Below are 72,089 nucleotides of genomic sequence, written 5' to 3' on the forward strand. Positions count from 1 at the left end.
GGACAGTCTTATGATAATGGGGCCAACAGGAAAGGCAAAAACAAAGATGTCCAAGCCAGACTCCTGGAAATGAATCCAAGAGCTCTATTGGTGCCATGTGGGGATCACACATTGAACCTGGTTGTGGCTGATGCTGCTAAAAGTTCTGTCGACGCCACAGGTTACTTTGGCATCTTACAACAAACTGTACACCTTGTTTTCAGCCTCCACACAGCGATGGCTCATCCTGAAAAAACATGTGGATCACTTTGAAGATGTGGACTGAGACAAGGTGAGAGAGTAAAGTTAAGAGTGTTGAGCCACTGAGGTATCAGGCAGCAGCGGTGAGAGAGGCACTGAGGTATCAGGCAGCAGCGGTGAGAGAGGCACTGAGGTATCAGGCAGCAGCGGTGAGAGAGGCACTGAGGTATCAGGCAGCAGCGGTGACAGAGGCACTGAGGTATCAGGCAGCAGCGGTGAGAGAGCCACTGAGGTATCAGGCAGCAGCGGTGAGAGAGGCACTGAGGTATCAGGCAGCAGCAGTGAGAGAGGCACTGAGGTACCAGGCAGCAACGGTGAGAGAGGCACTGAGGTATCAGGCAGCAGCGGTGAGAGAGCCACTGAGGTATCAGGCAGCAGCGGTGAGAGAGGCACTGAGGTATCAGGCAGCAGCGGTGAGAGAGGCACTGAGGTATCAGGCAGCAGCGGTGAGAGAGGTACTGAGGTATCAGGCAGCAGCAGTGAGAGAGGCACTGAGGTATCAGGCAGCAGCAGTGAGAGAGGCACTGAGGTATCAGGCAGCAGCGGTGAGAGGCACTGAGGTATCAGGCAGCAGCGGTGAGAGAGCCACTGAGGTATCAGGCAGCAGCGGTGAGAGAGCCACTGAGGTATCAGGCAGCAGCGGTGAGAGAGGCACTGAGGTATCAGGCAGCAGCGGTGAGAGAGGCACTGAGGTATCAGGCAGCAGCGGTGAGAGAGGCACTGAGGTATCAGGCAGCAGCGGTGAGAGAGTCACTGAGGTACCAGGCAGCAGCGGTGAGAGAGGCACTGATTGAGGTGAGGGATCAAACCAAAGACCCTGTGATATAGATTGAGGCCCAGTCCTTGTCAGAGGAGGTGGGATCATACTGTTTCAGCATCTGTACAGTGGTGTGGTATGACATCTGGAACCAGATCCAACATGTGAGCAAGCTGATGCCGTCTCCCAGTATGCATGTGGATGTTGCGGTCAGTCTTCTCAGAAAGACAGAGAGCGGTCTCAGCAACTACAGGGCAACGGGAGGGAGTTTTTCCTAGCCACCGTGCTTCTACACCGGCATTGCTTGCTGTTTGGGGTTTTAGGCTGGGTTTCTGTACAGCACTTTGAGATATCAGCTGATGTAAGAAGTGCTATACCAATAAATTTGATTTGATGACTGCACAAACGTCAGCCAAGGATATTTGCGAGGGTATGAATGTAGAGGCCGTTCTACAACAAAAAAAGACTGCGGTCCACAAAGCTGCACTTTTCATATGAATCGTTTGATGAGCCTTTTAGTGATGCCCTGAAGAAGAAGCTGGAGGTGGACATTTTTCAATGTCGTTGTTGATGCTGCAACCTCAGCCCTTCAGGAACGATTTTCCTAATTGGAAAATGTGGGAGAGAAGTTTGGAGTGCTGTCAACCTTCCAAAGTCTCTCAAGCGAGGAGCTGACAGAACAATGTGAGGCCCTTAGTATGACACTGCACTACTATAAAGAACACTCAGACTTGGATGGCAGAGAGCTTGCACAGGAACTGAAGAACTTGCCATCGAAGGCCATGACCCTGCTTGAGCTGCTGATATTAATACACGAAAGGGAGCTCTCAAAAAGGTATCCACATTTATGGACTGCTCTCAGAATTTGTCTTACTCTTCCAGTGATCGTAGCAGAAGTAGAAAGGAGCTTTTCAAAGCTGAAGCTCATCAAATCCTACCTGAGGTTCACCATGTCACAGGAACGCCTTAGTGGCCTTGCTGTCATCAGTATTAACCATGCAATTGCTGGGCAGATTTCTTATTATGTAATTGATGACTTTGCATCAAGGAAGGTAAGAAAGGTCAGGGTTTAGATGACAGCTGTGGAATTTAGTTTGTGTGTTTCTTGTTTGAAGTGAAATAGTCAGGTTCTCGTCTGTATAAGTGTGTTATTCTATTTGTGTGATATAGGATTTGTGCAATTTAGTTTTATGTGCTTTTTGTTAGCAATAGCGTAATAATTAGATTATCTTTTTTATTTGTATTTATAAACTATTTGTCTTTATTACGTTTTTATTTATGGGGGGATAGGCTATTCTATTCCAGATATACAGTATTACTGAGTAGGCCAATCTATTCCAGACATAGGCCTGGAGTGAAGCCAAAGTAATTCCACTACCCAAGAGTGGTAAAGCGGTCTATATTGGTTCTAACAGCAGACCTATCAGCTTGCTGCCAGCTCTTAGCAAACTGTTGGTAAAAAATTGTATTTCACCAAATACATTGCTATTTCTCTGTAAACAAATTAACAACAGACTTTCAGCATGCTTGTAGAGAAGGGCACTCAACATGTACTGCACTGACACAAATGACTGATGATTGGTTGAAATAAATTGATAATAAGAAGATTGTGGGAGCTGTACTGTTAGATTTCAGTGCAGCCTTTGATATTATTGACCAATCTCATCTCGTTACCTGTATAAAAGACACCTGGGAGCCAGAAATCTTTCTGATTGAGAGGGGGTCAAATACTTATTTCCCTCATTAAAATGCAAATCATTTTATAACATTTTTGACATGTGTTTTTCTGGATTTTTTGTTGTTGTTATTCTGTCTCTCACTGTTCAAATAAACCTACCATTAAAATGATAGACTGATCATTTCTTTGTCAGTGGGCAAACGTACAAAATCAGGGCATATCTGTGTTTCTATTTCTTTGTTGGCCTAGTATGGTTCCCAATCAGAGGCAGCTGCTTCTCATTGTCTCTGATTGGGGATCATACTTAGGCAGCCCTTTTTCCTCACCTGTGATTGTGGGATCTTGTCTATGTGTAGTTGCCTGCGAGCACTACGTAGCTTCACGTTTGTTTTGGCGCTTTATTGTTTTCTGTTTGTTTCACTTCTCAAATGAAAGGTGATGGAACCTGCGCTTTGGTCCGACAACTCTTATATCGAGCATGACACAGGAAGAGTCGCTGAGGCTTTCGCAACAGCTAATGGGGATCCTAATAAAACTACGAAATCTATTCCAGATACAGAGTATTACACAAAAACGCACTGTTCAATTCATTAAGCAATCTTTTTGATTTTGTATTTATGTAATTAAACGATGATTGGTTTTAACATTTTGTAGAGAGACACCTGGATCATCTGCCAAGTTAGTTTAAAGTATCAGACTGAAATTGATACAATGTGCAATTTAGGTGTGACAACTTCAGTTTCCGCCATAAGTGCAAAGAAAATAGAAAGTGACTAATTTCAGTAGCAAATATCAATGCAACTTTATATTTTTTTCTGTATTTCAGTGTTCTCTGGAATCTGCGGAACCCCGGGGGAAACTGCGCCACTGACTGCACGACCACCGCTGTTATTGTTGTTGTCGAGCTGAGGAGCGTCGCACAGCATAATAAAAATCGTAATACTACTACTAATAATAATACTATAATAATAATACGTAATACTGTTTGCTGCTGTTCTATCGCGCATGCGATAATAATAATAGTAATAATAGGGGGGGAAAAACACATTTTGCAGTAACTTCTTTGTTGTTGTAATATCACAAACAGACGTGGCAGTTTCACCATTAAATATTACAGTTTTAATTTCATTAAAGTAGACAGCAGTACAGATGGTCCATAAGAAAATAAAGTTTTCATATTTTCTAAATAGTTTCATAACTACAGTAAAAGTGCATAAAGATTGTGCGCACAGGACATTATCAATGCTTCCTTGAAAAGGACACGCTATACATGAAAATGGATCAAATGTAAAACGCATGCATTCAATATGGACATTTGCAGTAAGTCAAAATTTGGGCAACAGTTTCAATATAGTTCAACCACCATTTATTGACACGTCCCAACCTTCAAATACAAATCAAATTATAGTTCTCACAAAATGAACAGAAGTTTGCCATTAACAGCAAAGACGCTCATCTCAGTTGTGGAGCCACTAGAGTTTTCCTGAACTGACCATTTTCAGTCATCAAGTTAATCTACGGTGGGCGAATATAATGCCGCTTCCTCCTGACGTTACAGAGCGCAATTATTCTAGTCGCCAGCAGAGGGCGATGCATTGCAATAATAACCAAACACACTGTTCATTTTCCTGAAGAGGAAATCATCAAACCAGCCTAGAGCAGTAGAGTCATCAAGCCCAGAGCAGTAGAGAAATCAAGCCCAGAGCAGTAGAGTCATCAAGCCCAGAGCAGTAGAGTTATCAAGCCCAGAACAGTAGAGTCATCAAGCCCAGAGCAATACAGTTATCAAGCCCAGAACAGTAGAGTCATCAAACCCAGAGCAGTAGAGTTATCAAGCCCAGAACAATACAGTCATCAAGCCCAGAGCAATACAGTTATCAAGCCCAGAACAATACAGTTATCAAGCCCAGAACAATACAGTTATCAAGCCAGAACTATACAGTCATCAAACCCAGAGCAATACAGCCATCAAGCAAAGAGCAATACAGTCATCAAGCCCAGAGGAATAGTCATCAAGCCCAGAGCAATAGTCATCAAGCTCAGAGCAATAGTCATCAAGCTCAGAGCAATAGTCATCAAGCCCAGAGCAATACAGTCATCAAGCCCAGAGCAGTAGAGTCATCAAGCCCAGAGCAGTAGAGTCATCAAGCAAAGAGCAATACAGTCATCAAGCCCAGAGCAGTAGAGTCATCAAGCCCAGAGCAGTAGAGTCATCAAGCCCAGAGCAATACAGTCATCAAGCCCAGAGCAATATAGTCATCAAACCCAGAGCAATACAGTAATCAAGCCCAGAGCAATATAGTCATCAAGCCCAGAGCAATATAGTCATCAAGCCTAGAGCAATACAGTCATCAAGCCTAGAGCAATACAGTGATCAAGCCAGCCCCGAGAAATAGTCATCAAGCCCAGAGCAACAGTCACCAAGCCCAGAGCAATAGTCACCAAGCCCAGAGCAATAGTCACCAAGCCCAGAGCAACAGTCACCAAGCCCAGAGCAATAGTCATCAAGCCCAGAGCAATAGTCATCAAGCCCAGAGCAATAGTCATCAAGCCCAGAGCAATAGTCACCAAAGCCCAGAGCAATACAGTCCAGTAAATACTAATACCTTCCCTGTAGCTCAGTTGGTAGAGCATGGTGTTTGCAACACCAGGGTTGTGGGTTCGATTCCCACGGGGGGCCAGCACAGAAAAAAAATGTATGATATGTATGAAATTGTATGAAATGTATGCATTCACTACTGTAAGTCGCTCTGGATAAGAGCGTCTGCTAAATGACTAAAATGTAAATGTAATACACTATCATTTTAAGAGCCTACTCGTTAATGTATTTACACAGTAACATATTATTAAACAAATCAATAATAAACCCAAATAACAACAAATTGCGTATGCATGCAATAGAGGGGTCTGAAATGATTGCCACCCTTGATAAAGATGAGCAATAATGACTATAAAATACATAATTCAAATACTGAGCTATATTGATTGCAAAATAAATTATTTTAAAATAATACAATTGCTCAGAGAAAGATTTTTATTTAAGGGGTGTCAATAATTATGTAAATGTAAAAATGTAAATGTAGTCATGGCTCTATATACAGTCGTGGCCAAAAGTTCTGAGAATGACACATATTCATTTTCAAAGTCTGCTACCTCAGTTTGTATGATGGCAATTTGCATAAACTCCAGAATGTTATGAAGAGTGATCAGATGAATTGCAATTAATTGCAAAGTCCCTCTTTGCCATGCAAATGAACTGAATCCCCCAAAAAACATTTCCACTGCATTTCAGCCCTGCCACAAAAGGACCAGCTGACATCACGTCAGTGATTCTCTCGTTAACACAGGTGTGAGTGTTGACGAGGACAAGGCTGGAGATCACTCTGTCATGCTGATCGAGTTCGAATAACAGACCGGAAGCTTCAAAAGGAGGGTGGTGCTTGGAATCATTGTTCTTCCTCTGTCAACCATGGTTACCTGCAAGGAAACATGTGCCGTCATCATTGCTTTGCACAAAAAGGGCTTCACAGGAAAGGATATTGCTGCCAGTAAGATTGCACCAAAGTCAACCATTTATCGGATCATCAAGAACTTCAAGGAGAGCGGTTCAATTGTTGTGAAGGCTTCAGGGAGCCCAAGAAAGTCCAGCAAGCGCCAGGACCATCTCCTAAAGTTGATTCAGCTGCGGGATCGGGGCACCACCAGTACAGAGCTTGCTCAAGAATGGCAGCAGGCAGGTGTGAGTGCATCTGCACGCACAGTGAGGCAAAGACTTGGAGGATGGCCTGGTGTCAAGAAGGGCAGCAAAGAAGCCACTTCTCTCCAGGAAAAACATCAGGGACAGACTGATATTCTGCAAAAGGTACAGGGATTGGACTGCTGAGGACTGAGGTAAAGTCATTCTCTGATGAATCCCCTTTCCGATTGTTTGGGGCATCCGGAAAAAAGCTTGTCTGGAGAAGACAAGGTGAGCGCTACCATCAGTCCTGTGTCATGCCAACAGTAAAGCATCCTGAGACCATTTATGTGTGGGGTTGCTTCTCAGCCAAGGGAGTGGGCTCACTCACAATTTTGCCTAAGAACACAACCATGAATAAAGAATGGTACCAACACATCCTCCAAGAGCAACTTCTCCCAACCATCCAGGAACAGTTTGGTGATGAACAATGCCTTTTCCAGCATGATGGAGCACCTTTCCATAAGGCAAAAGGGATAACTAAGTGGCTCGGGGAACAAAACATCAATATTTTGGGTCCATGGCCAGGAAACTCCCCAGACCTTAATCCCATTGAGAACTTGTGGTCAATCCTCAAGAGGCGGGTGGACAAACAAAATCCCACTAATTCTGACAAACTCCAAGCATTGATTATGCAAGAATGGGCTGCTATCAGTCAGGATGTGCCCAGAAGTTAATTGACAGCATGCCAGGGCGGATTGCAGAGGTCTTGAAAAAGAAGAATCAACACTGCAAATATTGACTCTTTGCATCAACTTCATGTAACTCTCAATAAAAGCCTTTGACACTTATGAAATGCTTGTAATTATACTTCAGTATTCCATAGTAACATCTGACAAAAAATATCTAGACACTGAGGCAGCAGACTTTGTGGAAATTAATATTTGTGTCATTCTCATAACTTTTGGCCACGACTGTAGTACTGTGCGCCTCCCATTGTCAGTTCTGGACTTGGGGACTGTGAAGAGACCTCTGGTGGCATGTCTTGTGGGGTATGGATGGGTGACCGAGCTGTGTGCCAGTCGTTCAGACAGACAGCTCGCTGCATTGAACATGTCAATTCCTCTCACAAATACAAGTAGTGATGAAGTCAATCTCTCATCCACTTTAAACCAGGAGAGATTGACATGCATATTATTAATGTTTGCTCTGTGTTAATCCAAGAGCCTGCCGTGCTGCCCTGTTCTGAGACAATTGCAATTTTCCTTAAGTCCCTTTTTGTGGCACCTGACCACACGACTGAACAGTAGTCCAGGTGGGACAAAACTAAGGCCTGTTGGATCTGACCAACCAGTCAAAAGGAAGCCCCACTTGAACAGTTTACTAGAGACTTACCCTAAATTGTTTCTCCTCGATTAACTTCATTAGGTTGTCGTCTATGACCTTTACTCTCAAGTCAGTGTACTAAATGAGACCTGCTGTGATGCGGACTGTTGAATAGAGAGCCAAAAAACACAAACTCCACTATGAGTCCTTCATTCAGGAAATGTCTTTATTTTGTCCATGATAAAGCAGGTACTGAGACAGAGAGGCTGACAGTCAGGCATCAAAGAGAGTGGCTCTACATTTAAACCTCAAATTACAACATCAACTTCACACTTTCTTTTACTCGACTGTTTTCAATTTTTACTATAGATTATTCAAATTAACTATATGTATACAACATTAAACCAAGATTAGGGGCAAGCCATTACATTTCCCATTATAATTAAATCTGTAAAACCAAAACATGTTAAAAGCCATAAGATAACAAAAATCTGAAACCACAGCCATGCACACTCAACAAACCAAACACTTTTTGATCCATTGCAAGATTATTAAAAAGGTATATTTTCATATATTAGAGAATAAACTGCACTACTAACAACGAATAAGAAAATCAGTCTTTTCAGAAAATGTAGTATAACAAAGCCACAGTTAATCAGGGGCCTGTGTTAAACATTAGAACACATTGCAGCCTGGCCTTATTGGGGACAAGACGATAGATTTTACACCACTTTATGCATTATGCCACTTAAAAAAAAAAAAGAATAAACCATATTCGAAATTACAGCTTATAGGAAAATAAAACATTACTGTCGACTGATCGAATTATGGGCTTCACAATGAGGTATTAAACTTTCTCACTAAACAACCAACACTGAATGTAAGCAACTAGAAATAACATGCATGTTAGGCATTAACATGTATTATGATCCTCTGGATTTATTAACAATTAGAGCTGTCTTTTTCACGTTTTCATAACTTCAACCTGGAAAGTCGGTCCCGAAAATAAGAGAGGGGGGGGTAAAGTATAAAAGGAGTACATGCTGCTGAAGCCCCGTTGTCATGGAGAAGCAGAGGAGGGTGTACAAGTAGTATCAGCTAGGAAGGAGAAGTTTAGGTCCCAACCACAGGTCATATCAAATCGCTAGCCATAACAGAAACATCGTGGACAAACTTGGTGCTGCAGTAAAGCCTATACAGTGAGCTGCAGTCAAAAATAGGGTCTTATTTATTAGGCAACAAATGGAAGAAAAAAAAAAAAAAACGGACTGACGTTATTTGGAATTGTCCGAATAATAAGTCATTGTTCTTTTTTTCCCCCGTTGCAAAACATTTAAAAACGTGTGCCCTAATGAACGCAACGCTAGTCTATATGGCTTGCAGGACCAGGCCCTATCCGATGTGGTCTTTAGATTCTAAACAAACCCCTTTGTTAATATCAGAGACAACAGAAAGAATAAAGGTACATATAGGCAGCGTTTCAGGCCGACTACATTGCAGTCTTGCTACGGGAATTAACCAATGGCTGTGTGCCACGTATATGACTGCGCAAACTGGCATCAGAACATTGTTATATCATATGATGCAGTTAGCTCACATCTTAAAACACCTATCCAGGTGTTATGAGATCTGGCAGCAGGTGACTGCAATGTAATCTGTCTGGAACGTGACCACAGACTACTTTAAATGAATAAAAAGGGGTGACTGGTGGGACAGGTCCTAGTAACTACTGTCGAAATCTTTCTTGTCCTTCTTCCCTTCGCCCTCGAAGCCGTCCGCTCCGTCGATGTCGCGGCGACGCTTGCGGTTGTTGTGGACGTTGAAGCGAGGGTTCATCTGGGGCAGTGGGTCCATTCCCAGTACCTTGTGGATCTGACGGAACGCTAGCAGCCGCAGAGCAAACTGGACAAGAGACACAGCGAGTCAGCCTAAATAACTACACACAGTACATTATATTTATGGTGTACCTCAAGGATGTGTTGTTGTGCCATTATTATGTACATAGAGACATCTCAATAGAAGCCTCTGGAGGACCAGTACCACAGGATTACAAAATCAGACACTATTTTATTTTAAATCCCAGGCCCTCGTCCCCATAGGCCTTTTGGTAGGCCGTCATTGTAAATAAGAATTTGTTCTTAACCGACTTGCCTAGTTAAATAAAGACTATATTCATGGTCATCAGTTACTGGGTCATTATGGTTTATATAAAATGATTTGGCAGCGGTATCAAGTACTACCATCCCCCCATTTTATTTACAGACGATTCCAATCAGTTTATACTTCTGTCCAACAAGTCTCAAAACCTTTCAGGCAAAACCATTACGATGATCTGTTCTGGAGGATATTATAATGTGTACTATATATATATATATATATATATATATATGATTTATTCTATACCCAGTCAGTACCTGGGCACTTGAGGTGATGTCTTCTCTGTGTTGCTCCTCCATGGCTGTCAGGGTATCGGTGGGGTTCTTCTCACACGGGTCGACCAATCCCGGACCACCTAGGAGGACAGACCAACACCTATCAGCATTCTGCTAAATCCCACAACACCGGGGGGGGGGGGGGGGGGGAGAAATCGTCGATCGTTGCAATGTCTATATCACCAGCCACGTTGGCGAGCGGTCCATTTGAAGGGCTCTACAGTGCGAGCATTACATTAGAGAATAATAGTTAGGCAAAAGTCAAGTATGAGCACATTATCATTATTTGCTCCAGTAGCTGTTTTCAAAGTGTTTGTGCGGTTCTGTTTCATAGCTGCTAATTGCACAAAGAAATACGAATCCTGTATCCAGCCTCGCGCAGCAACACTGCCTGCGCAGTGTCAAATCGTGGAGGCGCTGCACACAGGCATAACAGTCGGTCTAATTTACACTAAAGTCTGCAAAAATGAGACGACTGTCCTCGTATTTCCTGGCTATTTACATTGGAAAAACAAGCTCGCAAACAAAACAATGTTAGTTTGAGTCTGCTGCTTCAACTGATAACGAAGAGACGCCCTTAGTCAGATCCCACAGGTGACAGGACTCAAGTGGCTCCGTTACCGTGGCAACCTCCCGCCCTTAAAGGGACAGCTGAACATTTTTTTTGTCTCTGATATTTTTGTTGAAAAGACTGAGGTCACAAAAATTATGAAATGTAGCAATATAACACTAATTCATTTCTTGATTTAGAAATATTGCAAAACACATTTTATGCAATTATGGCAGAAACAAATTTGGCTAGTAGATGTTTTAAAAATCTACCTTCCACAGTGACTAGTGGACCAGAAAGTACATATTAGACCCTGGTCAAAATAGTCTATCACAAATCAGTCAAAAATACGACGTCGTCATGGTTAGTCTTACCGGGTAGAAGGACTCCAGAGGAAATACATTCAAAGACTCGTCTCAGCGCATCGCCTGGGCTCAGGGGACCAGAGGCACTACTAATGACCTTCTCAACCAGCAGCTCCATGGCCTGGAGAAAGACACCAATCACAGGAAGGGAGCATGTACAGCTTAGTAAAGTAAGGGGGCACATTTCAAGGTCCTTCTGGCTTTTAAATTTCTAGTCTGGAAAGACTAAATGACGCAAGAGAAGTAATTTCTATTACGCTCCCTCTTCCAAAAAAAAAAACATTAGAGGGAACAAAACCACTTTATTAACGTTGAGATTAAGAGTAATGTCAACTGGGTGTGTCAGCGTGACCATGAACTCACCCAGCTGGGGAAGGCAGACCACGTGGGGACCCTCTGACAGAGGTCACGCAGGATACGGATCACAATCACACAGGATTGGAGTCCATTGGCCCTAGCCTTGTGGTGCAATAACACGCTTAGTTTAGTGTCAGTAAGAGACTGGAGCAGACAACAGGGATCATAGTACACAATATACACACACACACACACACATTACAAACAGGTCTGTCAGAGGTCCAAATACTACTGTACACAATGGAAGCTTGTGATTGGTTGATTGATTGGAGTATTGTTAAAAAACGGCCGTAATTGGTTTGGAATCAGCTGCCATTTCCAGGAGTATTTCACCTCGTCGTAACGTTAGTGAAGAGAGAGAGAGAGTTCACAGTTTGCAAGATGAAACAAGAAAAGTTTAGGTTTAGTTTCCTTGTCATCTTATAAACCCTGACTTCTCAGGTTGTTCCAGGTGTTTCACAGACAGTCCGGTACTAAAGAAGATAAAGCATAGGGAACTGGTAGAGTGGAGGGAATCTGCTTTACTTTGCCTGTGTGTTTGCTTTTCGGACATAGCAGCGACACAGTAAACTAATCAGATGTCCCTTCTCTCAATCCCTATCATTCAACTAACAGAAAATAAAGCTACAAATGCTCAACATGGAAAGATATCTCTGCAGCCTTATGGAATCATGTTTTAACACTAAGAAAACAGACTGGTATGGAGCCAAGGAAAAACAAAGGAATGCCATTTTTTTATTTATTTTTTTTGACCAGAAAAATTAACAATTCTAAAGTTCAACTGAATAAATATCATAAAGATTAAATATTCAATCTGGTCAAAACATTATCATTACAAGGGTGGCATCCTTGAATATTTGTATTTATATTCCCCCCCCCCCCCTCCCGCCCACCCCCATTTATATAAAAATCTGTTTTGTTGTTCCTTAAAATTCATGATTAATTCCTTCATTAAAAAAATTCTAAACAAAGGAGAAAAATAAAAATGCATCTCATAAGGCTACAATAAGAAAGTAAAAGGATGTGTCCGAACCTGGAACCACTTAGCGTGGCGGAGGGCCGCCAGAGCGGCAAGGCATTTTAGCCTGTCCAAGACGTCCTCTGGGTCTCGCACCAAGCCCCAGGTTACATCTAAAAACGGATGAGTCGAATTGTCAAAATGGTGGTCGGTTGGTTGGTTGGTGGTTGAGTTGGTGAGGAGGAGGAGGAGGAGGAGGAACGGGTGTTTGACCAGGTAAAGCAAGACTCATTGGCTTGAAGACACAAACACATTGCCACACATACCAAAAAGATAGGGGGTTTCAGGAAGGAACTAGTCTGATTTATTTTCTGCCAAATGAACCAATGAATGACCAGCAACCTGACCTCACCTCGATATTACTAGTGTTTTGGAGATGTAGTGTCGTGAATGTAACATTAGGTTCACATTGGTGTGAGGTGTTTGGTTATATGTTAGGTTAGGGGGGGGGGGGATATGTGAATTATGGGACTGGCGTAAAATGCTGACCAAATAGAAGCAGGATGAGTGATTATCAGAGAATTATCAAACAACGCTTGCTCAGGCCTTGCGAAGGCTGACCTCATTGTCCCAACAGTGATCTACTTCATATAGTCCAAAAAAAAACAAAAAAAAACAACTGTATATATTGGTAACGTGTTGAAATGCAACACCTGACAGAGAAGTTTAAATCTCTGAAAAGCTGAGAAGTTTACTTGTTAATGTAAGCAATGTTACGCCAATCATTAGTCAATTTCAGTCTTACTATCCTCTGAGTTGATAGTGTAGGTGGATGCCAATGGGTCATGGGTGTATAACAAACAAAAGGAGAGAGAATCTGAAGTCCAAGCGGTGAACCGTAATGACTTGGCGTGTGAACGGAGTTGCTACTGACAGCGAGTGGCATGGCAATGGTAGGTGTGGCAGAGTGTTTCGCTGGTGGTGGGGGGGGAGGGGACCTTGGTCAAAAATCCTTCCGCAGGAACTGGTTGGTTGGGGTTGGAAACCTCTCCTGGATACTGGAGATGAATTTCAGAGGGCTTTGGGGCTGGACCAGTTAGAAAGTTATAAATTATGTGACAGCAGCGTTGAGTGTTGGAAAGCAACAAACAAAAAAAACATGCTCCCTCAGCAGCAAAAAAATAAAATGGTTAGATTGGACATCACTGCATGCATATCTGGCGTGAGTCATACCTGGCAGATAGGTTGGCAGATACTATCCTACTGATACTACTCCTACTAACTCAGGTCCAACCACAGAGTCCTCTGCCAAAGCCTTCATCCCTGGCCTAGCGGAGGGGTGCGACACGTCCGCATTTTGCAACTTTTCTGGCGAAGTGTGTACTTGTTCTGGACACTGGATTGACCACTGGTGGAAAGTCAGGCCAATACTCTCCGGCCTACACCAATCCCATGCTTTCAAATCCATTGACAAGAGTGCACAAGTGCACACTTCTAGAAAGGGTGGAACATTTGGTACAAAACAAAAAAGGCGCGTGCTAGAAACACGAGTGTTCCATTGTTGAGACGGACATAGACCCCCCCACCTCCAAAGAAAAAGGTCAATTTCAGCCTGGCAACTCACTACTTCAACCCTCCATTGTCAACCAATGCAAAAGAGAATGGATAATAATAATAATAATAATAATAATAATAATGTGATTGAAAAAGGCTTCAAGTCATATCTGACAGAATGGATTAGTTACAATAAGGAAATGGAACCCGATCGTCCTGTGGTACGAAGGGGGGGGGACCAGTTCACTCAGGGAGTACTTTACAACTGAATACCTCACTGCCAGACAAAAAGTATGATTTGTTTCCTGTGGGGGACGTGTGATCCTACTTGCCATTTCCTGTTTGTCGGTGTTCGAAAACTCTGTTCTGTAACCCTTTTCTTTCTATACTAGTCATTTCGCCAAATCCCAAATTTTTTTGGTTGATGAAAATCTCCCCAGTGACATCAATCTATGAACGATTTGAGTTCTGAGTTGTGTGCACGTTTCTTAGAGTGAGCAGCCCACCACTTCCCTGTCCAACTGCATCTCTGTAGGAGAAAAAAAAATGTTTCTCTGATGTGTGTAGTTCTGAGCTAAATAACGATTGACCCGGTAGGAAAATTGGTTTAACGTAGCGGTGTAACTGAAAAACAACCCCCAAAACAAAAATATATCTTACCTGGGAACAATTTTTAAAAAAATCTATAAAAAAAAATAGACTAAGTTGTCAAACACTGATCATGCTTTGTAAGGAGACAGCTTTTCAAGAGAGCACTGAAGCCGAGTCGGAGACCTAAGATCTACTCTGCTGGCACTATACAACAGGGTCCTAACCTCACCAGGAGTGCTGAGCTAACCATGACTAGAAAGAAGTTTTTTTTTTGTTTTATTTCAATGAGGAGCCTTTGATGCAGATTTTCCTTACGGCACAGATTTAAAAATGAAATAAAAAAAGATGGTTTCTCGGACTTAAAAATAAATAAAAGTTTGTTGGACAATCTGAATGCTGGACCAAAACATAGTTCTTCGCATCATGAATTTCAAAACATTGAGCTAAATTCGAATGCCTACCCCCCCAAGGCTTTAGACGGCACGCTAAGCACGAGAACTGTTTTGAGAATGAACCAACCAGCTTCTCCTGTCATGACATGCTCCAGCACCTCCTAGGTTGAAGTTTAAAACAACTAGCGTTTCTAAAAGACAAAAAAATAAATAAAAAAATAATAATGTTTAAAAAAAATATTGAGCGAGAGACTTGGATGCCCAATAGATTAAATGAACTTAGTGACCAGGGATATCTAGAAAGTCACATTTAAAAAGTGCCACCAGGGTAGGTCTCTTCATGATCAAATCAAAATATAGGAATTTACATCTTACAGGGTAACATTCATTTGTACTTGCCCAGTGGCCTCAGGTGAGCAGAGATTTCACATTAGGACCATTGAAATAGCCCAAAACATGTCAACTCCACCCATCCAGTGCTCCTGGACAAACTAAACTAATGCACCCATAGCTAGGTGGCAGAGAGAGAGGAGGAGGAAGGGCTGAGAGGAGGAGGAAGGGCTGAGAGGAGGAGGAAGGGCTGAGAGGAGGAGGAAGGGCTGAGAGGAGGAGGAAGGGCTGAGAGAAGGAGGAGAGAAGAAGGGCGATGTCTTTCCAACCTCCGTCCCGTGGCGGGGGTGTGGCTGGGGTCTCCTCCTCTCGGATGCTGGGGGAGGTCAGGGTGACCGTGACTGTCATTTTGGGGTCGGCGCCAGACGTTAGGATGATGGAACACTCCTCGACGGAACCCGTCACCTCGTACTTCTCCGGGGTCACCAGCTGTCAATCAACCAAATCAATCAACAGCTGGCACACAGGAAGGAAGAGTGTGTGTGTGTGTGTGTGTGTGTGTGTGTGTGTGTGTGTGTGTGTGTGAGAGAGACGCTGTGCAGAGTGGACTGTGTGTGTGTGAGACGCTGTGCAGAGTGGACTGTGTGTGTGAGACGCTGTGCAGGGTGGAGTGTGTGTGTGTGTGTGTGTGTGTGTGTGTGTGTGTGTGTGTGTGACGCTGTGCAGGGTGGACTGTGTGTGTGAGACGCTGTGCAGAGTGGACTGTGTGTGTGAGACGCTGTGCAGAGTGGACTGTGTGTGTGTGTGTGTGTGTGTGTGTGTGTGAGACGCTGTGCAGAGTGGACTGTGTGTGTGTGAGACGCTGTGCAGAGTGGACTGTGTGTGTGTGTGTGTGAGACGCTGTGCAGGGTGGAGTGTGTGTGTGTGTGTCGCTGTGCGCGTGTGTGTGTGTGTGTGTGTGTGCGTACCACCAGCTGTTTGGGCAGGTGTTCCACTATGCAGCTCAGCAGGGTCTTGGTTGGCTTCTCTGAACAGAGCAGAACCAGGTTGACGTTCTTGTCTCCGCGGAGCAGCAGTCCTTTAGCCAGCACCCCCACCCGCATCACGCCCTTCAGAGCTCTACAGGAGGGAGGCCTTCATTAGGTATCTAACGTTAGAAAACACACTGAAAACAGAGCAGCAGTCCTTTAGCCAGCACCCCCCCACCAGCCCCTTCAGAGTCCTATGCTTCAGTCCCATGCAGCGCCGCAGGGTCTCGAAAGGTAACAGCTCAGATATCACACGGGGAAAAAATAAAAATGACACCGGGAATCGATAGAACACGACTCAGAGATGGACCAAAAAAAAAAATATAAAAACATTCAAACTGGATGAAGCTCCTCCTCACCTGTCTTGGGCAGTCTTTGGGACCTCCTTCTCTTTCTCCTCCCCAGTGGTCTCTTTAGTCTTCTCCTGATCTGTGATGTCTGAGACCAGTTTGAGGGCTCTCTCTGTGATGGAGACGATCTTCTGGATGGCTTGCAGCTCCTCCTCGGAGGGGTAGATGGCCGTGTGCTTCGTCATCACATAGCGATCGTCTGATGAGTCCGGGCGACGGGGAGGCTGTCAAGAGAATATATAAAAAATTTTAAAAAACTGGTCAAATAGTCTGTATAGTGAGAAAAAAACAACATCACGGGGTGTGGGCCAAACAAAACAAGTAGAAATGAACAACAACAACTACTACCACCACCACCAAGGGTCTCAATGTCACAGCACTGCGTTTCTGACTGGATTGATGGCTCTTTTATAGTCCCCAGTGCATTTTCATTAGATCACATCTAGTGTGGTGTGTATACATGGGTGTGTCTACATGGGTGTGTCTCCTACCACAGGTCGCTGTGGCTGAGAGATGGGCATGGTGGATCTGTGTGTGTGGATCTGTGTGTGTGTGGATCTGTGTGTGTGGATCTGGATCTGTGTGTGTGTGGATCTGGATCTGTGTGTGTGTGGATCTGGATCTGTGTGTGTGTGGATCTGTGTGTGTGTGTGTGTGTGGATCTGGATCTGGGTGTGTGGATCTGGATCTGGATCTGTGGATCTGGATCTGTGGATCTGGATCTGTGGGTGTGGATCTGTGTGTGTGGACCTGTGTGTGTGGACCTGGATCTGTGTGTGTGGACCTGGATCTGTGTGTGTGGACCTGGATCTGTGTGTGTGGATCTGGATCTGTGTGTGTGGATCTGGATCTGTGTGTGTGGATCTGGATCTGTGTGTGTGTGTGTGTGTGTGTGGATGTGTGTGTGTGGATCTGGATCTGTGTGTGTGTGTGTGTGTGTGTGGATGTGTGTGTGGATCTGGATCTGTGTGTGTGTGTGTGTGGATCTGTGTGTGTGTGTGTGTGGATCTGTGTGTGTGTGTGTGTGTGTGGATGTGTGTGTGGATCTGTGTGTGTGTGTGTGTGTGTGTGTGGATCTGTGTGTGTGTGTGTGTGTGTGGATCTGTGTGTGTGGATCTGGATCTGTGTGTGTGTGTGTGTGTGGATCTGTGTGTGTGGATCTGGATCTGTGTGTGTGTGTGTGTGTGGATCTGTGTGTGTGGATCTGGATCTGTGTGTGTGTGTGTGTGTGGATCTGGATCTGTGTGTGTGGATCTGGATCTGTGTGTGTGTGTGGATCTGGATCTGTGTGTGTGGATCTGTGTGTGTGGATCTGTGTGTGTGGATCTGGATCTGTGTGTGTGGATCTGGATCTGTGTGTGTGGATCTGTGTGTGTGTGTGTGTGGATCTGTGTGTGTGTGTGTGTGGATCTGTGTGTGTGTGTGTGGATCTGTGTGTGTGTGTGTGTGGATCTGTGTGTGTGTGTGGATCTGGATCTGTGTGTGTGTGGATCTGGATCTGTGTGCGTGGATCTGGATCTGTGTGCGTGGATCTGGATCTGTGTGCGTGGATCTGGATCTGTGTGCGTGGATCTGGATCTGTGTGCGTGGATCTGTGTGCGTGGATCTGTGTGCGTGGATCTGTATGTGTGGATCTGTATGTGTGGATCTGTATGTGTGGATCTGTATGTGTGTGGGGACTGGTAGATATGCTACCACAGGTCCTTGTGGCTGAGAGATGGGCATGCCAGGCCGAACCCCCAGTAGTCCAGGTGGGCCAGGGGGCCCCTGGGGGTAAGGTCCGTCCCCTGGCATCCTGGGCCCCCCACGTCTCTCGTCCCAGTGGTGCTGCTCCTCCATACAACGCCAGTACATCTCCTCCTCATAACGTCTAGAGCGACACACACACACACACGAGAGAGAGAGCGACACACACACGAGAGAGAGAGAGAGAGAGAGCGACACACACACGAGAGAGAGAGAGAGAGAGAGAGCGACACACACACGAGAGAGAGAGAGAGAGAGAGAGAGAGAGAGAGAGAGAGAGAGCGACACACACACGAGAGAGAGAGAGAGAGAGAGAGAGAGAGAGAGAGAGCGACACACACACGAGAGAGAGAGAGAGAGAGAGAGAGAGAGAGCGAGCGACACACACACGAGAGAGAGAGCGACACACACACGAGAGAGAGAGAGAGAGAGAGAGAGAGAGAGAGAGAGAGAGAGAGAGAGAGAGAGAGAGAGAGAGAGAGAGAGAGAGAGAGAGAGAGAGAGAGAGAGAGAGAGAGAGAGAGAGAGAGAGAGAGAGAGAGAGAAAGAGAGAGAGAAAGAGTCAATACAGTTTCTCCGCCTCTTCAGAGTTCACTCAGTTAACATAAGCGAGGACTAGCTAGGGAGGTTTCTTAGTGAGGTTCATCTGTGCGCCCGTATACTAGGGTGGGGCCCTCATATACTAGGGTGGGGGCCCCGTATACTAGGGTGGGCTAGGAGACACAAACGTTCACGCCCGGCGCTGGAAAAACGAGAAGGCTGCAATAGTACTGTTGGTCCCTCTTGAGACACCGTAGCAACATACCCAGTAGCACTTCCTCCTAAATACTCAGAATAAATAAATATTTTGCGCAATTTTACATTAAAGATGTTGATTGCAGTATTTCTCAAGTGAAAAGTACAGAGAGAAAAAAAGAAAAAAAAAGAAAATGTATGAAATGTATGTATTCACTACTGTAAGTCGCTCTGGATAAGAGCATCTGCTAAATGACTAAAAATATAAAAAAAATGTAAATGAAAACTAGTCGCGTCTCGTCGAATGACAAAATCTTCCTGTTCCCACTCCTACTAGTAGTACTGTTGACTGATCACCGAAGGGGGTATATACACTTCTGCTATCGAACTTTACACTTTAAAAATTGTGTTCACAAACAGACAGGAAAAAACAAAAAAAATAAAATAAAAAAAACAAAAAAAAACTGTTGAACGACGAACAAAAAAAGGGCACAATTTTGTCATAATACAAGTGCGAAAGGTTTCAACTGGGAAGCGACAGGCTTTAGTGACGTCGTCCCCTACCCACCCCGTCTCTCCGTACCTCATGACGTCGTCCCCTACCCACCCCGTCTCTCCGTACCTCATGACGTCGTCCCCTACCCACCCCGTCTCTCCGTACCTCATGACGTCGTCCCCTACCCACCCCGTCTCTCCGTACCTCATGACGTCGTCCCCTACCCACCCCGTCTCTCCGTACCTCATGACGTCGTCCCCTACCCACCCCGTCTCTCCGTACCTCATGACGTCGTCCCCTACCCACCCCGTCTCTCCGTACCTCATGACGTCGTCCCCTACCCACCCCGTCTCTCCGTACCTCATGACGTCGTCCCCTACCCACCCAGTCTCTCCGTACCTCATGACGTCGTCCCCTACCCACCCCATCTCTCCGTACCTCATGACGTCGTCCCCTACCCACCCCTTCTCTCCGTACCTCATGACGTCGTCCCCTACCCACCCCGTCTCTCCGTACCTCATGACGTCGTCCCCTACCCACCCCATCTCTCCGTACCTCATGACGTCGTCCCCTACCCACCCCGTCTCTCCGTACCTCATCTCCATCCTCCATCTCTCCTCCTCCTCTCTCCTCCTCCAGTACTCTTCCTTCTGCATCTGTTTCCTCATCTTGTCTTCCTGGATCTTCCTGGCTCTGATAGAGGGCTTCACCTCCACCTGTAGCTCCGGGTTCACCTTTTTCTACAGGGAGAAGGGGGGGGGGGGGAGAAACGTGATGTTGAGAACGGCGCTGCGGTGCATAGCAACCGTGTAAGGGGCTCCTGACCAATTAATGAGCTCCGTTTCGAGACTATCTTAGCAACGGGACCTGAAGAACTGTAATATTCTGTTTTACAGAGTCGTGGCTAAACAAGGACAATACATCTAGATGTCTTTTTTGCTATGCATCGGCAGGACAGAACAGCAGCGGCGGCTAAGTTCAAAGGAGGAGGTGTTTTTTGCTGGTTTTTTTAAAATGTATTTATAGTTTTCGAATGCACTGTAAGCATGTGACGAATAAAATTGGATTTGATCTCAGCTCTGATACAGGTGAAGCCCTCAAATGAGACGTTAAAAAGAACTCTAGCCAAAAAGGGGGTACTCCGAAAATGGTCAGAACTGTCCAGAAATGACCTGGACAAACAGGCACACCTTCAAATACCCATGTGACTGAGTGTATATCCAAACACTTGTGGTTTCATGACCGTGGCCTGTTAAAGTGACTCCACTAACCTTATACTGCAGGCGGTGTCTCCTGCCCTTCAGTGACTCCACTAACCTTATACTGCAGGCGGTGTCTCCTGCCCTTCAGATGCATCTCTTTGGCGTTGGGATCGTTGAAGCTGCATTCACACAGCTTACAGTGGAAACGGATCACCTTGCCTTCATCGTTACGCACCTACAGATAGGAAATACATTTGTTTTTAAAAGATGGCTGTAGAAGGTCAGTCATGTTTCAGATACTGCTTTCATTATTCAACAGTGAAGACCTTGGTCTCTTATTCAAAATGTGCCCTGTATACAAACCCACCCCCACAAAAGAAAAATTATATCCACACACGACAAAAAGTATATGGACACTCGCTCTTCAAACATCGGATTCCAAAAACAAGAGCATTAATATGGTGTTGGTCCCCCCCTGCTATAACAGACTCCACTCTTCATGGAAGGCTTTCCACTAGATGTTGGAACATTGCTGCGGGGACTTGTTTCCGTTTAGCCACAAGAACATTAGTGATGTTGGGCGATTAGGCCTGGCTCGTAGTCTGTTAGAATTCCTCCCAAAAAGGTGTTCGATGGGGGTTGAGGTCAGGGCTCTGTGCAGCAGTGGAGACTCCTCAGAGGGCCATCCTCAGTGAATTTCACCCACATTTTTTTCTCCCTTTATTTAACCTTTAACTAGGCACGTCAGTTAAGAACAAATTATTATTTATAATGACGGCCTAGGAACAGTGGGTTAACTGCCTTGTTCAGGGGCAGAACGACAGATTTTTACCTTGTCAGCTAAGGGATTCGATCTAGCAACCTTTCGGCCACTTGCCACCCCAAATTAAACTAAATATAATCACGTCACCAAATAATTGTTTCAAATACACTTTTGTAAAGAAGGTCTACAGTAGCCTCAACAGCACTGTAGGGTAGCACCATGGTGTAGCCGGAGGACAGCTAGCTTCAATCCTCCTCTGGGTACATTGACTTCAATACAAAACCTAGGAGGCTCATGGTTCCCACCCCCCCTTCCATAGACTTACACAGTATTTATGACAACTTCCGGAGGACGTCCTCCAACCTATCAGAGCTCTTGCAGCATGAACTGACATGTTGTCCACCCAATCAAAAGTTCAAAGAATGAATCTAGTACTGAAAGCATAAGCTACAGCTAGATAGCACTGCATAAAATGTGGTGAGTAGTTGACTCAGCGAGAGACAGTTTAACAAATACATTCCTTGAAACCAATGGAGAAGCAAGAGTCTATTTCCCCCCCATTTTCATGACTTAGCTAGCAAATGCAGCTAGCTAGTTTAACCTACTGAAACACCCTGCTCAAACAGAGGGATGCTATGTTAGCTAGCTGGTTATAACAGAGGGATGCTATGTTAGCTAGCTGGTTATAACAGAGGGATGCTATGTTAGCTAGCTGGTTATAACAGAGGGATGCTATGTTAGCTAGCTGGTTATAACAGAGGGATGCTATGTTAGCTAGCTGGTTATAACAGAGGGATGCTATGTTAGCTAGCTGGTTATAACAGAGGGATGCTATGTTAGCTAGCTGGTTATAACAGAGGGATGCTATGTTAGCTAGCTGGCCATGACTTTTTCCAACACAACACTGGAACTCTTCCAGAGTCAAGGTAAGGCTTTTATGGCCACCGGGGTCAGCCGGTGTAAGTGCTAAAATGCTTACTGACTGTACACTAGCGTTACTGCATGATTGTAGCGGGTTTACTAACACATTAGTTCTATTAGCTATGTTGACTATGACGTTATGTTATCTAATATGGTGACAATGATGTAGGCTGTATGTAGCGGTTTGGCTTGGAAAGGTTTTTTCTCCAGGTCACATACAGCTGATGTGTTGTTCATTGAAGTCCACAAGCAAAGGGAAAAGGTGAGAGGAGGAGAGTGCATAGATGCGAGAAGGAAAACAACGTGGCTGCTATGAAAGTGAACTGTGTTTACGCTTGATCAATGGTGTATTCATTCCACCGATTCTGTTGAAAAACGTTTGAAAAAACGGAAGCAAACAGAACAGAAAGGGGATAAATATACGGTACCCGAATTTGTCCAATAAAAACTCTCGTTTGCTACTGTTGGCCTTTGGATTACATCCTAGATCAGCTAGATGCAGGCAGGAGTGTGCAAGGCGCTATTGAATGTCACCGTCTGTCACCTCAAATTTCTCGACCTCTGTGCACCTACATTGTAAACTTTCATTCATAGGCTAGGGTTGTAACAACCTCATGATGGGTATAGGGGAACATTCTAGTATCATAGTAGCTTAAACCTATTGATGTTACATTGAACTGGGTGAATGGAATATGAATGAGAATCAGCCAACATGCTGTAATATTGTCCCCCCCATCTTAAAAACGGCACTGACTGCCACTGCTGTGCAGGCGAGTTACCAGGCAAGTTCTTCCACACACACACACACACACACACACACACACACCTCTACAAACCTGAAACGGGAAAGGGCCCTCCAAATGGCGACGAGCTTTACACCACTCCAGCCGACGCTTGACATTTGCACGTGGTGATCTTGGAAACCCATTTCATGAAGCTCTTGGCGAAAAGGTGTTGTGCTAACGTTTGCTTCCAGAGGCAACCGGGAACATACAATTTTTTTTTTTACACTCTACGCGCATCGGCGGTCCTGTTCTGTGAGCTTGTGTGGCCTACCACTTTGTAGCAGAGGTGTTGTTGCTCCTAGATGTTTCCACTTCACAATAACAGCACTTACAGTTGACCGGGGCAACTCTAGCAGGGCAAACATTTGACAAACTGACTTGTTGGAAAGGTGGCATCCTATGAAAGTGCCAAGTTGAAAGTCACTGAGCTCTTCAGTAAGGCCATTCTACTGCCAATGTTTGTCTATGGAGACTGCATGGTTGTGTGCTTGATTTTATACACCTGTCAGCAACGGATGTGGCTGAAATAGCCGAATACACTAATTTGAAGGGGTGTCCACAACTTGTGTGCGCACACAAAATACAAAAACAGTCATGGGAAGCACAAATAAGTCACCCAGAAATAATAAAAAAAACTTCCATTCCTCCACAAATAACACCCAATCAAAACTCTAAATTGACCAAACGGCACCAGAACATAAGAAATACCGTAAAACTTTAAAAACCGGGAGTTTCAAATAGCCCCCTGTCCATTTTACTAGCCGGGCAACGGCAAACATTTCAGTACAGACCACCAGAAAAATGTCGATCGCACTCTAGTGACGAAAGTAAGAACTGCCTAAATTGCACAGTAAGAGAATCATTATTATTAAAGTTCTTAGTATTACTCTACAAAAAAAAGATTAATAATAAGACAAAAAAAAAAACGTGTTTAAATAATAACAGTGCAGGAAATGAAGAAATTGATTTAAATGCAAGTGAATGCTGGAATTAAACAATTAATTATGCAAATGAGCAAAAGGTGTGTGCATTAGAGAAATAGAAGCACGTCTCTAATAAGCGTCTGCTGTGTTTTAAATAGGACATTCTACTACACCTGTCAATCATTCAGGTGTCCTGTGTGTTCTAGATGTCAACAGTACCTCTTCCACATAGTCATGTCCAACAGGCTGCACATCACTCTGCAGGGCAGCCAGGGTGGACGCAGACAGGGAATCAGAGGACTCGTTCTTGGACTCCTGAATCTGGGGGACCAATGAGGGCAGAGGAGGTTTGGATGCCTCCACCTTGGCTTCCTCTGTCACTTTCCCAGTAGTCTGAAGCTTGTTTCCTCCTGGGAGAAGAAGAAGAACCAAATGACTTGTAGCTTTACAGGGAACAGATGTCATTCCATATAAATTTCAACAATACCATGACAGCGTCTCAGATTGTTTTGAAATAGTTTGTAGTTAGCATTCCTGAAACATTTTGAATAATTTAAATTTAAGTTAAATTAAGCTAATTGATTGCACCCAAATTGGCCATTTTAATTTAGAGGATTCAGGTATTCAATAAATACAGTACCCAATATTCGATTTGGACCAAACTTTGCATCGCACCCAACAATCAGACGTTGAGTACTACATTTTATCTACAGTACAATCAATTAGCTTAATTTCTCAGAGATCAAATTATATTTCAAGAAAGCTAAAATCGTGTTGGTTACTAACTACAGAAACGATTTCAGAATAATCTGAGTTTGGAATCGAAGCCTCTTTCTGGTGCTTTGAAGTTGAATGACCCAGATGTCAAAGAGTCTAGAGCGTCAAAGATGAAAGCCTACATTGTTTATTAAGAAGCAACTAGATCGTAAATTGTAATCTATCCTCTACCAGAACATGTAAATTGTAATCTATCCTCTACCAGAACATGTAAATTGTAATCTATCCTCTACCAGAACATGTAAATTGTAATCTATCCTCTACCAGAACATGTGGCTTTTCAGCCACAGAGCAGATACAAGTCAGTAGTTGCTTAGCGATAAGGTATGGGAATGCTAGTGATTGTTAAGATTACGGAGTTGTCTGCTTGGTGAAGTCAGGGCTAGTTAAATTCAGAAAAAAAGAGAAAAAAAACGTCCCCTTTTTCAGGACCCCGTCTTTCAAGGGTAATTCGTAAAAATCCCCCTCCCCCAAAAAAAATTCACAGATCTTCATTGTAAAGGGTTTAAACACTGTTTCCCATGCTTGTTCAATGAACCATAAACAATTAATGAACATGCACCTGTGGAACGGTCATTAAGACACTAACAGCTTACAGACGGTAGGCAATTAAGGTCACAGTTATGAAAACTTAAGATACTAGAGGCCTTTCTACTGACTCTGAAAAACACCAAAAGAAAGATGCCCAGGGTCCCTGCTCATCTGCGTGAACATGTCTTAGGCATGCTGCGAGGAGGCATGAGGACTGCAGATGTGGCCAGGGCAATACATTGCAATGTCTGTACTGTGAGACGCCTAAGACAGCGCTACAGGGAGACAGGACGGACAGCTGATCATCCTCGCAGTGGCAGACCACATTTAACAACACCTGCACAGGATCGGTACACCCGAACAGCACACCTGCGGGACAGGTACAGGATGGCAACAACAACTGCCCGAGGAACGCACAATCCCTCCATCAGTGCTCAGACTGTCCGCAATAGGCTGAGAGAGGCTGGACTGAGGGCTTGTAGGCCTGTTGTAAGGTAGGTCCTCACCAGACATCACCGGTAACAACGTCGCTTATGGGCACAAACCCACCGTCGCTGGACCAGACAGGACTGGCAAAAAGTGCTCTTCACTGACGAGTCACGGTTTTGTCTCACCAGGGGTGATGGTCAGATCCACGTTTATCGTCGAAGGAATGAGCGTTACACCGAGGCCTGTACTCTGGAGCGGGATCGATTTGGAGGTGGAGGGTCCGTCATGGTCTGGGGCGGTGTGTCACAGCATCATCGGACTGAGCTTTTTGTCATTACAGGCAATCTCAACGCTATGCGTTACAGTGAAGACATCCTCCTCCCTCATGTGGTACCTTCCTGCAGGCTCATCCTGACATGACCCTCCAGCATGACAATGCCACCAGCCATACTGCTCATTCTGTGCGTGATTTCCTGCAAGACAGGAACGTCAGTGTTCTGCCATGGCCAGCAAAGAGCCTGGATCTCAATCCCATTGAGCACGTCTGGGCAAATATGGTGCAGCCCATGAGGAGGAGATGCACTGCAGTACTTAATGCAGCTTGTGGCCACACCAGATACTGACTGTTACTTTTGATTTTGACCCCCCCCCTTTGTTCAGGGACACATTATTCAATTTCTGTTAGTCACATGTCTGTGGAACTTGTTCAGTTTATGTCTCAGTTGTTGAATTTTATTATGTTCATACAAATATTTACACATTAAATTTGCTGAAAATAAACGCAGTTGACAGTGAGAGGACGTTTCTTTTTTTGCTGAGTTTAGTTTGAGCAGTTTCAAGAGGCCCTATTGGGATGTAAATGCATGATTATCTGAAAACAAAAATGTAATTGTAATTCACACTAATAGCATGTTCTACACTGAAGAAATATATAAAATGCAACATGTAAAGTGACAGTCCAATGACTCATGAGCTGAAATAAAAATTAAATCTCTGAAAAGTTCAGTATGCACAAAAAAAAAGCTACATTCACAAAATGTGTTTACATCCCTGTTAGTGAGCATTTCTCCTTTGCCAAGATAATCCAACCACCTGACAGCTGTGGTATAGCAAGAAACTTGATGTCCAGTCATTTCATACAAATAGTTTATAAATTCCTCCAATAGATTAAGCATGAGAAATCAATTCTATGCATTTTTGGTACATCTGATAGGACTCTTACCTACAACTCAGTTTGAAATGGTCATAAATCCAAGAATAAAAAAGGAGAGAAAACATTGTGAAACAACAAACGAGGTTGTAATAACATGGTTATAAAGACAGAGACCGACCGACCGACGATGATAAACAGACAGAGATAATCAGCGTGAAAGAACTCCTGTCAGAACAATCTGTCCGAATTCTGGCCTTAGTTGACCCGGCCTCATTTTGACCTGGTTTTAACCTCAAACTAGCAGTGATCCATCTCCTCATTTAGCATGGACTGCCAACTATGGCTAACCTCAATTTAGCCGACCGTTTGGTCGATGGGCTGTTGGTCGACCGATTATTTTCCAAGTCGAGAAGTGGTAAATATATGCAAATAATTTTTTTTCAAAATGGCACACGAGACAACCAGAGTGATTGGGACTAATCCATTGCGGAGGCCGCGAGGATGACACCAACAGTACATTTCACATTAATTACCATCATTTATAACCTACAAAAGTGTATGGTCATTTCTGTTAATGCATTCAATATATTATTATATCGGTCTTGTCGTTGTGGACACGTTGTTCGCAGAGCGCACTAACCTAGGCTACAACAAAAAACTAAACAAAAAAAAGTTGTGTTCCATTTCCGTGTTTTCAATTTATTCATTGTCTTTCGTTTGAAGCGCACCTGTCAATCTTGAGTAAGGACACCTGTTTATCATTAGCAGTAGGCCCAGGCTACCTGGCCTACATGTTAATGTCTGATACTAATTCTGATTGAGAAGCTCCACAGTGAGTTAAGCCAAAAACAGGAAGTAAACAAAGTCTCTTTTTGACATCCATTTAGAATGACAATAGTTCCTCAACGTAGCCCATTTGAACAATCTGTCCAGCACGCTCCCATTCGATAAACACTTAGCATGAAAGACGGGGTTGGGGGGGGACAAATGTCATGCTCTGAGCCGGTGGAAACGTCATAAAAATAGGCCTACCTGATTACTTCTTAGCCTTTGTGCAGCTGTGTGTGTCTGGAGATTACTGGCGAGGGAAACCGAGGGGTCTAGAATATTTTATACAATGTTGCAAGTTTGTGCAAACTTCAGGTCGGAACCAAGTTAATAGTTGATACAATGTTTCAGTTCGTAGCAGACAGGCCACTCGTACACAATGTGATTTATATGATTTTTTAAATTTTTTTAATCAGAATATTTTCTACCTGCAGGCTGCAATGTTTTTATTTGTTGGCTTTATGTCGGCCATTTTGACATATTGGCAATGGAAGCTACAAATCTAAAAGTATAATTTTCATATCATATTGATTAAACACGTGACAATGATTGAGATATGAAGACTTAAATTAAAACTATTCTACAAAAAACTGTAAATTAAATTTAAAAAAAAAAAAAAAAAAAAAATCACAGCTGGCACGCAGATCAGTAGAAACGGTAAGAAACGCGGCGCTCAAAATGGAAAAGGTCGCCGATCGCTGGTGTAGCCTGTTACCGGTAACTTCAGGAGCATAACGGTATAATCTGCGAAGGCCAGCAGCGGAGGGAGGAGGGGAGGGTCAGGCTTCCCCCGTTAGTAATTTGTGTGTCTTAAATGATTTGAGCAAAGCGCTTAAAGCAACAGACAAGCTCAGTAGCCTACATATAGTTGATTTTATTAAAACAGTGTCATGCTCTGACCTAAGAGAGCTGTTTTTTCTCTGTTTAGTTGGGTCAGGGGGTGGGCATTCTATTTGTTTTGGTTCTATGTTTTGGCCGAGTATGGTTTCCAATCAGAGGCAGGTGTCTATCGTTGTCTCTGATTGGAAGCCATACTTAGGCAGCCTTTCTTCCCCACTTGGTTTGTGTGGGTAGTTGTTTTCTGTTTCGTTTGTGTAACCTGACAGAACTGTTGGCTGTCGTTTTGTTTCTTTTGTCAAAGTGTTCGTTTTCATTAAAATACAAAATATGAGCAGTCAACACGCTGGGCCTTGGTCCCCTCTATACAACGCCCGTTACACATTGGGTGTGTCTATGGAAAAATAGACGTTTAAAAATGTAGACCAATCAATTGGTTAAAAGAACAGACTCTCGGTCGACCAATATTTTTTTTTTTGTCGGGGAAGCCCTACTGCCAACACAGAACCAGACTAACCTATCGCAGACTAAGCCCCTTGTCATTAGAATTTCATCAGGGACCATGTTCCACATTGCAAAGCTTATTTCAGTAGCGGGCAAACCGGTCATATAATTATTTTATAATATCCTATCGAAGTCTTCAGTACGTATATATATATATATATATATTTTTTTTTAAAGATATGTAAACAGAAATATAAAAACACGACAGCCCCTTCTTACCAACAAAGTTGATCTTGGGGGTGTTGACCTTCTTGACAGCTGTGGTGGCATTGGCTGCTGATAGGCTGTTGACGGTTGGACCCTTGCCTATCCCTGCCCCACCCTGGCTGACAACGTTGCCCGATTTCAGGTAGGAAGAGTTCGATGTGGAGCCTGTGAGGGTGGAGGAAGAGGAAGCAGGGGTCTTGGAGGGAGCGGCCGTGGTTGACGTAGGGGTCTGGGTCACTACACTGGGTTCTGTAGAAGGGATGGGCTTCCCCAGCTTGGTGTGGAGTTTCACCACCTTTACACAGGGGAACAAGAGACATTTTTTAGTAGTACTTCTCAACCAGTGGGCCTTAAACGTTTTAGAGAAATCCTGGGAAATATTTTTTTTTAAATGTAAAGCTTTACAGTGGACTTCAGTACAAAACATGCCTGATATACAACCCCAGTGGTTTAAAAATGAAATACGTTTCCAGACGTTTCTGAAACATGCCAGATCTTAACGCCTGGACAGGTTATTTTAAATGGAGCTCATCACATCATGTTTCAGCAACGTGGTGCCAGACTGCACAGTCGATGGCGTGGCGAGCTACCATTGGTTGAAACAATGCAACGTCTGAGCAAGTGAACATGAACCAGATGAGTGATGTCTTTATAGATTAGAGTGCTCATTGGGTGACCAAACAGCATGTGGTTCCTTCTCCCATAAGCCCCCGCACCCCCCAGACTGGCCCCGAGGTCTGGAAGTATTTGATAGGAGTTTTTGCCCCATTATGCAGATAGCTGTCTGGTATTGTTGGTGTCTAAGTAAAGCCAAGTACTAGGACTCAGTATTTCTGGAACTCCCCTCAGAGTCTGGTTCTTTGGGTCTAGGTAAAACGTAAAGCACTTTGACAACTGCTTTATACAAGCATTTTTTTTAAATTTATTTTTTAAATCAGGTAGCCTACCTTCTGGTGTTTGGCCCCTCTGATGTGTGCAGCGTACGCATCCGCCCCAGTACAGGAGACATCACAGAGCTCACAGCGGAGCTGGTTCTGAGTCCCCCGGGCTGAGCCTCCACCACTACTACTACTGCTGCTGCTCTGGGAGACTTTCAGGGCCACCTCCTTCTTCTTGTGTTTCTGGCCCTCCAGGTGTTCCTTGTAGGTCTGGGTGGAGGACAGGGAGACGTATAAATTATTTATATATCTTTTTAAATAATGTTCTCTAGATCGTTTTATAGCTCAGAGTTCAAGTTCAAGTGGACCTTCACGCTTCAGCACACAATGGAAAGGATGACAATGACAAAAAAATAAAAAATAAAAATGAAAACATGAAGGGCTTACTAAGAAAAAAGTACAAAAAGGAGTTGTAACACTCAAAAAGGAAGTAAATGGATTTATTTTAGCTCACTTTAATCCACTGTTACAGGACGTCAACAGGTGACTGACGTTTAGACTTTAAACTGACGTCTCCCTCAGAGTGACCTGACCATTCCACTTTGCTCCTATTTCTAGCCTAGTGGCCTCATTGAGACAATGTAACCAAATAATGATACATTAAAAAGTCAATTATTAGCTAGAGAGGGACAGAGGTGTTCTCTAAGCTCACCTGGGGGTCCTGGCTAGAGGTGTTCTCTAAGCTCACCTGGGGGTCCTGGCTAGAGGTGTTCTCTAAGCTCACCTGGGGGTCCTGGCTAGAGGTGTTCTCTAAGCTCACCTGGGGTCCAGCACAGCTGATCTTGCAGACATCACAGTAGTGGATTTGTGGTGGTTTGGGGGGCTGCTTGGGTTTCAGCTGCTTGCTCTAGAAGGGGAGGTCAAATTCATTTTAACAATAAAAGCAGTTATATATACATACATACATACATACATACATACATACATACGTACATACGTACACTTAAAAAAACAGTACATAGTAAGAAAACACTAATAGAAATGTGACCTGGAAGGGAGGTTTCTTGGTGAAGGAGCTGCCTGTCCAGGCTGCTGAAGCAGCTACTGCCGCAACAGCCTGTTTCTGCTGCTGCTGCTGCTGCTGCTGGTAGTAGGTGGAGGCAGCCGAGTACACCGCTGCTTCATAGCCAGAATACGAGGTGCCTTGGGGGGACACAGGGATAAGAGGAGAGATTTAGGGGGGACACAGGGATAAGAGGAGAGAGAGGAGAGGTTTAGGGGGGGACACAGGGATAAGAGGAGAGGACACGGGGATAAGATGAGAGGACACGGGGATAAGAGGAGAGGACACGGGGATAAGAGGAGAGGACACGGGGATAAGAGGAGAGGACACGGGGATAAGAGGAGAGGAGGTTTAGGAGAGGACAGGCCAGGAGCCAGACATTTGGGTAGGCAGTGGTGAAGTTGGTTACAAAAATCACAGTAACAATCGCAAAATTCAGAAAGGTTTTCCAGAAATCTTGGTTGGAGGACTTCCTCCTTGCTTATTCCCTTCAGACTTTAGGAATACCCCAACCGCGATTTCTGGAATCCTGGGAGGGAATTTGGGGGAGAGGGAGGGGGGGGGGGGGGGAGGTAGGGGGAGTTGCCCAATTTTGCAATCCCTAGGTGTATTTGAATGCTTACCGGAGTATGCGACGGGGTTGGTACTATACGTGGGGCTCTGGGAGTACGTGACTGCGTTGGTGGAGTAGGTAGTCGGCAGGTAGTGCATGCTGGTTACGGCTTGCATGTCGTGCTTACCAGAGTACGTGACCGCGTTGGTGGAGTAGGTGGGGCTCTGAGAGTAAGAGGGGACCACAGAGGCGGCGGCGACGGGCTGAACGGTGGAGGACACCGGGTAGATGGAGAAGGTGGAGGGGGCAGCAGGCTTGATGGCTGTCACCTGCCTGGTCTGTTGGGTCTGGGTATAGGGGGTCAGACTGGCCTGGCTGTAGCCTGTTTTAGAAGCTGCAGAAGCAGAGACGTGAATATTTGTACGCCGACATGCTGCATAGCTAGGTTTCCATGCAAATAATAATTAAATAAATAAAAAAGGCACAATTTCCCCAACAGATATGTTTCCATCAAATTGACTTTTTGCAGATAAGTCTGTGTGATGACAGTGCAGATAATAATGCAAGTTAAATAGTTCACATTCAACTCTACTGATAAAAAAATAAAATACAAAAAAATAAAAAAGGTGTCCGGTCCAGAGGTCCCCAACAGGCTGGACCAGAGGTCCCCAACAGGCTGGACCAGAGGTCCCCAACAGGCTGGTCCAGTGTCTACACCAGAGGTCCCCCAACAGGCTGGTCCAGTGTCTACACCAGAGGTCCCCCAACAGGCTGGTCCAGTGTCTACACCAGAGGTCCCCCAACAGGCTGGTCCAGTGTCTACACCAGAGGTCCCCAACAGGCTGGACCAGAGGTCCCCAACAGGCTGGACCAGAGTCTACACCAGAGGTCCCCCAACAGGCTGGTCCAGTGTCTACACCAGAGGTCCCCCAACAGGCTGGTCCAGTGTCTACACCAGAGGTCCCCCAACAGGCTGGTCCAGTGTCTACACCAGAGGTCCCCAACAGGCTGGACCAGAGGTCCCCAACAGGCTGGACCAGAGGTCCCCAACAGGCTGGACCAGAGGTCCCCAACAGGCTGGACCAGTGTCTACACCAGAGGTCCCCAACAGGCTGGTCCAGTGTCTACACCAGAGGTCCCCAAAAGTCTGGTCCAGTAGCTACCAGCCCACCTATGAGAAGCTCGCCAATCAATTCTGAAACCAGATTTTTTTGTATGCGTTTCAGCGCAAACTAGCTCTTGCTAGATGTGCAGTTAAAAGGGGAATTACATCAAATTTGTCAATTTTTACCCCCGACCGTAAAATTGTCTTCAGTTGTGATTTAAGCATTGACATTGACTCAGAACATCTATTTCATGGTTTCTCTGAATAATTAATACTGAGAGTAAAAAACAGAAATAAATTCCAAAACAGGAAAAAAAATTAAATAATAAATAAATATAATGTTATGGGGCTGTCTTAGAGTTAGTAATGAACTATTTTACCAAATATATTGACAGAACACACATTTTACACCAAGGACCCCAGGAAAGAGTTGTAGGGTAGGAGAAGAATGTGCCTACTTGAAAATACAAAACTAAAAGTAGCTCTCATGCTAGAAAATGTTGGAGACGCCTGGCCTACACGATGAGATTATTAAGGACAAGAGAGATTATTTGTCAATCTAAAAAAACGGCAGCAATTTATCAATCATCATGTCACCAGAATAAGACTTTTGATATTTATTGGAAAAGGGGCATCAAGCTCATCACCGTGCTCCTTCACCTCCCTGTGAAGTTCGTCATAACTTCATCTGTAGTCTAATAAACTGCATGGTTTCCTGAGTCGTAGTGGGAGGACCACACAACAGATCTGTAGTCTAATAAACTGTATGGTTTCCTGAGTCGTAGTGGGAGGACCACACAACAGATCTGTAGTCTAATAAACTGTATGGTTTCCTGAGTCGTAGTGGGAGGACCACACAACATCATTGTGACTCCAAGTTTACTTCTATACGATGGTTATGATGTCGGTATTTGCCCATAGTCATTTCCAATGCCATTTCTCACAGAATTACATTTTACAAAAAGGAATGACTATTATCTAGTAAAAGTGAAGTCGCCATCACCTGGTAGTGTCTTCTTCCACGTTGCGTCCCAGGATGTGTTAAGGGAGGCGGCCTGATAATAGGATTCGGCCGTGGGTTGGGGCTGTACGGCTACCGCAGCGCTAGCTACGGGTTGCTGGTAGTACTGCTTAGGGTCGTAGGTTACCGCCGGGGCCGTGGACCGTACGTAGGAGTAGGAATCCTGAATGAGAAGAGCAGAGGGGAGTGTCAGGAAAAACAAAAATAACATTTCACCTCCCATATTTTTTTTATTTTTGTTTTAAAGCATAAAAGATGTCAAACAAGGTGGGGTGATTCAGTACGGCATCCTGATTCTCTAACCTTCTCCCAAAGTGTGTAGCTAGCTAATGCTACGTTCATGGATTAAAAACAGAACAAATTCTTATTCTACAATGACGGCCTAGGAACAGTGGGTTAACTGCCTTGTTAACTGCCTTGTTCAGGGGCACAACGACAGATTTATACCTTGTCAGCTCGGGGATTCAATCTAGCAACCTTTCGGTTACTGGCCCAACGCTCAAACCACTAGGCTACCTGTTGATTACTAGTCCAACGCTCTAACCACTAGGCTACCTGCTGATTACTAGTCCAACGCTCTAACCACTAGGCTACCTGCTGGTTACTAGTCCAAAACTCTAACCACTAGGCTACCTGCTGGTTACTGGCCCAACGCTCTAACCACTAGGCTACCTGCTGATTACTAGTCCAACGCTCTAACCACTAGGCTACCTGCTGGTTACTAGTCCAAAACTCTAACCACTAGGCTACCTGCTGGTTACTGGCCCAACGCTCTAACCACTAGGCTACCTGCTGGTTACTGGCCCAACGCTCTAACCACTAGGCTACCTGCTGGTTACTGGCCCAACGCTCTAGCCACTAGGCTACCTGCTGGTTACTGGCCCAACGCTCAAACCACTAGGCTACCTGCTGGTTACTAGTCCAACGCTCTAACCACTAGGCTACCTGCTGGTTACTAGTCCAACGCTCTAACCACTAGGCTACCTGCTGGTTACTGGCCCAACGCTCTAACCACTAGGCTACCTGCTGGTTACTGGCCCAACGCTCAAACCACTAGGCTACCTGCTGGTTACTAGGCTACCTGCCTCTAACCACTAGGCTACCTGCTGGTTACTGGCCCAACGCTCTAACCACTAGGCTACCTGCTGGTTACTAGCCCAACGCTCTAACCACTAGGCTACCTGCTGGTTACTAGTCCAACGCTCTAACCACTAGGGGTAGTTCCCCCACCCTTGTTAAATGGATGAAATGGGAATGTGCAGGACTGTAATAAACTTATTTTGGTCCTAACTGAGCTAATTTGAACAATTAATCCCCGATCTAATATCACAGCAGCATCTGCATAGTAGACCTAATTGAAGACATTGCAAGGAGTTTTGATCACAGCTGACAGCGGTACTGGGTAAAGACAATCCCCAGCTGCAGTTTATAGACTCTCCCACCCACCCCCCCCCCCCCAAAATCATTCAGCTGTTCTGTGATTAAAAACCAAACAGAATCTGGGCACAGGCTAAAATAATATCCGAGGTTCAACACCTTCAAATCGGTCTGGAGAAAAAAAAGAAAATAATTAAGACTGTCCAAAATCGTGCTACCTGTCCCAGACCTGCTGTTTTCAACTCTAGAGACAGGAGCGGTAGAGATACTCTGAATGATCGGCTATGAAAAGCCAACTGACATTTACTCCTGAGGTGCTGACCTGTTGCACCCTCGACAACCACTATGATTATTATTATCTGACCCTGCTGGTCATCTATGAACATTTGAACATCTTGGCCATGTTCTGTTATAATCTCCACCCGGCACAGCCAGAAGAGGACTGGCCACCCCTCATAGCCTGGTTCCTCTCTAGGTTTCTTCCTTGGTTTTGGCCTTTCTAGGGAGTTTTTCCTAGCCACCATGCTTCTACACCTGCATTGCTTGCTGTTTGGAGTTTTAGGCTGGGTTTCTGTACAGCACTTTGTGACATCAGCTGATGTAAGAAGGGGCTTTATAAATACATTTGATTTAAGACTAAAAACCGAGGTGACACTCCAAAATAAGTATTGAAATGGGGACCCTTAGCAAATCTTCTGCAAAAACAAAAAGGAACTTAGGGGGAAAAGTGTCTATTAGCTATTTCTTTACCAGACGTTTTCCTTGTTTGTTATTACCCAGGGTACATTTCAGAATGCTTTAGCCTAAAAAAAATCATGAACACACAAAACATTGTGTTGAATTAAAACAGTAAGTTGGGTAGTTAGTTACCTGGTAACCCACCTGGTAGTTCTGGGAGGTGACCGGGGGAGGCGGCGGTGGGACGTCCGGCTGGCGTTGTGCGTAGCCGTAATCCGCGGTGGCGTGCGCCGGCTGGTACCCGCCATAGGCTGCGGCGGTGGCTGCGGCTGCAACGGCAACTGGGGCGGGCCTGGCGACGGCAACCGTGGCCGCAGTGGGAGCGTAGGCTGCTGCCACGGTGTGAGCAGCCACCGGTGCCTGGTGTACTGTGTAGCTGGCCACGGTGGTAGGGTGGGTGTAGGCCACCGCGCCCGGCTGCTGACTGGAGAGAAAAGGGGGGAGGGCAGTATTAACGGTATGGCTGCGTGTCAATAGACCAGAGTTCTGATTGCAGTTCATGTCTACAGTGTTTTCCATAAGCTTCTTTTCCCCCCCCCACTTCAATTAAAAACTAGGCTTCTTTTACATTTTAGTTTCAAGTCGTTGGGTCAGAAAAGTCAGTATAACCTTCTCCCGCTAGAATGAACGATATGCATCTCCTAGGGATCTATTGATTGGACAGGCACCTGTCAATCAAAGCCTACCAATGACAGGGAAACACTTCTGGTTTTGTCAGTCTGCCCCGCCTCCTTTGTACCAGTGTTATTTGTTGTTGTGCGCTGTGGTTGGCCGCAGTCAAATTTCATTTTCACAGAGCATTATGCTTCATCATCGTCTCCTGTGAGTGAACTTACACGTCTCATGTAAAATGTAAGTGGTAACGACGAGTAGAAATCCACATTGTGCCACAAAAACAACACTCATTTTTCTTTTTACATGTTTCATAGGCCTATACAGACGCTGAGTTCGGCGCCAAGGCTATTTACCGTGCTTTGATGACTGAACAGCGAGCGCGGACTAGGTTTATATAAAAAAAAATGGTGTCGAAATGAATAAAGTCTATCCTATATCCATCACAGAGGTCTATTCAAAGCCCATGTTAAACACCTGCTTCCTACTCAAATCACACCCGTCGGTAAATTAATGGGCTTCTGACGTTGTATAAAAGTGGGGGTGCATAATCTGGTAGGGAATCTGGGGGGGGGGGGGGGGGGGGTCCTCCCCCTGAAAATGTGTGCATTTTTAATACCCATTTTCCTGCAATTCTATATGGTTTCTCAACAGGAAATCCATAGACAGAACCTCTTAGGTTTTTGCCTCAAAATGTAAATAAAATCTACAAACTTACTTCAAAGTCCCACCCGCAGTGATTGACGGACAGGTCTGAAACCCTACCAACTGACGCAAGCATCCCGCCCCCTCCCCTGAAAATCTCACCCACAGTGATTGACGGACAGGTCTGAAACCCTACCAACTGTGACGCAAGCATCCCGCCCCCTCCCCTGAAAATCTCACCCACAGTGATTGACGGGCAGGTCTGAAACCCTACCAACTGACGCAAGCATCCCGCCCCCTCCCCTGACAATCCCACCCACAGTGATTGACGGGCCAACTGAGTTTAAAATGACACATTTGTTTCTTTACTCTAAAGTGTCCAGCGCAGCAGAGACAATGAAATGCATAAATTTGAAGATCATCATTGTGGCACAAATAGTATGTGGACACCCCTTCAAAATGTGTAGAGTCGGGCTATTTCAGCCACACAAGTTTGCTGACAGGTGTATAAAAACACGAGCTCACAGTCATGCAATCTCCATAGACAAACATTGGCAGTAGAACGGCCTTAAGAGCTCACCATCATAGGATGCCACCTTTCCAACAAATCAGTTTGTCAAATTTCTGCCCTGCTAGTCAACTGTGCCATTATTGTGAAGTGGAAACGTCAAGGAGCAACAACGGCTCAGCTGTGAAGTGGTAGGGCCACAGAAGCTCAAAAAGAACAGGACCGCCGAGTGCTGATGCACATAAAGTCTGTCCTCGGTTGCAATACTCAGAGATTGCAAACTGCCTCTGGAAGCAACATCAGCACAATAACTGTTTGTTGGGAACCTGTTTTTATGAAGCTCCTATGGCCGAGCAGCCGCACACAAGCCTAAGATCACCATGCGCAATGCCAAGTGTCGGCTGGAGTGGTGTAAAGCTCGCCGCCATTTGGACTCTGGAGCAGTGGAAAAGCATTCTCTGGAGTGATGAATCATGCTTCCCCATCTGGCAGTCCGACAGACGAATCTGGGTTTGGCGGATGCCAGGATAACGCTACCTTCCCCAATGCATAGTGTCAACTGTAAAGTTTGGCGGAGGTGGAATAATGGTCTGGGCCTGTTTTTCAAGGTTCGGGCCCCTTTAGCTCCGGTGGAGGGAAAGCTTAATGCTACAACATACAATGGCATTCTAGACGATTGTGTGCTTCCAACTTTGTGGCAACAGTTTGGGGAAGTCCATTTCCTGTTTCAGCATGACAAAGCCCCCGGGCACAAAGCGAGGTCCATAGAGAAATGGTTTGTTAAGATCAGTGTGGAAGAACTTTACTGGCCTGCACAGAGCCCTGACCTCAACCCCATTGGAACGCCGACTGCGAGCCAGGCCTAATCCCCCCAAAATCCGTGTTTGTGGCTGAATGGAAGCAAGTCCCAGCAGCTACGTTCCAAAATTCAGTGGAAAGTCTTCCCAGAAGAGTGGAGGCTGTTATAGCAGAAAATGTGGGACCAACTCCATATGAATGCCCATGATTTTGGAATGAGTTGTAAGGCAAGGTGTCCACATACTTTTGGTCATCTAGTGTACCTTGCAGTAAAACTAAATATGGACTTTAATCTCAAGAGAAGACCGGGTTTGATGGTAAAAACAGTTCTCTTACTTAGAAAATAGTTATTATCATGTAGGCCTAGGCTAGGGTTTCCATTAAGAAAAAGTAGCAACGTGCATTTGACCAGCAAGATTTAAAAATTTCAGACAGAAATTTCAGACGGACCCATATGCACTGGGTGAGTAACCCGATTAAAAAGGCATCCAGAATGACAAAAATCACATTTAGATGGTTTACTTAACAGAACAGGATGCAATGGCCTGAGTCCTTCATACCGAATTTCAATGCACACTTTGAAGCTGTTAGAATAACTGCTAATCCACACCGTAAATTTAAATTCCACTAAATTATACAAAAGTAACCTATTGACCGATAAGAATGACTGGTCAAATGCATTTTTATTGACTGGTATTTCCACCAATGAATAAGCTAAACAGCATTCACTTGCAGTAGGACCCCACCCCCCAGACAAAATTAGCCGACGGCAGTTAAGTAAATATTTAAAATCATCCAAAAAGCCAGTTATTCACGTCTAACGGAAATCCTGGCCAAGGCGAAAACCCCAAAACTACCAACGCAACACATTAATACTTTCAGTAATGTATATTGTAGGAGTCATGTTTTTCTACTCAATACCACAATTTAAAAAATCTGAGATGTAAACTCAAGTATTAAAATACATTTCTCTGTGGATTTCAGACTGGACTCAAGGCATTAGGATGTACCAGAGGTGCGCACACACACACACACACACACACACCAGATGTAGCTCCTGAACACCATCAGTATAAAATATGAATTGAGAACAAAAAGTCAAATATGTATTGAATCAATATCTAGATGGGTATCGAAGCATAGCCACCATTCAATTTCCCACTTAAAATACAATACAATACACACATAGATTCTAATAGAACACTGTGGTGATGGCAGGCCGTCGTGTGTTTATTAAGAGGGGAACCATTTCAACAGGAATCTTTGACAACACTCATTCAGCAGGAACTTATCATCTGACTGCAGAGGAGACGTCACTGCATCAAAATGAGGAACCAGGTGTCGAAATATTAGAGAGAGAGCGAGAGAGAGAGGCAGAGGCAATATTCAGGAAAATCATTTGACGTTTGCTCTGATGACCAGCAGACCGTGAGGTCGGGAACAGAGCCGTGTGCGTACCCACTAGCCTGTTCCTAAAGCTTCCGACAGATAGCTTCGCATGCAGAGCTTCGCATGCAGAGATCTACATGCGTGAGCTTGGGTGGAGTCTGAGCAGCGGACGCCATTTGCTAACGTGATACCTCGCCGGTCCACGCTTTCCTAGACTCCCAAATAACATTTTATCGAGATAGAGATATAGATATAGATAGTGATATATATATATATATCACTAACAGTAAAATGCTTACAGGTACTTTTCCCAAAGTTAAGATAAAAATAGTGACATTGCAATGTTTAAGGGGGGGGATAGCCTATGTAGGCATAGAAGAAACATTGAAAACATTACCACTAAGCTAATTTGAAAGAACTGCATATTTAAAAATACTAGCTAGACCTACATGTAATGAAAGTTCAGGTTTGATATACATTGCCTTGTTTTTGTGCCTGCCAGTACAGTCACTCGGGCCTGTGTTAGTCACTCGGGCCTGTGTTAGTCACTCGGGCCTGTGTTAGTCACTCGGGCCTGTGTTAGTCACTCGGGCCTGTAGGTCACTCCTCAAGCAGCTTGCCATCTAAAACACAACAAGCAAGCTAGCCTTTCAGCTTCCCACATCTTCCCCATGTGTGAAATAAGATTTATAAAAATAACTAGCCCTGCCAAATATTCCAGTTTGATATGCTGCTTCAACGTAGTCGCACCCATATCAGATTAAAATAGAACGTAATCTGATATCACAGAGAGAAGGCTCACGGCTACCAGCTGTGTTTACGGTGCATCAGTAGCTAGCCGTTACCTCCAAAATACCCATTTGGGGGATTCTTATAAGACTACAATGTTAAGTTTATTGTTTGAACAATTGCTGAGATTATATTAGGTTATCAAGGCAGAATATGCTACTTTGACGCATAGCGTATAGATCATACCAATCTGTAAGTCGCTCTGGATAAGAGCGTCTGCTAAATGACTTAAATGTAAAATGTAAATCAAGGAACCAAGCGACAACCATAGAGATCCTATTAAATGACTATTAAATTACTAGAGGGGACGCTGTGTCATAAACACTCAATTCCAGAATGGTTCGAAAATGGCAGCCATCTTGGTCAGGGAGAAATCCAAAAGCCATCTAAAATTGGAATGAATGGAAGTAGAGGCATAGGTAATGCATTTCCTGCTTTTATATAAGCAGGAATATAAAATAGGCATGTGCTGTATCAGACTTTGGTCATTTATAAATACTGTTAGTGAGTTTAATACAGATTCTGTATAAATAGCCTCTAAAATGTAAACAGACCACATCTCAGATTTAGATTTACAACAACCTGTCCAAGTCCTATATTTACAACAACCTGTCCAAGTCCTATATTTACAACAACCTGTCCAAGTCCTATATTTACAACAACCTGTCCAAGTCCTATATTTACAACAACCTGTCCAAGTCCTATCACGAACTGATTTCAGCCAGTGTATGGCTGTTGGATTGACTGCATTGTTTGAATGAAATGTTGGCAGTTAATTTGAACAAAGTCATCCAAAACTGGCCGGCTAACTAACATTGCAGACATTTCTTCACATTGATTGTTTTACACAAATCACAACACTGTCAAACCAACATGGCTGATCTTTATCCCGCCATTAGAAGGTTCATTCTAGTATTCTGATTCCTAATTCTATGGTGACAACCCCCACCCCCCCAGGGAATGATACAGTGTCTCAAATTTCAGGTAGTACAACAGTATGTTGAATGCCGGAGCGTACGACAAAGAGCCGTCTGTTTTGTGATGAAAAAAAAAAAAAAAAACGGCATTGTACTCGGGGTACAACAGCTGTGAACCACAGTTCAGGACATATTGCAGTTTTGGGCGTCACGGTTCGGTACAGCAGGAAAATGAAATGCTGTGGTTAATTTAAGAAAAAAAATGATAAATGTTTTAATATATAAAGTGTTGGTTTTCCTGATTCTATATAATCATCATGAGTCAATGCCTGATGAGCGTACCATCAGGAATAACACATTATTAAATTAAAAAAAAACATGATTATCGAAAAACACTAAAATACAGTGCAATACGGATGTGAAATCAATGTTAAACATGGCTCGGACTTTCACAAGGTGCTGAAACCACCTATTATTCTCAACCACCGAAAATGGGTGCATATCTACACCTATTATCAAATACTCATTTCTTTGGCCCGGTAAGAATGAGCTACGAAAAGGGCTGCTTGAATACGGAGGGGAGACGGATGTGAAAAGGGCTGCTTGAATACGGAGGGGAGACGGATGTGAAAAGGGCTGCTTGAATACGGAGGGGAGACGGATGTGAAAAGGGCTGCTTGAATACGGAGGGGAGACGGATGTGAAAAGGGCTGCTTGAATACGGAGGGGAGACGGATGTGAAAAGGGCTGCTTGAATACGGAGGGGAGACGGATGTGAAAAGGGCTGCTTGAATACGGAGGGGAGACGGATGTGAAAAGGGCTGCTTGAATACAGAGGGGAGACGGATGTGAAAAGGGCTGCTTGAATACAGAGGGGAGACGGATGTTGCCGTTAATGTGTAAACATGTTGTTTGAGGAGTTGACAGCTGCATAGGCTATTCTAGTTGAGCAGTGGCGACATATTCTATCCGTCACCGTTGTAATCTACTGGGAAGCCAAAAATGTTCCCTAACTGGAGATTTAAACTAATGACAATCCTCCTTGTTTATCCACCCCACAGAACTAATTCCCAGCTGCACCTCACAACAACAAAAAAAGGACAGTTTGAAATGCGCCAATTAAGATTTACATTTTGATTACAAAAGTACACACAGGCTTTAGTTAAAACAGAATATGCAGAATTTCAGCTCAGATTTATTATTCGAGAGATGTTTCTAAAATCCTGTTTTCACTTTGTCATAATGGGGTATTGTGATGTCATTATGGGGTATTGTGATGTCATTATGGGGTATTGTGATGTCATTATGGGGTATTGTGATTAGATTGAGGAAAATGTTTGATTTAAACCATTTTAGAATAAGGCTGTAAGCTAACAAAATGTGGTAAAGGTCAAGGGGTCTGAATACTTTCCAAATGCCTTGTATATAAAGGGGGGGGGGGGGGGGGCTGGCTTTGGTGCTCAATTCCTGGTTCTCACTCCCTGCATTAGACCATCTATCCACTTGGCCCCTGCGTCAGTCCTACCAGTTTCACTCCTCTTGGCCGATGGGCAAGGTGATCCACCCAAAAGTGTAATAGTGAGACAGTTTATGCGTTTCTCCATCTGAAATGCCAAAATGGCTGATTTAAAGACACGACTAAAAATAAAAGGAACAATCTCATCCATTTGGGAATCAATCAACCCTTTAACATGAATTGAAATATTACAGAGGGACAAAATTCAAGGCATTAAAGTGGATATAAACTACATTCAAGGCATTCAATTGTTTATTAAAGTGGATATAAACTAAATTCAAGGTGGCCATATAACAATGAGATGTTTACAGTTTATTGTAACTACGGTTTACTTTTAGAGGAAATATGGCAAGTACCTAGCTTAGTGGGTGACAGCGAGATAGTTACTGTAAACACATTGTGTCAAATAGATATTTTCAGCTGTCACTAGGTAAACATCTCACGCAAGTCAAACTGCATGCAAAGAAGGTGGCCAACCATCAGCAGGATAACTTGCCTTTTGATTTGATAAACTAAAATCATATGGCAACTCCACTAAAGAGGCTATTCTCATTGAATGAAATGTCAAAAGGAGAATACAACCCCAGAAATATAAATCATGAAAAACGGTCAATTTGGTGAAAGTCTGTTCTATCGGTGGGTAAAATACAAAATGTTACCCATGATTTAGCGTCTAAGTGGGCCGTGTGTAAGAATCAGTAAATTCTGTAGGAACATAAGGTCATAACTATATAATTCTGGTCGCTGGAGAATTACTCACACTTCATAACGCTTTGTAAAACAATGACCTGCACACCAGATGGCTATAAATTTTTATTAAAGCGAATAGATGGTATGGCCATGCTTGTCTAGAACACTTTATATCAGGATATAAGAGGTAAACGAGGGGTGTGAATCTTTCAACATCTACACTTAACAAAAACAAAACAATTCCAAAAGATTTTTTACAGAGTTAGTTCAAAAAAGGAAATTAAATGAATTCAGACCCAATATATGGATTTCACATGACTGAATATAGAAATGCTTTGGTTGTGTCACAGATGCCTTAATAACAAGGTAGAGGCAAGGATCAGAAAACCAGTCAGTATCTGGTGTGACCACCATTTTCCTCATGCAGCGCTACACGTCTCCTTCACATAGAGTTGATCAGGCTGTTGATTGTGGCCTGTGGAATGTTGTCTCACTCTAATTCAATGGCTGTGAGAAGTTGCTGGATATTGACGGGAACTGGAACAAGCTGTCGTATACGGCGATCCAAAGCATCCCAAACGGGTGACATGTCTGGTCAGTATGCAGTAAATGGAAGAACAGGGACATTTTCAGCTGCCAGGAATTGTGTACAGATCCTTGTGACATGGGGCTGTGCATTATCATGCTGAAACATGAGGTGATGGCGGTGAATGAATGACCACAATGGGTCTCAGGATATTGTCACGGTATCTCTGTGCATTGAAATTGCCATCTATAAAATGCAATTGCGTCAGTTGTCCGTAGTTCACGCCTGCCCATACCATAACCCCAGTCTGCTGCTGTTCGCAACGTTGATGTCAGCAAACCACTCACATGACGCCATAGACTGCCATCTGCCCAGGTACAGTTGAAACCAAGATTCATCCGTGAAGAGCAGACTTCAGCGTCCCAGTGGACATTGAAGGTGAGCATTCGCCCACTGAAGTCGGTAACGATGTCGAACTGCAGTCAGGGCAAGACACTGGTGAGGACGACGAGCACGCAGATGAGCTTCCCCGAGACAGTTTGACAGTTTGTGCAGAAATTCTTCAGTTGTGCAAAACCCCCAGTTTCATCAGCTGTCCGGGTCGCTGGTCTCAGACAATCCAGCAAGTGTAGAAGTCAGATGTTGAAGTCCTGGGCTGCCGTGGTCTGTGGTTGTGGCGAGTTGGACGTACTGCCAAATGATCTAAAAACGATGTTGGGAGGCAGCTAGTGGTAGAGAAATGAACATTTAATTTCTCTGGCGTACATTGCTGTAGTCAGCCTGCCAATTGCACACTCCCTCAACTTGAGACATCTGTGGCATTGTGTGACAAAACAACATTTTAAAAAAACGTAATTTTCCCCATCACAAGGTGCACCTGTGTAATGATCATGCCGTTTAAATCAGCTTCTTGATATGCCACACCTGTCAGGTGGATGGATTATCTTGGCAAAGGAGAAACGCTCACAAACAGGGATGTAAACAAACTTGTGCACAAGTTAAGATCAATACACCTTACATCTATGTATGGAACATTTCTGGTATCTTTCATTTCAGCTTATCAAACATGGGACCACCACGTTTAGATTTTTGTTCAGTATAGATACATGGGTGCCGAGACAATACGTTTTAGTTTGAAACAAGTGTGCGAGTGGGTTTGATTAGAGGAGCATATCAATGCACTAACTTGTTGCATTCACACATTTTCCATTCTAAATTAATATCTGCCGCGGATTGATCTGCGCTGGATCTGCCGGCATCTGTCCGTCCCCGTAGGCACCTGGACCATAAGGGAGACTAGGAATCTACCACTACCAAATTTGTCCACCCAGTTTGGTTATGAAATCACCCACTAATTAACTTGTCATTTTTGCACTAGTAATACACACACAGGTTGGAGTCATTAAAACTCGTTTTTCAGCCACTCCACAAATCTCTTGTTAATAAACTATAGTTTTAGCAAGTCGGTTAGGACATCTACTTTGTGCAAGACACTTTTCCAACAATTGTTGACAGACAGATTATTTCACTGTATCGCAATTCCAGTGGGTCAGAAGTTTACATACACTAAGTTGACTGTGCCTTTAAAGAGCTTGGAAAATTCCAGAAAATTATGTCATGGCTTTAGAAGCTTCTGACAGGATAATTGACATAATTTGAGTCAATTGGAGGTGTACCTGTGGAAAATAAATTGCAGACCTCCACAAGTCTTGTTCATCCTTGGGAGCAATTTCCAAACGCCTGAAGGTACCACGTTCATCTGTACAAACAATAGTCCGCAAGTATAAACACTATGGGACCACGCAGCTGTCATACCGCTCAGGAAGGAGACACGTTCTGTCTCCTAGAGATTAACATACTTGTTCGAAAAGTGCAAATCAATCACAGAACAACATCAAAGGACCTTGTGAAGATGCTGGAAGAAACAGGTACAAAAGCATCTATATCCACAGTAAAACGAGTCCTATATCGACATAACCTGAAAGGCCATTCAGCAAGGAAGAAGCCACTGCTCTAAAACCGCCATAAAAAAGCAGACTACGGTTTGCAACTGCACATGGGGACAAAGAACGCACTTTTTGGAAAAACTTCCTCTGGTCTGATAAAACAAAAATAAAACAGTTTGGCCATAGTGACCATTGTTATGTTTGGAGGAAAGAGGGGGAGGCTTGCAAGCCGAAGAACATCATCCCAACCGTGAAGCACGGGAGTGGCAGCATCATGTTGTGGGGGTGCTTTGCTGCAGGAGGGACTGGTGCACTTCACAAAATAGATGGCATCATGAGGTAGGAAAATGATGTGGATATATTGAAGCAACATCCCAAGACATCAGACAGGAAGTTAAAGCTTGGTCGCAAAATGGGTCTTCCAAATGGACAATGACCCCAAGCATACTTCCAAAGTTGTGGCAAAATGGCTTAAGGACAACAAAGTCAATGTATTGGAGTGGCCATCACAAAGCCTTGACCTCAATCCTATAGAGAATGTGTGGACAGAACTGAAAAAGCGTGTGAGAGCAAGGAGGCCTACAAACCTGACTCAGTTACACCAGCTCTGTCAGGAGGAATGGGCCAAAATTCACCCAACTTATTGTGGGAAGCTTGTGGAAGGCTACCCGAAAGGTTTGACCCAAGTTAAACAATTTAAAAGGCGATGCAACCAAATACTAATTGAGTGTATGTAAACTTCTGACCCACTGGGAATGTGATTAAAGAAATAAAAGCTGAAATAAATATTTCTCTCTACTATTATTCTGACATTTCACATTCTTAAAATAAACTGACGAAAGGGAATTTACACCAGGATTAAATGTCAGGAATTGTAAAAAACTGAGTTTAAATGTATTTGGCTAAGGTGTATGTAACCTTCAACTGTGTTGTGGGAAGCTTGTGGATGGCGATTGCGTCATCCCATCTGGGCAAGAGGGATACCTATGTAAGAACACTGTTCATTGACTAGCTCAGCATTTAACACCATAGTACCCTCCATGCTCATCATTAAGCTTGAGGCCCTGGGTCTCAACCCCACCCTGTGCAATTGGGCCCTGAACTTCCTGACTGGCCTCCCCCAGGTGGTAAAGGTAGGAAACATCTCCACATCGCTGATCCTCAACACTGGGGCCCCACAAGGGTGCGTTCTCAGCCCTCTCCTGTGCTCCCTGTTCACCCATGACTGTGTGGCCAAAGCACACCAACTCCATATTTAAGTTTGCAGACGACACATCAGTAGTGGGCTTGATTACCAACAAGACAGCCTACAGGCAGGAAGTGAGGCACTCGGAGTGTGGTGTCGGGAAAACAACCTCCCACTCAACAAAACAGATGATCGTGGAGGGAGCACCCCCCTATCCACAGACAGGACAGCAGGTGGAAGTTCCTCGGCGTACACGTCACTGACAAACTGAAATGGTTCCACCCGCACAGTGTGCCGAGCGCCTCGTCAACCTCAGGAGGCTCAAGAAATTTGGCTTGTCACCTAAAAAACTTTTACAGAGGCACAATTGAGAGCATCCTGTCAGGCTGTTTCACTGCCTGGTACGGCAACTGCACCGCCCACAACCGTAGGGCTCTCCCAAAGGGTGGTGCAGTCTGCACAACGCATCACCAGGGGCAAATTACCTGCCCTCCAGGACACCTATAGCACCCGATGTCACAGGAAGGCCAAACACTAGTCACTTTAACAATGTTTACATATCTTTCATTACTCATCTCATATGTATATACTGTATTCTATACCATCGATTGCATCTTAGCCTCTACCGCTCTGTCATTGCTCATCCATATATTCTTACCCCATTAGGTATTTGTTGTGAAATTTTTAGATATTGCTGCACTGTCAGAACTAGACGCACAAGAATTTCGCTACACTCACAATAACATCTGCTAACCATGTGTATGTGACCAATAACATTTTATTTGTTACTAATTATAATAAATGTATGATATGTTATGAATTCTAGCTAGGCTAGGGTTACTTTATCTAACATGCTAAGTAGTTACTAGTGGTTGAAAAGTTGCTAATTAGCACAAACTGTGCGTGATAAGATTTTAACTCACTAGACATTCAGTATACACACACACACACACCAATCCACCCACCCTGGGTTGCTGCCTTAAGTAACCATACCAAAACGTAACGTCGTACTAATTACGAGTGTCCCGGATTCACGTTTACTATGTTACATTTAGTCTATGAGACCAGGCTGCCTCCATCTTGACATTTACAAAATATCATTTACAATGGTGGGGAAGCAATAGAAATGCATTTATTAATGTCTACATACATTTTAACACGTTTATTCTATTACACACACACACACACACACACACACACACACACACACCATATTGCATTGTTTAATTATGTGAGCAAAAACATAAGATATCTAAAAACATTATCCTTTAAGTATAATTTATTTGATGACGATCAATGTTTACCATCCCCACTACAACAAAAATACATGTACGTTTTGTCCTTATAATTAAAATTGTAATAGTGTAGAACTCATTGCTATGGAGGACTGCTCCTACGGGACAGAGCCAATATGGCTGACCAGTGGCCTTCAAATCCTCTCATGTCCAATACAAAGCATCAGCAATCCAGGATTTATATACACACACACGTTGCTTACTAACCCCCTTGAGAAGATCCGGGCCAAATTACTAGGCAGACTTGACCCGCTCAATCAGTATATAAACGTAAGAAATTTCACAGAAGTAACAATTTCTATTGCCCGAAATATTCTAGTACCGGGAAAAAGTACCGAATTTGGTTATAACATACAGGTAGTACAATCTGTAGCTAACTGTTGAACGAGTATCATGCATAACCTCTTGACGGTAACGTGAGAAACGTGCAATTCTCTCGAAATCCTCGTCAATGAGAATTAGAGCCTTGTTCTTTTAACTGGCAGATAGATGTCTGCTCGGCAAGAATACTTTTTACTATTACCACCCCCATCCCCCAACCTGAAACAATAGCAACCTAGTTATAGGGGTGGAAATGGGGAGGGGGGTAATCACAACTGATAACACAACAGTAAAATTGGCCCTCGTACGGGGATGGATCGCATTTTCCAAAACGGATTTCAATGAGTCGTTTCTTACCTGTATTGGGCAGCAGCACCGTGGGTAAATCCAAAATAGTTGCCGGTAGCCATTTTAGCATCTTCACCTAGCCGGCTGGGCACTGCAGAATAGATATATTGAAGGGGGGTAAACGGGTAGGTTAGCATTGGTTAGCTAACTGGCTACTGTTAGCAGCTATACCCCCGCATTAGTGCAAAGAGAGCAGCTCCTCAATTCAAAAGACCCCCATCCGACCAAAACCAATCTTTCCCCGTAAACATTATAAATAATGAATAGTCTTGAAATGTATTTATTTGTTTTGTTTTCATAAATATTTACTCACCATAGGTGAAGGAGACCACTGGACATATGGGAATCATTGGTTCGTGTTTCTCAGACTACGACCTCTCACTCATAACCCTGCGGATTGTATTTATATGAGAAGGTCGGACCAGGAAATGGATCCGCACATGCGCTGTACACACAGACATGATGGGAATTGTAGTTCTACTAGGCCGATTTAATTTTTTTTGTTTCCTCAAGGTCAGATGACTGTGGTCACACAAATATGATATCAAATCATAGACTCTTTATAGGAAATGTGTCAAATGATTGACATAAAAAGCCGTTGTGTTGAACACTGTGCGATGTTTAACAGTGAGAATGGCAGAATGGTGAACTTACTAACTGAAATGAGAGGTTGACTGTGTGATATTAGGTTGCTTCTTGTGTAAATATTTTCTGTCTGGATTTTAATGATTCGTATGTCTTGTATGCATTGGGTCTAAGTAACCGTTACAAGGAAAGTAAAACCATTTATTTGTTATGGATTTTTTCTCTTAGAATAGTATAATGTGCCATAGCAGATTATTTTATGACATAGGTGGTTCGAAGCCATGCGTGGTGGTGATTAACCTTGCCAGAGAGTTGAAGACGGCTTTAGCTCAGTGGAATAACGGTCAGGGAGTTTTGTCCTAGCCACTGTGCTTCTGCCTCTGCATTGCTTGTTCATTGGGGTTATAGGTTAGGTATCTGTTAATCCCTTTTGTGACAACTGCTGATGTAAAAAACAAGGGCTTTATAAAAACACATTTGATTGATTAATGTGAATAGCAGGAAACCTGGGGTTGAAGAACGGTGTGATTATGGTGGCACAGAGGGAGACTGTGTATGGTGTGTGCTGCACAAGTCAAAAATCGAATCAAACGTTATTTGTCACATTCTTCGTAAACAACGGGCGTAGACTAACAGTGAAATGCTTACTAACGGCCCTACCCAACAACGCAGAGAGAAAAGAAAATATAAATATTAAAGTCATAATAAATACACAATGAGTAACGATAACTTGGTTATATACACAGAGTACCAGTACTGAGTCTATGATAACATGGCTATATACACAGAGTACCAGTACTGAGTCTATGATAACTTGGTTATATACACAGAGTACCAGTACTGAGTCGATGATAACTTGGCTATATGCACACAGTACCAGTACTGAGTCAATGTGCAGGGGTACATGGTAATTGAGGTAAATATGTACATATAACTAAATACGTACATAATAAATAGTAGCAGTAGCGCATGTGATGAGTAAAAAAATGTTGTCCAAAAAGGCTCAATGCAGATAGTCTGGGTAACTATTTGCTTAACTATTTAACAAAATATACTGCTCAAAAAAATAAAGGGAACACTTAAACAACACAATGTAACTCCAAGTCAATCACACTTCTGTGAAATCAAACTGTCCACTTAGGAAGCAACACTGATTGACAATAAATTTCACATGCTGTTGTGCAAATGGAATAGACAACAGGTGGAAATTATAGGCAATTAGCAAGACACCCCCAATAAAGGAGTGGTTCTGCAGGTGGTGACCACAGACCACTTCTCAGTTCCTATGCTTCCTGGCTGATGTTTTGGTCACTTTTGAATGCTGGCGGTGCTTTCACTCTAGTGGTAGCATGAGACGGAGTCTACAACCCACACAAGTGGCTCAGGTAGTGCAGCTCATCCAGGATGGCACATCAATGCGAGCTGTGGCAAGAAGGTTTGCTGTGTCTGTCAGCGTAGTATCCAGAGCATGGAGGCGCTACCAGGAGACAGGCCAGTACATCAGGAGACGTGGAGGAGGCCGTAGGAGGGCAACAACCCAGCAGCAGGACCGCTACCTCCGCCTTTGTGCAAGGAGGAGCAGGAGAAGCACTGCCAGAGCCCTGCAAAATGACCTCCAGCAGGCCACAAATGTGCATGTGTCTGCTCAAATGGTCAGAAACAGACTCCATGAGGGTGGTATGAGGGCCCGACGTCCACAGGTGGGGGTTGGGCTTACAGCCCAACACCGTGCAGGACGTTTGGCATTTGCCAGAGAACACCAAGATTGGCAAATTTGCCACTGGCGCCCTGTGCTCTTCACAGATGAAAGCAGGTTCACACTGAGCACGTGACAGACGTGTCAGAGTCTGGAGACGCCATGGAGAACGTTCTGCTGCCTGCAACATCCTCCAGCATGACCGGTTTGGCGGTAGGTCAGTCATGGTGTGGGGTGGCATTTCTTTGGGGGGCCGCACAGCCCTCCATGTGCTCGCCAGAGGTAGCCTGACTGCCATTAGGTACCGAGATGAGATCCTCAGACCCCGTGTGAGACCATATGCTGGTGCGGTTGGCCCTGGGTTCCTCCTAATGCAAGACAATGCTAGACCTCATGTGGCTGGAGTGTGTCAGCAGTTCCTGCAAGAGGAAGGCATTGATGCTATGGACTGGCCCGCCTGTTCCCCAGACCTGAATCCAATTGAGCACATCTGGGACATCATGTCTCGCTCCATCCACCAACGCCACGTTGCACCACAGACTGTCCAGCAGTTGGCGGATGCTTTAGTCCAGGTCTGGGAGGAGATCCCTCAGGAGACCATCCGCCACCTCATCAGGAGCATGCCCAGGCGTTGTAGGGAGGTCATACAGGCACGTGGAGGCCACACACACTACTGAGCCTCATTTTGACTTGTTTTAAGGACATTACATCAAAGTTGGATAAGCCTGTAGTGTGGTTTTCCACTTTAATTTTGAGTGTGACTCCAAATCCAGACCTCCATGGGTTGATAAATTGGATTTCCATTGATTATTTTTGTGATTTTGTTGTCAGCACATTCAACTATGTAAAGAAAAAAGTATTTAATAATATTATTTCTTTCATTCAGATCTAGGATGTGTTGTTTAAGTGTTCCCTTTATTTTTTTGAGCAGTGTATTTAGCAATCTAATGGCTTGAGGGTAAAATCTGTTGGTTCTAAACTTGGTGCATCAGTACCGCTTGCCATGCGGTAGCAGAAAGAACAGTCTATGTCTTGGGTGGCTGGAGTCTTTGAAATTTTTTTAGGGTCTTCCTCTGACTCCCGCTTGGTATAGAGGTTCTGGAAGGTTGGAAGCTCGGCCCCAGTGATGTACTGGGCTTTACGCACTATCCTCTGTAGCACCGTCTGGTAGGATACTTAAGCAGCTGTCATACCAGGCGGTGATGCAGCCAGTCAAGATACTCTCAATGGCGTAGCTGTAGATCTTTTTCAGGATCTGAGGGCACAAGCCAAATCTTTTCAACCTCCTATGGGGAAGAGGCGTTGTCGTGCCCTCGACTGTGTTGGTGTGTGTGGACCATGATAGATCCTTAGTGATGTGGACACAGAGGAACATGATAGATCCTTAGTGATGTGGACACAGAGGAACATGATAGATCCTTAGTGATGTGGACACAGAGGAACATGAAGCTCTCAAGCGGCTCCACTAAAGCCCTGTCAAAACAAATCAAAGTTTATTGGTCACGTACACAGTTTAGCAGATATTATAGCGGGTGCAGTGAAATGTTTATGTTACTGGCTCCTAACAACGCAGTAAAATGTCAAACAAAGCACCCGTGACCAGCTCGGAAAACCGGATTGCACAGCGGAGAAGGTACGGTTGGATTCTAAATGGTCAGTGATCTGTTTATTAACTTGGCTTTCGAAGACTTTTGAAAGGTAGGGCAGGATGGATATCGGTCTATAACAGTTTGGGTCTAGAGTGTCACACCCTTTGAAGAGGGGTATGACCGCGGCAGCTTTCCAATCTTTAGGGATCTCGGACGATATACGAAAGAGAGGTTGAACAGACTGGTGATAGGGGTTGCAACAATGGTGGCGGATAATTTTAGAAAGAGAGGGTCCAGACTGTCCAGCTGATTTGTACAGGTCCAGGTTTTGCAGCTCTTTCAGAACATCAGCTATCTGGATTTGGGTAAAGGAGAAGCTGGGGAGGCTTGGGCTAGTAGGGCTAGGAGCTGAGCAGAGATCAGCTAAGAATGATAAGTACAATTGGGGAGGACGGGCTTGTGGTAATGGCTGGAGCGGAATCAGTGGAATGGTATTTTAAAAAATGTATTTAACCTTTATATAACCAGGAAAGGCTCATTGAGATTTAAAATCTCTTTTTCAAGAGCGTCCTGGCCAAGATAAGCAGCACCAAGTCATAACAAAAATTACAGACAAACAACATGAAAAACTACAAGTAATCTAGTAAAAACCATAGAATTCACAAGAGTATAACAAAATCAAAACAGCAAATTAAAAACATTGACATGTCAGGGAATCAGTCTCAAGATCATTCATCCGTGATTTAAAAACACCAATTGGGACAAGTTCTTCCAGTTTAAAAGTATTTTGTAAGGCGTTCCAAGACGATGGCGCAGAGTACATAAAAGCCCTTTTACCAAATTCAGTTCGGACATTTGGAACAGTTAGCAGGATAAAGTCCAGCAAACGAAGAGACTACCCACCACATTTCTGAACAATAAAAATGCCCAAATAAAAAGGTAGTAAACCCAAAATGGCTTTGTAAATAAAAGTATACCAGTGACTGAGCCTACGAGTGACTAGAGAAGGCCAGCCAACCCTGGTATACAAAGTGCAGTGGTGCGTAAGGGTTTTGCAGTTTAAAATAAATCTGAAAGTGCCATGGTAAAGGGTGTCAATTGATCTCAAACACTGAGCGGAAGCATTCATATATAAAATATCCCCATAGTCTAGTAAAGGCATAAATGTAGCTGATACTAGCCTCCTTCTGGCTTCAAAAGAAAAACAGGCCTTATTCCTAAAATAAAATCCCAATTTCAGCTTCAATTTTTTTTTTAAGTTGTTGAATATGCATTTTAAAAGAGAGGCCATCATCAATTAAAATTCCAAGATATTTATATGAGGTTACAGCCTCAATCTCCTTGCCCTGATAGGTAGTAAAAAGGTTCACAGGTCTATTTCTTGCTTTAGAAAACACCATTAGTCTAGTTTTGTCAGTATTGAGGTATGTTGAACAGTATAAAAAGCAGTTTGCAAGTTCTGGAAAGCTTTTGTAAGAGACGAGGCACAACAATAAATAACAGTATCATCAGCATAAAAATGAAGTTGCGCATTTTGGAAATTTTTGTCTAAATTATTTATATAAATAGTGAATAAGAGGGGACCAATTACAGAGCCTTGGGGCACACCATTAAAGATAGACAATTTAACAGACATAAGCCCATCAAATTGAGTGCACTGAGTTCTATCAGACAGATAGTTAACAAACCATGTAACTGCATGCTCTGAAAGACCTACACTCGACAATCTCTGCCTTAGTATACCATGATCAACTGTATCAAAAGCCTTAGAGAGATCAATAAAAAGTGAGACACAATGCTGTTTTTTGTCAAGGGCTTCAGTGATGTCATTTAAAACCTTCATGGCTGCTGTAATTGTGCTGTGCTTCTTCCTGAAACCCGATTGGTACATTGATAAAATAGAGTTAGTAAATAAAAACTCTTTTAGCTGTTCACTCACAAGGGTTTCAAGTATTTTCACCAGGGGTGACAGCTTTGAGATTGGCCTATAATTATTTAAAAGAGTTGGATCTCCCCTTTTTAAAAGTGGCAGGATGAATGCTGATTTCCAGATCTTTGGAATTTCATTCCATTCCAGGGTTAGATTGAACAGATATGTAAGTGGTTCAGCTATGAAATCCGCTGCCAGATTTAAAAAGCAGGGATCCAGAAGATCAGGACCTGCAGGCTTTCTCTGATCTAAGGATTTCAGGGCTTTTATGTACCACCTGCACTGAGAAAGGCAAAAAGCTAAACGTTTTTTGCCTTTGAAACTACAGCTCTCACTGGTTCATCCACACAAGGTTGTACAGAGACAGAGGACACTGAATCAAACAGCCTACCAGATGATACAAAGTGTTCATTGAAACAATTCAGCATTTCAGTTTTGTCAAATATATAGCAACAGAGTCCTTCACAACATGACGGTAATTCATTAACATTACTGTTACCAGACATAGACTTAGTAGCCTCACCAGCGGTTGAAGAACGGAGTGAACAGTTTTTGGGGAAACGTGTCATTCAGTACAAACTACCACACGCACTGTAGCAAACGTTGAATCGAACTGAACGCACCAACCGTTTCAAACCCTCTTGGTGACATTAGTGCTGTGAATTTGATGGGCCTCTGTGAGGTGGAGGTCAGAGGAGGTGAACTCATGAACTCATGTGATGAGTGTCAAGGCTTTAGCTCAGTGGAGCTCAGGAAACTTAAGGTTTGAACCAAGACATTGTATGAACTGATCAGTCAGCTAAATAGGTGGTTCAGCAGCCAGAATGTTGCTGGTTTAAGCCCTTGTCTGTGTCTGGGGGGTGTTGGGAAAAGGCAGAAGACAAGTTGTCTTCAAATTGACAATAAAGTCTTTATTAAATTCAATTATATTCTATAATATGCAACTGCACTACATACATAAAATTTCACCATATATATATATATATATTATGATGACTGTTTATATATTCATTAATATGGTGCAGATACATGACGTGAATGTGACCATTCGGAATGTAATCCCCTTCCATCAGAGGCAATGAGTCCGTTCGTTGGAAACAATGAAACTACATTTCCCAGAATTACGTCCGTTCGTTGGAAACAATGGAACTACATTTCCCAGAATTGCGTCAGTTCGCGCTAATGAAAAGCACAAGCTGCCGGATCTCGCTTGCTAAATTAACCAACCATAAATCTTTAGCATCTCTCCACACTCCCCCGCTGCCTGTATCAACTAATCCTTCAAAAAACGAACAAACAAAAAAACAAACAGGTAAGTTGTCTCTGTCCTGGGTAAAGAAATTACAATCCACAGACACACTTGATTAAGTTTTTGGCTAGCTAACGTGTCCTGTCGTGGAAGCTATGCTAGCTAACCGAAAGTTGTCACTAACGTTAGTTCTCTAGCTAGCTGGTCATTAGTGCATGTGTTAACTAGCTAGTTAGCGTGTTAACACATGGTAGTTAGCGTGTTTAAAAAAAAAAAGTGTAATTCATTCAGTTACCTAAAATGAAATCAAGTGTTATTTGTCACATGCTTGGTAAAAAACGGGTGTAGACTAACAGTGACATTCTTACTAACGGTCCTACCCAACAACTCGGAAATCAAATGGAGAAATAGTTTTCAAGTAATAATAAATACACAATGAGTAACGATAACTTGGTTATATACACAGCGTACCAGTACTGAGTCTATGATAACTTGGCTATATACACATAGTACCAGTACGGAGTCTATGATAACTTGGTTATATACACGGGGTACCTGTACTGAGTCATTGTATGTGGACACCTTGCCATACAACTCATTACAAAATCATGTGCGTTCATATTCTGAAGCACAGAATCTTCTAGAATGTCATTTTATGCTGTAGCGTGAAGATTTCCCTTCACTGGAACTAAGGGGCCCAAACTATGAAAAAACAGCCCCAAACCATTATTCCTCCTCCACTAAACTTTACAGTTGGCACTATGCATTGGGGCAGGTAGTGTTATCCTGGTATCCGCCAAACCCAGATCTGTCCGTCGGACTGCCAGATGGTGAAGCGTGATTCATTACTCCAGAGAATGCATCTCCACTGCTCCAGAGTCCAAATGGCGGCGAGCTCTACACCACTCCAGCCGACACTTGGCATTGCGCATGGTGATCTTAGGCTTGTGTGCGGTTGCCCGGCCATGGAAACCCATTTCATGAATCTCCCGACCAACAGTTCTTGTGCTGACGTTGTTACCAGAGGCAGTTTAGGACTCAGTAGTGAGTGTTGCAACTGAGGACAGACTATTATTTTTTTTTTTATGCGCTTCAGCACTTGACAGTCCTGTTCTGTGCGCTTGTGTGGCCTGCGACTTAGCGGCTGAGCCTTTGTTGCTGCTAGACGTTTCCACTTCACAATAACAGCACTTACAGTTGACCAGGGGCAGCTCTAGCAGGGCAGAAATTTGACTTGTTGAAAAGATTTCGGAGCAGTGTGCTAGAGCGAAGCACTGATGACTTTACTAACAACGCGCAACACCTGCTGAATATGACCAGATGAGTTTACTAGGATTCACACACACGTTATTTTGAAAGAGATGATGGTTAACTTCTTACATCTCGATGTTCGGCTAGCGGAACACCGCTCCATTATCCAATGATAGGGCGTGGCGCGAAATGCAAACTCCTCGAAAATCCGAAAACTTCAATTTTTCAAACATATGACTATTTTACACCATTTTAAAGACAAGACTCTCCTTTATCTAACCACACTGTCCGATTTCAAAAAGGCTTTACAACAGCCAGAAATAATCAGACACCCATTTTTCAAGCTAGCATATAATGTCACCAAAACCACAGCTAAATGCAGCCCTAACCTTTGATCTTCATCAGATGACACTCCTAGGACATTATGTTATACAATAAATACATGTTTTGTTCAATCAAGTTCATATTTATATAAAAAAAACAGCTTTTTACATTAGCATGTGACGTTCAGAACTAGCAAACATACCGAAAACTTCCGGTGAATTTACTAAATTACTCACGATAAACGTTCACAAAAAACATAACAATTGTTTTAAGAATTATAGATACAGAACTCCTTTATGCAATCGCGGTGTCCGATTTTAAAATAGCTTTTCGGTGAAAGCACATTTTGCAATATTCTGAGTAGATAGCCCGGCCATCACAGGCTAGCTATTTTGACACCCACCAAGTGTGGTACTCACCAAACTCAGATTTACTATTAGAAAAGTTGGATTACCTTTGCTGTTCTTTGTCAGAATGCACTCCCAGGACTTCTACTTCAACAACAAATGTTGGTTTGGTTCCAAATAATCCATAGGTGTATCCAAATAGTGGCGTTTTGTTCGTGTGTTCAAGACACTATCCGAAGGGTGACGCGCCCGCGGGTATCGTGACAAAAAATCTCAAAATATTCCATTACCGTACTTCGAAGCATGTCAAATGCTGTTTAAAATCAATTTTTATGCGATTTTTCTCGTAAAATAGCGATAATATTCCAACCGGGAGTCATTGTTTTCGTTCAAAGACTGAAAATGTAAAATGGACTCTTCACGTGCATGCGCGCACCCGTCTCAGATCATGGGGTCGTCTCGTGCATGCGCCTCAGTCTCATAGTACTCTGACCGACCACTATCCAAATGCGCTACCGTTTTTCAGCCAGAGACTGCAGAGTCATCATTCAACGTTCTGGCGCCTTCTGAGAGCCTATGGGAGCCTTAAAGTGTCACGTTACAGCAGAGATCCTCTGTTTTCAATAAAGAGGCTAAAGAAGGCCAAGAAATGGTCAGAGGGCACTTCCTGTTTGGAATCTTCTCAGGTTTTGGCCTGCCATATGAGTTCTGTTATACTCACAGACACCATTCAAACAGTTTTAGAAACTTTAGGGTGTTTTCTATCCAAATCAAACAATTATATGCATATTCTAGTTTCTGGGCAGGAGTAATAAACAGATTAAATCGGCTATGTTTATTATCCGGCCGTGAAAATACTGCCCCTTATCCATAACAGGTTAACAACAGGAAGTGCGCTGCAATAAAACTGTTTCACTCCCCTGATGATGATGATGATGATGAGGGTGATCATTTGAAACTTAACTTCTTGTTGAAAGTTATTCTTGAAAAGGGAGAAACTAACAAATTAGCACAACATCCTCTTTGATAACACCTGCTGCAAACTAGCTGACAACAAAAGCTAGCGAGCTAGACTGTGGGGAAAACTACTGCTCGCTATTGCGCAGTGACCTGTTGGCTGTCAAGAAGTTAAAATCGTTTTTTTTGTTAACAGTCTCACTCATTAAGTCCGTGTGATTGGTTGATTCCACTGTCACTCCAAAATGTTGCCCTAAAACAGTTGAATAGCAGATGCCTTTTTATCCATCTTCTGATGGCCTAGCCAATGGCTGACTTAGCTAGCTAGATTTATCTCCCCGGAGACAAGTAAAGAGAAAAAAAAATATCCAATCACGATTTAGCTTCCGTGTTAACCCTTTACTTCCCAACAAAAGCGTAAGAGATTAATTATTATTATTATTATTATTATTATAATCATTATTTTATAAATCCTTAGCCCTTATCTGAAGGTGTAGAAGGCCAACTGTTCCCTACTGTGTTTGGGTTAGTAATAATTTATACAGTGCCTCTATTTTACCTCAGCATGAATTTTTTTCTCACTATTCTGAAAGTCTGAAGAATCCATATGTTCTGAAATATGAACACAGAAATACTGGACATTTTGAACTCTTATGGTGGTGAAATTACAATCCTGGTCTTGAATTGGACTCGCATTTTTTTGGTTTTGACTGTCTCGGTGTCTTGTTTCGACTCGGTCTCACCCTCCTCCCTCCGGTCTTGCTCTTGACTCTGACTTGATTTTGCTCCGGTTTTGGTCTTGTCTCGCTTTTAGGTGTAACTAACTTAGCATCCGCTTCATCAGACCACTTCCATATGGGGGTACTTCCTGTTTTGAGTTTTTGCTTGTAAGCAGGAATGAGAAGGGTAGTAATGGTCAGATGAGGGAGAGCTATGTATGCATTTGTGTTAGGGGTGCACAATATAATCGATGAACATATCAGAATCGGCCGACATTAGCTAAAAATGCCAACATCGGTATTGGCCCTGATTTCTAGTTTAACGTTGATGTGCAAAACCGATGTCAAAGCTGATACCTATATGACGCCACGTTAAAGTTTGCGCTACATGTGCAACACAGCATTCCTAACCTCGCCCACAATGTCCGCAGTGTGGATCGAGTAGTCAACAAGTCCAACAGTCATTTGAAAGAGGAAGAACATTTCAGCGAGACGACTCAAAGAACGAAATCCATTAAAGCCAAGATAATGGAATTTATTGCCCTTGACAATCAACCGTTCTCTGTCGTGGCTGATGTTGGCTTTCGCCGACTGGTCGAGCACCCTTACACACTACCAAGTAGTCGCTGTTTTTCAGATGTTGCCCTCCTGGAGTTACACAGTAATAGCATCACTGCTATTAGCTTCATGACTGACATTTGGACCAGCGATATCAGCACCATGAGTCTGACAGGACAGTGGGTCGTCGAGGATTTCGTACTGAGGAAAGTCGTATTTCATGCTCATGAATGTGCTGGTTGTCATACAGCTGCTGCCATTTCAATGCCGTTTGAGGACATGTTTTAAACTTGGAAACATGAACACGCTAGCTCTAAGCTCTGCAATTGCGCCTGCAGCAGACGGGATACCCTCTGTCATGGCATTGAAACGCCTGCTCAACAAAACTGCCGACGTAGGCTGTGGACAAGCGATTTGGTGGCATTCTCTCTTTACTGTGTCGCCATCATGCTCGACTCTAGGTACAAGGACCGCTACTTCGATGCAGACAAGAAACAGGGTTTACGTGAAATGTTACACACACAGCTGGACAAGATGGAAACGGACACAGTGACAGTGCGCACCGAGGAAAAGAGGCCACGGACAGACAGAGCTGAAACTTCACTGCTTGACATGTATGATGAAATCCTGGCAAACGCAGGAAAGTGCTGTTTGAATGAATGCTTACGAGCCTGCTGCTGCCTACCACCGCTCAGTCAGACTGCTCTATCAAATCATAGACTTAATTATAATATAATAAACACACAGAAATACGAGCCTTTGGTCATGAATATGGTCAAATCGGTAAACTATCATTTCGAAAAAACAAAACATTTATTCTTTCAGTGAAATACGGAACCGTTCCGTATTTTATCTAACGGGTGGCAACCCTAAGTCTAAATACTGCTGTTACATTGCACAACCTTCAATGTTATGTCATAATTATGTAAAATTCTGGCAAATTAATTATGGTCTTTGTTAGGTAGACATGGTCTTCACACAGTTCGCAATGAGCCAGGCGGCCCAAACTGCTGCATATACCCTGACTGAGAAGCGACACAATTTCCCTAGTTAATATTGCCTGCCAACATGAATTTCTTTTAACTAAATATGCAGGTAAAAAAAATATACTTGTGTATTGATTTTAAGCAAGACATTGTTCATGGTTAGGTTCATTGGTGCAACGATTGTGCTTTTTTCGCAAATGCGCTTTTGTTAAATCATCACCCGTTTGACGAAGTAAGCTGTGATTCGATGATAAGGCACCGTATTATGTATATGCAATGCAGGACAAGCTAGTTAAACTAGTAAAATCATCAACCATGTGTAGTTAACTAGTGACTATATTAAGATTTGTTTTTTATAAGACAAGTTTAATGCTAGCTAGTAACTTTCCTTGGCTTCTTGCTAAACTCGTGTAACAGGTGGTCAGCCTGCCACGCAGTCTCCTTGTGGATTGCAATGTAATCGGCCATAATCGGCGTCCAATGCCGATTACCGATTATGAAAGCTTGAAATCAGCCCTAATTAATCGGCCTTGCCCGTCGACCTGTAGTGTGTTAACTATTTAACTGTAATAGAATGCTTAAAAGGCCGCTAAATGTTTTTAAATCAGTATCGTTTTTATTTTTTTTTGCAAGGGAAATCTTGGATATCAGTATCGGCCAAAAAATGTCATATCGGTGAATCACTAGTTTGTGTGTGTGTCAAGTAGAGGTGATCTGAAGGCTTGTGATGGAGCAACGGCACTTGAGCCTAGGTTTTAGCTCAGAGGGTTGATGGGTTGCAGTGCTCATGTGACCTGGGTCTGAACCCAGTCTGTCACAGTTAACACCAATATATTGGAGGTTAGTCTGGATTGAAGCTTTCACCTGCAATAACAAGGCAAGGGAACTTTTAACGTCCCATGTTCTGAAAACCCCAACCTTTTTGGCCGGTCATATGATTGATAAGTCTAATGTACTGATGGACGGCCATTACAAGCTCAGTTGGTAGAGCATGGTGTTTGCAACGCCAGGGTTGTGGGTTCGATTCCCACGGGGGACCAGTATGGGGAGAAAAAAAAGATGTATGAAATGTATGCATTCACTACTGTAAGTTGCTCTGGATAAGAGCGTCTGCTAAATGACTAAAATGTAAAAATACTGCTATAGACCACTGTCTATGAAGTGTTTAGTGTTGGTATACACAGTACTCTGTGGATACCTGGTGGAAGTGTTGAACTTCACATGGCTGCTACTGTAACGGTGATGTCCTTGTTTCCTAGCAGAATGCCCAAATCAAAGGAAGTGGTGTCGTCCACATCTGGCAGTGACTCTGACAGTGAGGTAGAGAAGACCAAGGTGTGTGTCTTGGAGGGGGGGGGGGGGGGGGGGTTTGAGATGAAACGAATGGTGTCCTGTGCCGTGACTACTGAAGCCCTCGTCCCTAACTGAACATGTATTTCAGGCCAAGAGAAGGAAGCCCAGTGCTCCACCAGAGAAGCCGGTGGCCAAGAAACCGAAGCTGAGTAACGAGGGCTCTAGACCTGGCGCAGGAGGGTCCTCTAAGGCTGCGGACAGCAAAACGGAGGATGGCATGTTTCAGGTTAGTCATCTCTTGGTTACAGAAGCAGATAATGCTGTTACGGCTACATTATCGGACTGTTACAGACGCATATAATGCTGTTACGGCTACATTACCGGACTGTTAGATGCAGATAATGCTGCTACAGACACATTATCATACTGTTACAGACACAAATAATGCTGTTACGGTTACATTATCGGACTGTTAGACACAGATAATGCTGCTACAGCCACATTATCGGACTGTTACAGACGCGGATAGTGCTGTTACGCTACATGGTCGGACTGTTAGACGCGGATAATGCTGTTACTGCTATATTACCGGACTGTTACAGACGCGGATAATGCTGTTACGGCTACATGGTCGGACTGAGATGTGATGTCATCACTGTTCCTACTTAGCAGTATAGCAGTATAGTATCGTCCCTATCTAGACACACTGTCTGTACAACTGAGCCGAGCCCTCTTGCCTTCGCAAAAACACACGTGACTTCTAGCTGTACTAGCCAGTTGCGCCATCGAAAAGCTAACAATACGGCAACACGATATGGAGACACTTCAAGCTGTGGAGTGAGCTTTATGGTACGACCTTAACCGTGTTACAGTCCGACTGTTCCAGGGAAAGACGTGTCCCTGGAAGAAAAGAGTGAGCTGATTGGTCTGTTTTGTGTGTTCCAGATTGGGAGAATGCGATACGTCAGTGTCAGGGAATTTAAAGGGAAGTGTTTAGTTGACATCAGAGAGTACTGGATGAATCAGGACGGCGAAATGAAGCCCGGCAAAAAAGGTACGACACCCAGAGAACTGCTGTCCCTCACTTCAAATAGTAGTCGTGGAAACTGAATTGTTGTCATTTTTATAAATACTCTAGTACTCTAATACTCTGCTCTAACCCCTCTATAAATACTCTAGTACTCTAATACTCTGCTCTAACCCCTCTATAAATACTCTAGTACTCTAATACTCTGCTGTAACCCCTCTATAAATACTCTAGTACTCTGCTCTAACCCCTCTATAAATACTCTAGTACTCTGCTCTAACCCCTCTATAAATACTCTAGTACTCTAATACTCTGCTGTAACCCCTCTATAAATACTCTAGTACTCTAATACTCTGCTCTAACCCCTCTATAAATGCTCTAGTACTCTGCTCTAACCCCTCTATAAATACTCTAGTACTCTGCTCTAACCCCTCTATAAATACACTAGTACTCTAATACTCTGCTGTAACCCCTCTATAAATACTCTAGTACTCTAATACTCTGCTCTAACCCCTCTATAAATACTCTAGTACTATAATACTCTGCTGTAACCCCTCTATAAATACTCTAGTACTCTGCTCTAACCCCTCTATAAATACACTAGTACTCTAATACTCTGCTGTAACCCCTCTATAAATACTCTAGTACTCTAGTACTCTGCTGTAACCCCTCTATAAATACTCTAGTACTCTAATACTCTGCTGTAACCCCTCTATAAATACTCTAGTACTCTAATACTCTGCTCTAACCCCTCTGTCTCCGGAGGTTTTGTATGAAACTTAGACTGTCTTTACTGTGGCTTTTAAAAAAAAATTAAAGTGTATTTTTGTTTCCAGGCATCTCCTTAAACCCGGAGCAGTGGACCCAGCTGAAGGACCAGATGTCAGAGATCGACGACGCGATCAAGAGAACATGATGACCGTGGTGCTGACAGTCCAGCTTGTCTATCTAGTGATCTTAGATGTCGCCACTGATGTTTAGGATGAGTCCCACATGGAACCCTATTCCCTATATAGTGCACTACTTTAGACCAAGGCCCTATAGGGAATAGGGTGCACTACTTTAGACCAAGGCCCTATAGGGAATAGGGTGCACTACTTTAGACCAAGGCCCTATAGGGAATAGGGTGCACTACTTTAGACCAAGGCCCTATAGGGAATAGGGTGCACTACTTTAGACCAAGGCCCTATAGGGAATAGGGTGCACTACTTTAGACCAAAGCCCTATGGGGAATAGGGTGCACTACTTTAGACCAAGGCCCTATAGGGAATAGGGTGCCATTTGGACTTTCCCAAACCCTTTTTTTCCCCCAGCCAAATAAATGTGTAAGGACTGAATTATTTTATAAATCTAAATTTGCTGTTCTGTTGAATGAGTTATTTTGCATGTGCTGTTTTAGTTTGCTTTGTGTTTTGAACTATGAAGAAATGTGTTTGATTGTGATCGGTATTTGGTTGATATGATGAAGACTTTGAATAATTGACCTTTTTTTTTGTATGAAAATTATTTAAAAGCCATGTAAAGTAATGAAATTATTCTCTCTACTTTATGGTATTTTCTAACTTTCATCCTCCATGTTCAGTGTAATTTTAGACACTATTACACAAATGGGTATTACAAAGGTCAGATAATGAATCCTGGTGCCAGTCTTGGGGGGGGGGGGGGGGGGGGGGGGGGGGGGGGTCCCTGGGTAAGGTGAAGCTACTCACCCTGGGTAAGGTGAAGCTACTCACCCTGGGTAAGGTGAAGCTACCGCTGTTGCGTCCAAACAACCAGGTCCAAATCACCCCCCCCCCCCCCCCCCCCCCCCAGTCACAGTTCTGTTATCTAGATCCAGACCAGCTGGTAGTGCCGCGGTTCTACTCCCTGAACGGAAACCAGAGCTGAGAACGTCCTGCATCCAATTACATCTCATGTCTAAATCAGATCAGAGCCACCTGGCCAGGAAAGACCTGGCACAGCACACACACACACTGGTGACACGGTGGCTCTGAACGAGACGTGCTGAACCAAGCATCCACCATGAGTTGCTGCTACTAGGACACTACTGAGCTCTATGAAGTCTTGTAGTGAAATTGTTTCCCAATATAGATACTTGCGTATATCACCGTATACACGACGAAGGGATACAATGGCCAAGTATACTATTCGATATCTATTCATACTATAAAGTACATTAGCAGAGCATGCTGACTGAGGTTGGTCTTGTCCAGACACTCTAACTACAAACTTTACATAAAACTAAATGTAAAAATAATTAATGAACACTTGAAAACGAGAGGGACACGTGAGCCATTTAATTCACTAGATTTCTGGTACCATCTGTCTAATTCACTATATGGTCCCAGAGACTGTCTCTACCACTAGATGGTCCCAGAGACTGTCTCTACCACTAGATGGCACCAGAGACTGTCTACCACTAGATGGCACCAGAGACTGTCTCTACCACTAGATGGTCCCAGAGACTGTCTCTACCACTAGATGGCACCAGAGACTGTCTCTACCACTAGATGGCACCAGAGACTGTCTCTACCACTAGATGGCACCAGAGACTGTCTCTACCACTAGATGGCACCAGAGACTGTCTCTACCACTAGATGGCACCAGAGACTGTCTCTACCACTAGATGGCACCAGAGACTGTCTCTACCACTAGATGGCACCAGAGACTGTCTCTACCACTAGATGGCACCAGAGACTGTCTCTACCACTAGATGGCACCAGAGACTGTCTCTACCACTAGATGGCACCAGAGACTGTCTCTACCACTAGATGGTACCAGAGACTGTCTCTACCACTAGATGGTCCCAGAGACTGTCTCTACCACTAGATGGTACCAGAGACTGTCTCTACCACTAGATGGCCCCAGAGACTGACTGAATCACGGGACGTACCTGAGACTGTCTCTACCACTAGATGGCACCAGAGACTGTCTGAATCACGGGACGGTACCAGAGACTGTCTATACCACTAGATGGTCCCAGAGACTGTCTGAATCACGGGACGGTACCAGAGACTGTCTCTACCACTAGATGGCACCAGAGACTGTCTGAATCACGGGACGGTACCAGAGACTGTCTCTACCACTAGATGGCACCAGAGACTGTCTCTACCACTAGATGGTACCAGAGACTGTCTCTACCACTAGATGGTACCAGAGACTGTCTCTACCACTAGATGGCCCCAGAGACTGTCTCTACCACTAGATGGCCCCAGAGACTGTCTCTACCACTAGATGACCCCAGAAACTGACTGAATCACTAGACGGTACCAGAGACTGACTAAATAAATGTATGGTACCAGAGACCGACTGAATCACTCGACGGTACCAGAGACCGACTGAATCACTAGACGGTACCAGTTTCTCATCTTTGCTTTCGGTCTTCTTCCATGCAGCTTTATTCAATTGGGACCAAGTTACCTCTTAAATATGAGTAAATCCAGGATGGAGGCTGATATCAATGTCATAATTCACAGACTATGGAGGTGAAATCTTATTTTATACCAAGGCGTTGTTGCATACTCATTTCTGATTGTCTTGAAGGGCAATTTTAGAGCATACATTATTTAAGTGATAATGCCCATGAAGCCGGTGTTTGGAGGATATATTGGCACGGGTCGAGGGTCGGCAAACCGTACCAATATTTCCTCCAAACACCGGCTTCGAGCATATGACAAAACATTTATTTTTACTGTTCTAATTACATTGGTAACCTGTTTATAATAGCAATAAGGCACCTCGGGGGTTTGTGCTATATGGCCATTATACCACGGCTAAGGGCTGTGTTCATGCACTGCGTATCAGGTAGAATTCCATGGCTATAGTTCATTCTTACATCATCTATTGTACTGCTTTTGAAAGCAAAATGTCAAATTGGAAAACATTGGCATTGTTGAATTAGATTTTCATAATAGTAAGTTTGGACTCGTGGTTTGGTTATCTCAACTAGCAAGTCTGTTTGGTTACCACGTTAACTACTGTAGCTATCTTGTAAACTTACTAGCAGTTTAGGTGGATGTTGGAACACATTTCTACCGGCAAAATGAACACATTTTGTAGCAGCAAATGTGTTAAATTATAACCATGATATAGAAAGGGACAATCAACTCGTCTCTGGAAAATAATCCGTAGAAGATGGCTGTTCCACTCCTCTAGCACGTTGTTATTTTATTTTCCGTAGAACGCGTCGCCGTCGTTAATTATCTGTTATGTACAATTAGTGGGGCACACTGCACTCTAGTACATGTACACTGCTTTGTACCTGTTATTCACAATACTGACCCACTGGAGAGGATGCTAAGGCTGAGAGGTCTCTGCTTACTGTCCTGTAATTATGTAGGCCTAATCTCTGGTTATCGTCCTGTTTCTCTCAAGTTGGTACAAACGTGGCACTACTGGTAGTAATGCTAAAGTTGGATTTTCAATTCCTTTACTGTAGCATGTGCTACTGTATAGCCTACTTTAGGTTTGAACTAAAAGTGTCTTAAGAGTTGCCACTGTTTGGGGACAGAATTGATCTCTCAGGTACTATATGCTCATATATTGGTGCTGGCTGTACCCTGCTCAGACCCATCCACCTTTTAGAAGAGTGCAACAAATTTAATGTGTGTACTTTATATTTGTCATGTTTCTCACATGTACCTGTGTTTTGCATATCCCAACTCCCCCCTGACAGTGGGGTCACAGGTTAGTCAGAGTCAGCCGTTATCAATGGTTATGGTTGGTCAAGGGGCACGTCAACACATTTTTCACCCTGTCATCTCGGGGATTTGAACTAGCTACCTTTTGGTTACTGGCCCAACGCTCTAACCACTAGGATACCTGCTGGTTACTAGTCCAACGCTCTAACCACTAGGCTACCTGCTGGTTACTAGTCCAACGCTCTAACCACTAGGCTACCTGCTGGTTACTAGTCCAACGCTCTAACCACTAGGCTACCTGCTGGTTACTAGTCCAACGCTCTAACCACTAGGCTACCTGCTGGTTACTAGTCCAACCCTCTAACCACTAGGCTACCTGCTGGTTACTAGTCCAACGCTCTAACCACTAGGCTACCTGCTGGTTACTAGTCCAACGCTCTAACCACTAGGCTACCTGCTGGTTACTAGCCCAACGCTCTAACCACTAGGCTACCTGCTGGTTACTAGTCCAACGCTCTAACCACTAGGCTACCTGCTGGTTACTAGTCCAACACTCTAACCACTAGGCTACCTGCTGGTTACTAGTCCAACGCTCTAACCACTAGGCTACCTGCTGGTTACTAGTCCAACGCTCTAACCACTAGGCTACCTGCTGGTTACTAGCCCAACGCTCTAACCACTAGGCTACCTGCTGGTTACTAGTCCAACACTCTAACCACTAGGCGACCTGCTGGTTACTAGTCCAACGCTCTAACCACTAGGCTACCTGCTGGTTACTAGTCCAACGCTCTAACCACTAGGCTACCTGCTGGTTACTAGTCCAACGCTCTAACCACTAGGCTACCTGCTGGTTACTAGTCCAACGCTCTAACCACTAGGCTACCTGCTGGTTACTAGTCCAACCCTCTAACCACTAGGCTACCTGCTGGTTACTAGTCCAACGCTCTAACCACTAGGCTACCTGCTGGTTACTAGTCCAACGCTCTAACCACTAGGCTACCTGCTGGTTACTAGCCCAACGCTCTAACCACTAGGCTACCTGCTGGTTACTAGTCCAACGCTCTAACCACTAGGCTACCTGCTGGTTACTAGTCCAACACTCTAACCACTAGGCTACCTGCTGGTTACTAGTCCAACGCTCTAACCACTAGGCTACCTGCTGGTTACTAGCCCAACGCTCTAACCACTAGGCTACATGCTGGTTACTAGTCCAACCCTCTAACCACTAGGCTACCTGCTGGTTACTAGTCCAACCCTCTAACCACTAGGCTACCTGCTGGTTACTAGTCCAACGCTCTAACCACTAGGCTACCTGCTGGTTACTAGTCCAACGCTCTAACCACTAGGCTACCTGCTGGTTACTAGTCCAACGCTCTAACCACTAGGCTACCTTCTGGTTACTAGTCCAACGCTCTAACCACTAGGCTACCTGCTACCCGAATTTCTTTCAGATTTGAGTCTGACTTTTTTGTTGTATATATCATGTAGGTGTTGTTCCTGGTGCTGATTTTGCTTACACATAAATTAATAACATGGCATTATTTAAACACAATGTATGTATTTAACTGTTTGTTTTGGAAACTATCATGATAACAGCACATATAAGCAGTTAGAACTGTTAAAAAAAACCCCAGAGAGGATTCATTTGTTTCCAGTGGTAGCAATATGGTTGAATCATTCCAGCTGTGGAAATGATGGCCATTTATGAAGTATTAAAACAGGAGTGGGAGTTATGTTTTAATGGAAAGGAGATGTTTTCTGTTACACACGCAATACATGTCCCTTTAAATCCATCTTCTGGAAGGGATACTCTTAGCTGGAAGTGGTTTGGAGGGACCGGTCGACCGTGCAACCAGCACCTGGGTGCTAGACGAAACTAGACTGGGCCCGCCAGGAAAGGTGGGCTCTCAGGAAACGCTGCGTTTCTCACTCTAACGAACCGTAGAGCACTTTGATGGTTTTATGATGGATCGAGGCATTGCAAAGTGTATCCTGGAAAAGAGAGAGAGAGAGAGAGAGAGACAGACACAGAGAGACAGACAGAGAGAGAGAGAGACAGAGAGAGAGAGACGGACGGGAGGGTGTGTGCTCCAATAAGGCGGGTCACTAATGCCTCTGAAGCTGTGAAACTTCCCGACTGACATCTGCTTCCATTTCAGGGCCCTGAAATAAGGCAGTCTGACAGTCGGTGCGTCGCGCCCCTGAAACATCCACAACCTTTCTTGTGGTTGTTGGACCGCGGAGGCTCCTGTCACTCGAGACCCCAGGATTCCATCCGTGACTGGTGTTCCATCTCTAGTCGCTAGACTCGCTAGACTCGCTACCTCAAACCCAGGTTAGGGCCTGTCTGCCTCTCTCTCTCTCTCCGGTTCCCTGGAAGGAATGTGTTGGTCCATTTGAGATGTGAAGTGCATATTGATTATGGAGCTCCTTCAGTTTCCTGTCTGTGACGCCGATGCTACTGGCACGAATCACTTTGGTTATTAACTAGCCGCCCCCAGCGCGCCAATTTGTCTTAACTTTTATTATCTTAGCAACGGACAAATGATATCTGAAAATGAACAGCCCAGAAATCACTTCACCGGAGAGAGAAAGGGAGATGAGGGGTAGAGATGGGGGGGATGGGGGTAAAGATGGAGAGACAGAGAGAGAAGGAATAATTTATCTTTGGTCTGTCAGTGGGAGAAAAATGATATTTTTTGACATCTGCTGCAGCATAATAGTTATACGTCAGATACCACGTCTCGTCAGATACCATCAGATACCACGTCTCATCCTATACCATCAGATACCATCAGATACCACGTCTCATCAGATACCATCAGATACTACGTCTCATCAGATACCACGTCTCATCAGATACCACGTCTCATCAGATACCATCAGATACCATCAGATACCACGTCTCATCCTATACCATCAGATACCACGTCTCATCCTATACCATCAGATACCACATCTCATCAGATACCATCAGATACCACATCTCATCAGATACCATCAGATACCACGTCTCATCCTATACCATCAGATACCACGTCTCATCAGATACCATCAGATACCATCAGATACCACGTCTCATCCTATACCATCTTATACCATCAGATACCACGTCTCATCCTATACCATCAGATACCATCAGATACCATCAGATACCACGTCTCATCCTATACCATCAGATACCATGTCTCATCCTATACTATCAGATACCACGTCTCATCCTATACCATCAGATACCATCAGATACCACGTCTCATCCTATACCATCAGATACCATCAGATACCACGTCTCATCC

General features: G+C 43.9%; 2 protein-coding genes and 1 long non-coding RNA gene across 9 annotated transcripts; 2 read left to right on the forward strand and 1 right to left on the reverse strand.

Moving 5' to 3' along the window:
* Positions 1–7,882: 7,882 nt before the first annotated feature.
* Positions 7,883–50,048, reverse strand: LOC115200650 (zinc finger RNA-binding protein). 6 transcript variants are annotated; one of them, XM_029763850.1, is made up of 21 exons: positions 49,956–50,048; positions 49,652–49,733; positions 36,301–36,580; positions 34,024–34,204; positions 32,103–32,309; positions 31,348–31,502; positions 31,120–31,206; positions 30,369–30,569; positions 29,434–29,716; positions 24,375–24,565; positions 20,879–20,998; positions 20,156–20,301; positions 18,280–18,454; positions 16,594–16,808; positions 16,175–16,325; positions 15,536–15,695; positions 12,415–12,512; positions 11,388–11,483; positions 11,034–11,145; positions 10,092–10,189; positions 7,883–9,579 (listed from the first exon to the last, which is right to left on the reverse strand). In XM_029763850.1, exons 1-21 carry the CDS (start codon positions 49,990–49,992, stop codon positions 9,397–9,399), a joined length of 3,258 nt encoding a protein of 1,085 aa, XP_029619710.1. In that variant the 5' UTR covers positions 49,993–50,048; the 3' UTR covers positions 7,883–9,396. The 6 variants fall into 6 exon arrangements, with proteins under 6 accessions (XP_029619710.1, XP_029619712.1, XP_029619713.1 ...); XM_029763852.1 differs by having other exon boundaries at positions 32,103–32,297; positions 36,289–36,580; XM_029763853.1 differs by having other exon boundaries at positions 18,322–18,454; positions 36,289–36,580.
* On the forward strand, positions 32,677–32,995 carry LOC115200651 (uncharacterized). Its single transcript, XR_003879568.1, has 3 exons — positions 32,677–32,745; positions 32,804–32,875; positions 32,912–32,995. It is a non-coding gene; the product is annotated as an uncharacterized LOC115200651 (long non-coding RNA).
* Positions 50,049–56,580: 6,532 nt separating the features above from the next.
* Positions 56,581–65,335, forward strand: LOC115200652 (activated RNA polymerase II transcriptional coactivator p15). 2 transcript variants are annotated; one of them, XM_029763856.1, is made up of 5 exons: positions 56,581–56,754; positions 63,093–63,168; positions 63,275–63,412; positions 64,072–64,179; positions 64,988–65,241. In XM_029763856.1, the coding sequence occupies exons 2-5, from the start codon at positions 63,097–63,099 to the stop codon at positions 65,132–65,134; spliced, it is 465 nt and encodes a 154-aa protein (XP_029619716.1). In that variant the 5' UTR covers positions 56,581–56,754; positions 63,093–63,096; the 3' UTR covers positions 65,135–65,241. The 2 variants fall into 2 exon arrangements, with proteins under 2 accessions (XP_029619716.1, XP_029619717.1); XM_029763857.1 differs by having other exon boundaries at positions 56,583–56,754; positions 63,096–63,168; positions 64,072–64,180; positions 64,990–65,335.
* The last annotated feature ends 6,754 nt before the right edge of the window (positions 65,336–72,089 follow it).

This window comes from Salmo trutta, chromosome 9 (genome assembly GCF_901001165.1).
Source record: "Salmo trutta chromosome 9, fSalTru1.1, whole genome shotgun sequence".
Taxonomy (NCBI): domain Eukaryota; kingdom Metazoa; phylum Chordata; class Actinopteri; order Salmoniformes; family Salmonidae; genus Salmo; species Salmo trutta.

Bases quoted from the DNA above. Each gene is read 5' to 3' on its own strand.
- LOC115200650 (XM_029763849.1), bottom strand. From the start codon at position 49,992: ATGATTCCCATATGTCCAGTGGTCTCCTTCACCTATG. The intron at 12,513-15,535 runs GTTGGAAAGACA...ATCCGTTTTTAG, and splicing joins ACCCCCGCCACGGGACGGAG to ATGTAACCTGGGGCTTGGTG. The intron at 10,190-11,033 runs GTAAGACTAACC...CTGTCCTCCTAG, and splicing joins CTCTGGAGTCCTTCTACCCG to GTGGTCCGGGATTGGTCGAC.
- LOC115200652 (XM_029763856.1), top strand. From the start codon at position 63,097: ATGCCCAAATCAAAGGAAGTGGTGTCGTCCACATCTGGCAGTGACTCT. The intron at 63,413-64,071 runs GTTAGTCATCTC...TGTGTGTTCCAG, and splicing joins CGGAGGATGGCATGTTTCAG to ATTGGGAGAATGCGATACGT. The intron at 64,180-64,987 runs GGTACGACACCC...ATTTTTGTTTCC, and splicing joins AAATGAAGCCCGGCAAAAAA to AGGCATCTCCTTAAACCCGG.